The 72,089-nt window shown below is 39.1% G+C and overlaps 1 protein-coding gene across 2 annotated transcripts; it reads left to right on the top strand.

The window, feature by feature from the left end:
* Positions 1-35,224: 35,224 nt before the first annotated feature.
* On the top strand, positions 35,225-63,249 carry ZNF475 (zinc finger protein 475). 2 transcript variants are annotated; one of them, XM_070742863.1, is made up of 5 exons: positions 35,225-35,409; positions 42,052-42,165; positions 44,989-45,860; positions 55,297-55,477; positions 60,147-63,249. In XM_070742863.1, exons 3-5 carry the CDS (start codon positions 45,246-45,248, stop codon positions 60,296-60,298), a joined length of 948 nt encoding a protein of 315 aa, XP_070598964.1. In that variant the 5' UTR covers positions 35,225-35,409; positions 42,052-42,165; positions 44,989-45,245; the 3' UTR covers positions 60,299-63,249. The 2 variants fall into 2 exon arrangements, with proteins under 2 accessions (XP_070598964.1, XP_070598965.1); XM_070742864.1 differs by lacking the exon at positions 35,225-35,409 and adding an exon at positions 41,209-41,589.
* The last annotated feature ends 8,840 nt before the right edge of the window (positions 63,250-72,089 follow it).

The raw sequence follows: 72,089 nt of genomic DNA, 5'->3' as shown, positions 1-72,089 counted from the left end.
ATCATAATGCAAGAATAAAGGAGTACAGTTATTGTTTTCATGCACATTTCATCGTTTCAGTGTTACCATAGTTGGGAATGGATGCCTTTGTCTCCATAATGCCTTCAGACAACATTCCTATGTGTCCTTATACCCTAAAACATATTGGGATAAACCATGATTAATGCTTCATCCATTCAGTAAAAAATAGGCATATAATGGTAGCTTCAGAAGGGAAATACAAATAGGTTCTGTTGTGCTGGATAGGTGAAATTTGGAAGAAATTTTGCACAACAGAAATAAGACAGTAAATAAATAGGGTAAACAACTAAATATGAAGGACAAATGAATACCTTTATCATTTTCTTAAATCCCAATTGTGCTTTGCCAGATGACAATGGAGAAAATCCAAGAAAACTAACTTTAGTTCTAGAAATTCAAGGATAAAGAGCTTTGGCAGGTGAACAAGAGAAATGAGCTAAATTGCAGGGCTCAAAGCAAGTCTGCTTCCCCACCTCCCACCCCTACTCCCGCTGCCTATCTTTTTTTTTCTGCTCCAAGCAAATTAAGGACATACGGTACATATACAACCAGAAATTTAAAATGATAAAAACTGAAAACATAAAGAGTAACATTGGAAGATGATTTGCAAGCCAAGTTTCAAATTCATCTAATTAAATCAAAATTTTGGCATATATTTAAAGCTTTCCAACTCTATCACATCATTCTTCCATAAGCATTTTATTTGGCTGCACAACTTGAACAGTGCAATTCTGGGTAGTTTTCAACAACAACAAAAATCCCCTCCCAAATAATCAATGTGGCCCATATTTCTATTCCATTCAATCCATAGAACAATAGCAAAGTTTTAAAAGCCTTTTTGACGACCAAGCATGAAAAGGTTGGAGGGAAGTAATTTCAAAGTCCAGGGGCCACTAAAGAAAAGGCACGATTGCCAGGTCCTATCAACTTCTTTCTAGGAAACAATTTTCTTATGTCAAATTGTGTTTATGTTTGTTTATTGTATTTTGTCAAATGTGTTCAGGATAGTAGTTATTTAATATAAACATCATAAACAAGAAAAAGTATGGATAAATGAGGACAAGAGGACAGGGATGGTAGGCACAGTGGTGCGCTTATGCACGCCCCTTACAGACCTCTTAGAAATGGGGAGAAGTCGACTGTAGACTATCTAAGGTTAAAGTTTAGGGGGTTTGGGGAAGAAATAACAGAATCAGGTAGTGCATTGTATCTAGTTTTCCATATCATAAGTACATATTTAACATTTGGGGGGGGGGATTAAGTGATAGAACCAAAATAATTGTCCCTTATATCACGAAATTAAATATAAAAAGATTTGAGAAGGAAATGAAGCTTTTTCTAGCTGCTATGTACCTACCATCTGGAAATAAGGCTCAAATATCTCTGCTAAGCTTCTGCTATTGCTGCTCTGGAATTTGTAAGCAAAATATGTTTTTCATTTTCTGAGCCGCACTTTATTTATTTATTTTATTTGAAAAATAGTACCAGGTGATTAAATCCATTATTTTATTTAAAATTTATTAAGGAAGAAAAAGAAATTTGGAACAAAATGGTTGATTTGTTAAAATGTGTGTTTCATATTTAATACGAACAGTCGTTTTGATAGCTGATTCAGATTACAGTTAAGCATTTATACACATTCAACCCACTGAACGCTATCCAGTATTTTAATTTCTCTATTTCTATGCTGGAAAGACTGAGCTTCTAGCAATTTGTATATAGGTCAGCTGCAGTATTGGGTTCCTACCTGTATGGGCGATGCTGTAATTCCCATAGGGAAAATGGAGCTGCGCACTCAGTTTTATGTCCCCGGCACTTGCGCACATACACCCGAGCAAGATTTTGCTTCTGCGCATGCACAAGAAGCAAAATATTGTGAGGAAAGGTGTGCAAAAGCGAGATTTTGGCTGGTTTTTTGCTTCCGCACATGCGTGGAAGCAAAGAAATAGCTAAAATCTCACTCATGTATGTGTCCCCTTGAAAGATTTTGCTTCCTGTGCATGCACAGAAGTAAAATGTTGCTCGGGTGCACACAGGCATGCACCAGAGTTGCGGAGCTCCGTTGGAAGCACACCGGTAGCAGCGGGAACCAGTAATCCTTCACTGGTCAGCTGTGATAATTACCAGTGTCAGGAAGAAAATAGGTGTATTTAGAAACATAGAAACATAGAAGTCTGACGGCAGAAAAAGACCTCATGGTCCATCTAGTCTGCCCTTATACTATTTTCTGTATTTTATCTTAGGATGGATATATGTTTATCCCAGGCATGTTTAAATTCAGTTACTGTGGATTTATCTACCACGTCTTCTGGAAGTTTGTTCCAAGGATCTACTACTCTTTCAGTAAAATAATATTTTCTCATGTTGCTTTTGATCTTTCCCCCAACTAACTTCAGATTGTGTCCCCTTGTCCTTGTGTTCACTTTCCTATTAAAAACACTTCCCTCCTGGACCTTATTTAACCCTTTAATATATTTAAATGTTACGATCATGTCCCCCCTTTTCCTTCTGTCCTCCAGACTATACAGATTGAGTTCATTAAGTCTTTCCTTACGTTTTATGCCTAAGACCTTCCACCATTCTTGTAGCCCGTTTTTGGACCCGTTCAATTTTGTCAATATCTTTTTGTAGGTGAGGTCTCCAGAACTGAGCACAGTATTCCAAATGTGGTCTCACCAGCATTCTATATAGCGGGATCATAATCTCCCTTTTCCTGCTTGTTATACCTCTAGCTATGCAGCCAAGCATCCTACTTGCTTTCCCTACTGCCTGACTGCACTGTATTTGTGGTATCTCTTTGAATATTTTTGAGCTATATGAACTTAACTTATTCTGATGATTAAATATGATCAAGGGGCTAATTATGTTATTTTTCTACTCTGTAATAGAAAAATATAAAGGCAGGTAAGAGAAATCTTCACTCATGCTTTCCAAGATTTATTTCCTGAGCCCAGTTTTTCTATTGAAGATTTAGAATTGTTTTACTTTAAATATTTATACCATGCTTCCCCTGTTTAATTGAAGATAAATATTATCTTTTAGAATCTGTATAAGCTTCATTTACAGAGGGATAGAATCAAGACCACGTGAAATGTATATACCACTTTATAATGCCTTGGTAAGACCACACTTGGAATACTGGATTCAGTTTTGCTCTCCACAATGTAAAAAAGAAGTTGAGACTTTAGAAAGAATGCAGAGAAGAACAACAAAGATGATTAGGAGACTGGAGACTAAAACATATGAAGAATGGTTGCAAGAACTGGGTATGCCTAGTTTAATGAATAGAAGAACTAGGTAAGACATGATAGCAATATCTCATGGGCTGCCACAAAGAAGAGGGAGTCAAGCTATTCTCCAAAGCTCCTGAGGTTAGGACAAGAAACAATGGGTGGAAACTAATCAAGGAGAGAAGCACCTTAGAACTAAGAAGAAATTTCAATGGAACAAGTCGCCTCCAGAAGTTGTGGGTGCTCCAACATTTGACATTTTTAAGAAGTTATTGGATAGCCATTTGTCTGAAGTGGTGTAGGGCAGAGGTCTCCAACACCTCATAAAGTTGCCGAGTTTGAAGACCTCTGGTGTAGGGTTCCTGGCTAAGCAGGGGGCTGGACTAGAAGACCTCCAAGGTGCCTTCCAACTCTGTTATTTCTGAGAATCACCCCCAACTGCGAGATGGGTGACATAATTAATCCATCCATCCATCCATCATAGCACTTCTGGTGAGGAACATGATGGTTTAGATGCCACTGTCATTCTTGGTAATAATGACTCAGCTTCTTTTGTTTCCTGCACAGCAGAGGGACATTCTTTCTTCCTCTGGATTGAAGGAGGAAAAGAAAGAAATCAACTTGATCCATATATATATGATCAACAATCTGTTCTTGTTGAACCCTTCAATACAGAAGTATCTCTAGAGTCTAGGGAATATACTTACTTTTCAGAAAGACTGAGATGCTTTTTAACAATTGATATGATATGGATTTCAAAAAATCTTGCAAATAATATTTCTGTGATAGAGATTTTATTTAAAACTTTTTCTGGCCATTGTCCCTGTCAGTATGATATTAAAGAGAAAATCCACAATTTTTAGAAGACTAAATGACATATTACAGAAATACTGCGTGGTGGATGGCTGCAGATAGTTCCAAAAGAAGTTTCCATCAGTTTATCCATTAAGCTCAAAAGAAAGGCCCATGGTTTCAATAGCACATTCATCTTTAAAATCCTCTGGATTTAAAAAATAATAATACTTGAACCCAATATTTTATACCTTTGTCAAATGTCCACACATTTTTTTAAAAAAGTGTTCCCTCAGTTTGATTACATTTTCAACAAATATTTAAAGTTCCTGTGTGCCAACAATGTATCTTTTTATAAAAGTTATCTTTAAAATTATAACGCAATGTATTTATAAGGTTAGGTTAGGTTAGGTTTATTGGATTTATATGCCGCCCCTCTCCGCAAACTCGGGGCGGCTCACAACAATAATAAAAAACAGTACAGTACATAATACCAAATCCAATGCCCATCTTTGAGCATATGAAAGCTTGCTGCCATCATTACATTTATATGTTCAAATGTGGATACATTTTTAAATATCTACAATGCAAGAATGGATGATGAAGCTGGTGGAGAGAGTGAAATTGACAGCTTTGATAAAAAAAGTGATTTTAATAATTTTATTTTTACTTGGAAATCATTTTTGGATCTTTTGTGAGAAATCAAAAGAAATTAAAAGTTGATTTGGGGATTTGATGGTTAAAATTGTATGGAACTATAGAAATAATGTAAACAAACATTTATCTTCGAGTAAAGGTATGATGTATTTTTTAATCTACTTTATATTTCTACTGAAGAAAGTCAAAAGTCTTTTTCTATTTTCCTCCTTTTTTCTTTTTTCTTTTTTGCACTATTTTCTGCCCTCTTTCGTTTTTCAAATCTTTTTTTCAAATTTTATTTCTTTGCTTATATTTTAATTTTTTATTGTTTAAAATATCAATAAAATTGTGTTTAAAAAATTAATCATGAACCATGAGTAAAAAATTAATTCTCAGAGTTTTCGGAGATGGGCAGCATACAAATCTAATAAATAACAACAACAACAACAACAACAACAATAATAATAAAATACTAAATAAAGATGGCTACAAAAATTAAAAAATGGTAGCAAAAACGGTTAATAAAACAATTGACATCAAAATAGCAAATGAATGAGTTTGTAAAATATCAAATGTAAAATGAATGTATAAAATATCCGTTCAAAAGCTTGTAGATATATTGCCCATCTTGTAATTTTGGAAGCCTGCTTTAAATGCTGTCACAAAATAGATTTACTCTTTTCTGAAATAGCTGTCAGGGCATATGTGGCCAGTTCAAAATGCCAACATATCCAAAACTAATGGTTTAGATTGCTTTCTAACTCTCCCGCTTTGTGGGTTTTGGGGAGTTCGGCAAGCAGTTGATGCAATCAATCACAGTTTCCTTCCCTCCATAAATATCATTTGGGAGCTCTGTGAACCTCAATAGCTAGTGATATAATTAGCTTAATAAATGAATAAATGCAATGTTACTTTGCTTTAATGTTTGCAAATTTTCATTTTATTTTTAATTAAAAGAATCTAATAAATCGGGTCATGTTCTTTTTTAGCCAGTGCGAAATGAGAAATGCATTCCTTCATTAGCTAGAAATAGTCCATGTTTTACTAGCATACAAAAGAGTACTGAAAAAAATGAGCCAAGCAGAACAGTATCTTTATTGTGCTATTTAGTTTAACACTACCCCAACTATATATCATAAATCTGCAACAGAATAATTGTCTTTCTTGACAGGAATGTGCAATTACCCTTTAAGGGACTCAAACTCAACCCGGATAAGACGGAGTGGCTGTGGGTTCTGCCTCCCAAGGACAATCCCATCTGTCCGTCCATCACCCTGGGGGGGGAATTATTGACCCCCTCAGAGAGGGTCCGCAACTTGGGCGTCCTCCTCGATCCACAGCTCACATTAGAAAACCATCTCTCAGCTGTGGCGAGGGGGGCGTTTGCCCAGGTTCGCCTGGTGCACCAGCTGCGGCCCTATCTGGACCGGGACTCATTGCTCACAGTCACTCATGCCCTCATCACCTCGAGGTTCGACTACTGTAATGCTCTCTACATGGGGCTACCTTTGAAAAGTGTTCGGAAACTTCAGATCGTGCAGAATGCAGCTGCGAGAGCAGTCATGGGCTTACCCAGGTATGCCCATGTTTCACCATCACTCCGCAGTCTGCATTGGCTGCTGATCAATTTCCGGTCACAATTCAAAGTGTTGGTTATGACCTTTAAAGCCCTTCATGGCACTGGACCAGAATATCTCCGAGACCGCCTACTGCCGCACGAATCCCAGCGACCAATTAGGTCCCACAGAGTGGGCCTTCTCCGGGTCCCGTCAACTAAACAATGTCGGTTGGCGGGCCCCAGGGGAAGAGCCTTCTCTGTGGCGGCACCGACTCTCTGGAACCAACTCCCCCCAGAGATTAGAACTGCCCCTACTCTCCCTGCCTTCCGTAAACTCCTTAAAACCCACCTCTGCCGTCAGGCATGGGGGAACTGAAACACCTCCCCCGGGCATGTTTAATTTATGCATGGTATGTTTGTGTGTGCGTCTGTTAGTTTATGGGGTTCTTTTAAAGCTTGTATAAATTTTAAAGTTTTCTGATTATTTATGATTTGTTCTATTCTGTTGTGAGCCGCCCCGAGTCTTCGGAGAGGGGCGGCATACAAATCTAAATAATAAATAAATAAAATAAATAAATAAAGTTATAGAACAGAGAAAGAGCACTGAAAGAGAACTTGGAGCATATCTAGGCCAGAGATTCCCAACCTATGTAAAAGAACCTAGATTCAACCAAGATAAAATAAACAGTTTTCCTCAAGAATCGTTAGGTATTATTCTAATTTGCATCTGATACTATATTTATTGGTTATAGTAAGCTTATAAAATTTGCAATAATACTTTTGACAATAGTTTTTATTTCACTAACATTAAATTACAAAGGAATAATTTTATGGAAAATGCCACAATTAGTCTTATTTCTCAGTAAAAAATCGATAGTTCCATTTCCTGACTAGAATCTCAGGAGCAAGTAAATTCTCCATTCTGTTGCAACATTGTACAAGCCTGACTGCCTCCACATATACATCTATATAAACCTCCATCTTTCTTCTTTGCAGTTCCCGTAGCTTCCATGGACTTCAGGAGCTGGGTTGCACAAAGGATCCTTCTATCCTTCTTCATTTCACTCAGAGTCCTCAGAGAGGGGCGGCATACAAATCTAAATAATAATAATAATAATAATAATAATAATAATAATAATAATAATAATAGTAGTAGTAGTAGTAGTAGTAGTAGTAGTAGTAGTAGTAGTTGTACACCTGGCACTAGATGCAAATAATTGTCTTAGAGACCAAAACCGGATCTAGAGTACAGAATGCAACAGCAGCAATCTTACAGTTTCCCATGCTTCAGCACATCTTATAACATTTTTTTATTATTATTATTATTATTATTATTATTATTATTATTATTATTATTATTATTAATTAGATTTGTATGCCGCCTCTCTCCGTATACTCGGGGTGGCTCACAACAGTGATAAAGAACAATATGTATTGACAAATCTAATAATTTAAAATCTAAAATAGCAATTGTACATTTAAAAAATCTAAAAACAAGGAACCCCAATATAAAAAACATACATACAGTCATATCATGCTAATATTATTGACAGCTTTGAATTTTCTCTCAATAAAACTTCATCCCTGCATCCCTCATATCTTTTCTTAATTTTTACACTTCTCTTCACTCCTTAGAGCAGGGATCCCCAAACTTGGCAACTTTAAGATTTGTGGACTTCAACTCATAGAATTCTCCAGCCAAACTATACTATGCTGGCTGGAGAATTCTGGGAGTTGAAGTCCACTAGTTGCCAAGTTTGAAGATCTCTAGCTTAAAGATTCCATTTAATTTTCTGAACGCTTCGTTCTCTGCTATATAGAATAAACTGTTTAGTAGCATTCATGGAAGGAGGCAGGAGGTATGAAAGCAGTATTACATTGCAGGTCCTGCCCCTTTCCTAGAGAAGAAATAACCCCCACCCCCGAAGAAGCAGGTGCTACAGAACCAGCTTCATCCCTATCCCTCATATCTTTTCTTAACTTTTGCTCTTCCCTTCACTCCTTAAACAGAGGTTCCCAAACTTGGCAACTTTAGACTTGTGGATTTCAGTTCCTAGAATTCTGAGAGTTGAAGTCCACAAGTCTTAAAGTTGCCAAGTTTGAAGACTTCTATCTTAGAGATTCCTAGAACTTGTGCAATTTCTGGCTGACTTTTTTTGTTCGAGTTTCTCTATTTACTTTTCTGGTTAAATAGAGGGCTTAAAACTGGATACAATGCTCCAGGTACAGCTTAACCAGTGCAGAATAAATTATGCTAGATAACATATGCATATACATATCTCTGTTTTTATTAAATTACTATCACATATTTGCACAAAATATATTGTTGAAAGAAGCTAACTATGAAACACAGATAAAAAGTTTTTTTTTAAAATAACATAACAAATTATAAGAAATGCAAGTAGGGTGTTTTTATTTTTTTTATTTTAAAAAGCAACATTCAGATGATTAAAACCTGTTACAGACAAAACGTGTCTGAATAAAAATGTCATTGTCTGCCAATAAAAGATCAAGAAGGATAAATATTGTAGCTTTCTTTGGCAGAGAGTTTCGGTGCCGGGAGAAGTCACAGAAAATCTTTTTCTCATATTTCCACCAAATATGCCTCTAAGAAAGATGGGACCATGAAAAGGACTTCTTCTAAGGAGCATCCATATGCTCAAATGGGAAAATGTGGTGTTCTAAATAATCTGCTTCCAAATTTTATAGAATTTATAAATTAAAACCATCCCTTTAAACTCAGAAAGAAGCCAGTACCTACTGTAGAGAAGCTGTTGCAATAATGGAATGGAATGGAATGTTCTACCACTATCCGGTGTCAATAGTTTGTCCACTTCAAGAGGACAGATTTTTAAAAATGTGGTTAATTAGACTAATCCAAACTTAAAAGAGCTACAAAATAAACGAGGAAATTTTTAGTATCTCCCTATAATAGCTGGGAAGATGTTTCATTTTTACAAAATTAAGCTAGACATGTGAAACTTATAAATCTATATGTGAGTTTTTTCTATTGTCTCTATCCTGTATTCTTTCTGTTGCTATTATTGCTACATTAATTATTATTATTACCATAACAATTATTATACTCTATTATACTACACTCTATAACTGTGATGGCAAACCTATAGCACACGTGCCACAGGTGGCATAAGGAGCCCTTTCTGTGGGCACGCAAACCGTTGACCAGCTCAGCTCTGCTCCACTGGCCAGATGGTTTTCAGGTCAGACACGTGCATGCTTTCTCCTCACTTTCTGTTGACCATGTCGTCTCATATCTGTAGAGATTCAACCCCAGCACTGTTTGGCCACACAAGTATTTCTTCCCTCACTCCTAGCTCCATTTTGGAAATGGGAAGCTTTATCCCCCTCTCAACTCCATTTGGAGAAAAGAGGCGTTCCCAACCCTCACAGCTCCTTTGGGGAAGGGAAGCTCCCCACACACTGCTCCATTTGGGGAAAGGAGGCTTCCCACCACTCCCAGCTCCCTTTGCACCAGCCAGCTGGTCTTTATGCGCACCGGAGTTCCAGAAACCCGAAGACCAAGTGGCTGGCACGTGCAAGTGCACCAGACAGCTGATCTTTGGGTTTGTGGTGCTCTGGTCCACGTATGTACATATGCGTTCTGATTTGGGCACTTGGTGCTGAAAAGGTTTGCCATCACTGCTCTATGGTATTACTAGCAATATTTTATTTGTTTGTTTGTTTGTTTGTTTGTTTGTTTGTTTGACTTATATGCCATCCCTCTTTGTGGACTCGGGGCAGCTTACAACATTTTGATAAAAAGATACAATAAATAAAACATTTCTAAGCCAATTAATAGAATAATTAATTTAAAAATTATCTTAAAAACTAAACATTTATAATCAAAGATTCATTTTCTTCTTACAAATCCTGTTCCACCTCTGTTCTCTCTAGAATTTCCCCCCCTTCTTTGTTAATGGCGTGAAATCAAATGCAGGATCCAAAAGCCAATAATCAAGGGTCACTATTTATTTATTTAACAACATGCATCAGAAGAATTTCTTCCAGAAAACAATGGGAGCAACCCCTACAGACAAAAGGATGCCCTCGCATATTTACATTTCAGGAAAGGAGAATAAAGTGATACAGTCATAAATATGCATAGATGACAAATGATGTAAACATAAATATTCATAATTAGTAAACCTCAAGTTATTTTTCCACTAAGCTTTTCAATGTTGCTTCAAGTGGTGCACATTCCTTCTATTTTGCTAACAGGCTGCTCCTCCTCTAAGAACTTGTTTTCCACACAGTGGCCATCAGGCACATTTCCATGTTGTGTTGTGCTTTGCTTTGCTTCTATAGTTCTTTTCCTCTGGACCATTCACTCCCTTTGAAGGAAAAATATTTTTATCTGCGTGCTTTACTTTGTCTTTTTCCGTACCTGTTATTGGCAACTCGGCCATACTGATGCTCAAGTAGGAGGGGAAGAAAGCAGCACAGATACCCACAATTTTTCTAAGCAGCTGTACTACCGTGTTTCCCCGATAGTAAGACCCCCCCGATTGTAAGACATATGGGGGGTTTCAGGGGGGTCGGCTAATATAAGCCATACCCCGAAAGTAAGACATATGTCTTACTTTCGGGGAAACACGGTACTAAAAGCGAGGGAGGCGTCGGAGCAGTTCGCGGCGCTGGCGAGGGAGCTTCGCGCCCAGGAGAGTCTCCCAAGGACTCCTTGGATAAGGACTCCTCGGCCGGCAGAGGAAGCGCGGCGGCGGCAGCAGGCTCCGGAGGGAGCTCGGGCAGTGGCGAGAAGACGGGATTCCGGGTGCCGAGCGCCACCTTCCCGCCGTTCACGCCAAGGACAGGCAGCCCCAGTTCCAGCACCTCGGCCTGCTCGCCCAGCCTCTTCCCCGGCGGGGAGAGCAAAGGCGGCGGCGGGAGTAGTGGAGGCGAGGCGGAGAAGAAAGAAGCGGCGGATAGCTGGTGAGGCGCCGGCTAGAGGGCTGGACCCCGCCGCTTTGCCGCCGCTCCCGCCGCCGCATTTGCCTCTTGCCCGGCGGGAAAGGCGACGAAAAGGGCTATCGGGTCCCTTCCAATTGCCCGGCCGGCGTTGCCTTAGTAAGCAGCGGAAAAGCAAAGGAAGCAGCAGGAGAAGCGAAGTTCTTGAATGGTGGCGGCGGCCCTTGACCGCAGCCGATGAGGTTCGGCTTTCTTCGCTTCTCCTGCTGCTTCCTTTGCTTTTCCGCTGCTGACTAAGGCGACGCTGGCCGGGCAATTGGAAGGGACCCGATAGCCCTTTTCGTCGCCTTTCCCGCCGGGCAAGAGGCAAAGGCAGCGGCGGGAGCAGCGGCAAAGCGGCGGGGTCCAGCCCTCTAGCCGGCGCCTTGCCAGCTATCCGCTGCTTCTTTCTTCTCCGCCTCGCCTCCACTACTCCCGCCGCCGCCTTTGCTCTCCCCGCCAGGAAAGGCGACGAAAAGGGCTATCGGGTACCTTCCAATTGCCCGGCCGGCGTCGCCTTAGTCAGCAGCAGAAAAGCAAAGGAAGCAGCAGGAGAAGCGAAGAAAGCCGAACCTCATCGGCTGCGATCAAGGGCCACCGCCACCATTCAAGAACTTCCGCGAAAGATGCAGGAGCGGCGGCGACGGCGGAACGCTGCTTGAACCGCCCCCGCCTTCTGCTTAAAACCCTCGGTTCGTGCCTTTCCTGCCCGCCTCCACTCACCCGCGCTTCTGCCACTTCTTTCATCAAGCTCCCCGAACCAAGGATGATGAACAGCTCAAAGGACCAATCAGCACTTCCTAGCACCAGCTACGGTGGCCAAATAAGACCAAAATCTTCCCGCTTCTGAGTCCTTAAAAGAGGTACAGTACTGTATACTTAAATGATTTATCATGCAGGCTACATTGCCCCCCCCCCGCAAATTGTAAAGTCTAGATTTTATTTATTACATATTTCAAAATAAGAAATTAAAAAATTGCCTGGGACAATATAAGACATACCCCCAAAGTAAGACACAGTGGGGCTTTTGGGGATAAAAAGAAAGTAAGACACTGCCTTACTTTCGGGGAAACACGGTAGCTGCAGAGATCATATCATACAGCAGGGGTGTCAAACTTGCGGCAACACATTGATGTCATCTGACTTAGCATGACTTTTCCCCTTTGCTAAACCGGGGGAGGGGGGGCTAGCGCATGACACATTGTGCTCGTGGGACACCAGTTTCACTCCCCTGTTATAGAGATTCATGTGTGTCATGATGACCAGCTGTGACATCTCTTGGAATAGGCAGTTGGTAACTTAGTCTTATCTCTGCAAACCCCCCCCCCAACAATCCACAATTTGGACATCCACATTCATGCTGAATGAGTAATTCAAGCAACATATCTAAGTCTTCAAGGGAAATCTGATCTCATCTACAACAAACCGAATCCTCATTCCCTGATTGGTTTTCAATTAAACAGGAGTATGTCTGGATTAATCTTAGTTTGTATGCCCTTATCTGGTATAATACCAATATTATACATAGTTCTTAAATATGGATTTATGCCAAAAAAGAGGACGTAATGAATCTCCAGATAACCTCTTTTGAGGGGTATCCTAAACCAGTGATGGCGAACCTTTTTGCCCTCGGGTGCCGAAAGTGCATGCACATACACTATTGCGCCTGCACGAGTGCCCACACCCATAATCCAATGCCTGGGGAGGGTGAAAATTCCCTCCCCTGCTCACCCCAAAGGCCCTCTGGAAGTTAGAAACAGCCCATTTCCCAACTTCTTGGGAGCCCGCTAGGCCCATTTTTCACCCTCCCCAGGCTCCAGAGGCTTCACTGGAGCCTAGGGAAGCAAAAATGCCCTCCCTCATCTCCCCGGAAGCTCTCTGGAAGCCGAAAATACCTTCCCAGAGCCTCCGTGCGAGCCGAAAATCAGCTGGCCAGTGAGCACATGCATGCTGGAGTTGAGCTAGGGCAATGGCTCACGTGCCGGCATATATGACTGTGGGCCAGGTGTGGCACCCGTGCCATAGGTTCACCATCACTGTCCTAAGCCAGCCTCCATAACATTGAGTGGAAGTCTTTCACTCTCACCTATAGAATCTGCCATTCACAGGAATAATGAAACAACAGTATCCTTAAGTCCCATCGGAGCTGTGGTCATGGAGATTACCATAGCTGATGATTTCAAAAGCCATGGAAAGGTGAAGCTGAATAATATGGAGCCAGATTTCCTATTTAAGTTCCAGCATGAACATCGACAAAGTAGGTGCTGTTTTATAACTAGGCTTGAAACTGTAGTAGTCAATATTGATAGTTGTCTAATTCAGACAATCCTGGAATGGAAGGATCAAAAAAGGTAAAAGGTGGATTTTACTCTGCCAATTGTTGCCAACTACTGGGAGCAGTGCTCATTTCCATTTCAAGGCCATTGAACCAGCATTGTCTGAAGATATTGCAGGGTCATGTGGCCGGCATGACATCATGGAGTGCTGTTACCTTCCCAACAAAGTGCTCCCATTTATCTACTTGCATTTGTATGCTTTTAAGATGCTAAGTTGGCAGAAGCTGGGGTGAGGACAGGAGTTTACCCCGTCATGTGGAACTCCGGTCTCAAACTTGGGCTGCCAGCTTTCCAGCCAATAAGCTCAGGTATCTTAACCATTAAGCCACCATGGCACCCCTTCTGGAACCGAAACCCCACCAATAACTGAATATTGGAGATTGGCTGGAAATAATCCACAACAGAGAGATTTAGTTAGAATTCATAAATTCTCTTTCCAGTATTATGAATGTTAAGGAATATTCACTACTGCCGTTACAACCAAGCCAGTTCTCACTCTTCCTTCTGGCTATTTTTATAATTAAAAAACTGCAAGAATCAAGCACACTTTTAACAAGTTTTATCTCTCAGTGGATGCTGTTTATAGGCAATTCAACTGACAAGGTATTCATCGTAACTAGAAAATAGTCTAAAACAACTGGACCTATTTCAATTACCATTAGCACTGAAAAAAATCAATTCAGTGTAACTTAAATTGATTATAATAAGCAATAGAAAGGTCAATATTTTCTCATGGGTAAGCATGTAATGCAGGACTTAATCGGAGAACTCCCATGGTGCACGCTCAGGTTTCTGTAATGCACAAATACATAAAGATGAAGCTAGCCTGGTAACAATTTCATGTACAAAAACAACTACAGTGGTACCTCAAGATACGAACCCCTCGTCTTACGAACAACTCATGATACGAACCCGGGGTTCAGAAAAATTTTGCCTCTTCTTACGAACTTTTTTTGAGTTATGAACCGGCATTCGGAGACTGCTGGGAAGCCGCGCGGCTGTTTTAAAAGGTAACAGCCGGGCGGCGGGGCTTCCCAGAAGCCTCCCGAACGCCGGTTCGTAACTCGAACAAAGTTCGTAAGAAGAGGCAAAATTTTGCTGAACCCCGGGTTCGGTTCGGGAGGTTGCTGGCAAGCCCCCCAGGCCGGCTGCGACCTTTTAAAACACCCACGCCGCTTCGCAGCTGTCTCCCGAAGCCGAACGCAGAAGTTTGGCTTTAGCGTTTGGCTTCAGGAGACAGCTGCGAAACGGCGCGGGTGTTTTAAAAGGTCACAGCCGGCCTGGGGGGCTTGCCAGCACCCTCCCGAATCCGGGTTCGGGGTTCGGGGGGTGCTGGCAAGCCCCCCAGGCTGGCTGCGACCTTTTAAAATACCCGCGCTGCGAATCCCCGGGTTCGCTAAAGCCGAACTTCCGTGTTCGGCTTCGGGAGACAGCTGCGAAGCGGCACGGGTGTTTTAAAAGGTCGCAGCCAGCCTGGGGGGCTTGCCAGCACCCCCCCCGAACCCCGAACTTTTGCCGAACTTCCGGGTTCGGGGTTCGGGGGGGGGTGCTGGGAAGCCCCCCAGGCTGGCTGCGACCTTTTAAAACACCCGCGCCGCTTCACAGCTGTCTCCCGAAGCCGGAAGTTCAGCTTTAGCGTTCTTACGAACCTTTCGTCTTACGAACCTCTTCCTTGCACCAATTAAGTTCGTATCATGAGGTATTACTGTATAGCCATTGCAAGCAATTTTGTGTGGGACAAACATCAAGTCAATTAAAAACTAGGACCCATGAACATCACCTGGCAATAAAACATCACAATCTCAAATATTTACTATCTGCCAACACTGACACCAAACAGCATCAGTTTGACTGAAGCAACACAAAATTGTCAGCCATGCTACCATCCACCATATTTGTGAGTTCATCAAAGCTTGGCACTCCATAAGCAATTCCATCAACAAACACTTTGCTGGCTGAGGAATTCTGGGAGTTGAAGTCCACAAATCTTAAAGTTGCCAAGGTTGGAAACTACTACCCTAAACTCTGCTGAAGATGTTAGCTAGCCTGGTAACAAAATGTTCAGAAACCAATCCACAAATTCGGAGAAGGAACCTTCACCCGAGCTACAGATTTTCACCACTATTGCAATGCACAAATACTGTTAAGGTGAAAAGATAATATGTTTACAATCTGAAAGCAAGAAAGGGAAAGGGATGGGGATCATGATAGCGATGACAGGCAACAAGTCGTCAAAATTGGAAGCGCCATTTCCACCCCCGTCCCTGTCAAAAGTGGCGTTCCCCAAGGCAGCGTACTAGATCCTACCCTTTTCATCCTATACATCAATGACCTCTGCGATAATATCACAAGCAACTGTGTGCTTTTTGCCGATGACGTGAAACTTTTCAACACCACTGACAACACACTCGCTCTCCAAAAAGACCTCGACTTTGTTTCAGATTGGTCTAACACCTGGCAACTTCAAATATCAACCAACAAATGCTCTACCCTCCACATCGGCAAAAAGAATCCAAACCTCATATATGAACTGAATAAACAAACCCTCACAGCCAACCCGCATTCAGCAAAAGACCTTGGAATACTAATATCAAATGACCTAAGTGCTAAAGCCCACTGCAACTATATCGCCAAAAAGGCTTCCAGAGTTGTTAACCTGATCCTACGTAGCTTCTGCTCTGGCAATCTCACACTACTGACTAGAGCCTACAAAACTTATGCCAGACCCATCCTCGAATACAGCTCATCTGTCTGGAACGCACACCACATTTCAGACATCAACACTATCGAAAACGTCCAAAGATATTTCACCAGAAGAGCCCTTCACTCCTCCACTCGAAACAGAATACCTTACGAAAACAGACTAACTATCCTAGGTCTTGAAAGCTTAGAATTGCGGCGCCTAAAACACGATTTAAGTATTGCCCACAAGATCATATGCTGCAATGTCCTTCCTTTCAACGACTACTTCACCTTCAACTGCAACAACACAAGAGCATGCAACAGATTCAAACTTAATATTAACCGCTCCAAACTTGACTATAAAAAATATGACTTTAACAATCGAGTCGTCGACGCGTGGAACTCATTACCGGACTCTATAGTGTGTACTCCCAACCCCCAACATTTCTCCCTTAGACTCTCCATGATTGACCTCTCCAGGTTCCTAAGAGTCCAGTAAGAGGCGTACGTAAGTGCACTGATGTGCCTAACGTCCCCTGTCCAATTACCTTTCCTTTTCTCATATATCCTATATATTCTCTCCCTCTCATCCACTCCTCTTCTTTTTTACTTACTATCCCTATATATACTACTTAATGTCTATTTCATTCCATATGTATTGTATATTGGACAAAGAATAAATAAAATAAATAAAAATATCAATCTGGGCCTTTGTTTTTGATAACTTTTCAGAAAGCTATAACTCTTTGCCTATCATACTCTCTTTCAGCCCAACCTATCCCACAGGGTGGTTGTGGGAAAACAGGAGGAGAAAGCAATGTTAAATCTGCCCATTGCCTTGAATTATTTATTTTTTAAAAAAACAGTTGGACTATAAATTAAATAAATAAAAACCAATTTTCCACAACCATTTTTGACAATTGTAATACTCCATCTGATTTTCACTTAACTGCATACCATGGCATTTCAATTTCAGTGATTGAAAGGAAAGCTACAGGAATGCCTTAAAATTATTTCCAAACTCCAATTTTAATATATTTTCCATTCTCTTCCTTGGCCTGTGCTCACCTAAAGAATGTAAAATTCACTTGAAGAATATATCACGAGGACTGAGGAAGATGGCAAAGAATTTCAGGAAGTCTCCTTGGGATGTAATTAATTTCTGGCCCCAGAATTTTAATAATATACTTGATGAAACAGCAAGACCATCACTCTGTATCACATAGGCTTCATTGACAATATGTAGGCACAGAACCAGTTCATAGTATTTATGGGGGGAAATGCTTTATAAATGTTGACAGGACAGATCATCCTGACTAGCAATTTGTAAAGAAAAAAAATTGCGGAACTAGCTGAGGTCAGATAATTTTTGTTCCATTCAGATCCACTTTGTCTACCATAGCAGCATTATTAAGAACAGGAATGTAGCTGGAATATATCTTTCAAGCCAAACTGGAGCCTTGATAAATTATAACATATGATGCCCTTCATAAAAATCAGATACAATTCTTAAAGCAATAAAGATGGCTATAAAATAAAGACTTGATACATTGTTTGCAACCTAGAGAAAGTCATAGAAAGGTCATCCAGCAGCCAGAGCTTTACTCCTGTATAAACCCTGCATCCTCAAGCAGGATGTCAAGTAATTTAACAGCTGTGAATGGCAATGATACCAAAATCAAACCAAAAACTAGACAGACAGACAGACTGAAAATAGCAGTAGTTCTCAGTCATCGCTTTGAATTTGTGCATTTAGGTTATTTAAAACAGATTTTCAAGACTGAAGTGAGTGATTGCTATCAGCTATATAGCCGTGATGGTGAACCTATGGCACCTGGAGCCCAGTAATGGGCAGCCAAAATTTTTACTGCCACACTGTGGGTGTTAAGTATGAGCAGAGTTGCTGGGTAGATTGTACAAAGTTGAAATTTGCATACTATGTTCCGATTGGGTATTGGGTTTTGGCGCCGGAATTGTATCCTTGTCAAGTTGCCTGTTGCTGGGCTGTAAGAGTATAAATACAAGAGACACTGTATTCCTCTCTCTCTCTATCTCGCATATATTTGGTTAACAGTATCTGTATTCATTAGCGTTCCTGTCAGGAATAAAATCTTTAAAAAGACATCGTTCTCAAGAATCATTTTAGTGGGTGTGGCTTATTATGTAGATGTAGCTTAATGGTCATGTGACTGGATGGGAGTGGCTTGCCGGCTATGTGACCAGGTGGGAGTGGCTTGAACAATCATCATCGTTCAAGTGAACTGTTAAGTCCTCGACTTACAACCTTACCAGTGTTGCTCACTGGGGTGACAATTTGCTTCGTGTTTCCCGCGCTCTCCTTCTTGGGTCGTCCCCCCCACCTCAGGCTGGGTAGCTAGGTGAACAACTACTGCAAGAAGCATAAATGCTGCCAGCGCCGCTTCCACCCACGCTTTCTGCTTGCACTTCAGGCGGGATGTGGACGTGGGAGGCTGGAGGGGAGCCGGGCAGGAGAGAGGGAAGCTCGTCCGAGGCCAAGAAGGAGGAAAGAGGAACAAAGCAAGTAGCACAGACACAGCAGCAGCAGCAGGGGAAAAAAGGAGAGCTGAGCCGAGCCTGGTAATCTAGGAAGTGACTGCTGCCGATCAGCTGGAGCTGTGCAGGCATCTTCATTTCCGCTGGTGGAACTGAGTTCCACCCCATCCTGTCTGCTGCCCACCCCTGGTGGAACCATATCAGGAACGCGAGATCAGGTCCGACGTGCAAGTGCACACTGGCCAACTGATTTTCAGGTCTTTGGGGCCCAAAAGTAGGGAAAGGGAGTAGGGAAACAGCCTGTTTTCAGTCTCCTGAGAGGGTGGGGGAGGCCAGTTTTTTGCTCTCTCCAAGCTCCAGAGCCTTTTTTTTAGGACCCATGGGGGGGTGAAAATAGCCTTCCCCCCCCCCAGAGTCCTCCTGGAGGCCAGAAATAGCCCATTTTCACCCGCCCCCAGCTCCTAGAAAGGCTCTGAAGCCTGGGGAGAGTGAAAAATGGGTGTGCCATTGCATGCAGGGAGTGTGTGGGGGGGGTCACACATGCACGTGCAAGGCTCCCACAAAGGGAAGCGTGGGTGTGGGCATAAACGCACCCCTTTGCCCCCTCCTTTTGGCACGCCAATCAAAAAAGGTTCACCCTCACTGCTATATGGTTACTTGGTCTCTTCAGCCTTGAAAGATGGCGTTTAAGGGGTGACTTGATCGAAGTGTATAAAATCATGCTTGGATAGAAAACGTGGATAGGGAAAAATTCTTAATTCTTAAGCTACCCCACCACGTTCCCCCACATCCGGGCAGTAGCCCACCCCTGGCGATATGTATCATTTATCAAATCTTTCTCTCAGTTTTGTTGTTTTCCCTCCATCTATCTTGAGCTGAGGGTGTACATTTCACCAACACCAAATAACATTTATCTCCTTCTCTACATTAACCAGAGGATTATTCTGCTTAAATGTTACACACCTGTTTCCATCTCCCGAAACTTCTGGAGTATGACTGTAAAACTGCAAAATGAAGAAAAACATTCAGCCAGGATTAGAACAGATTTATTTTCATTCTGATCAAAGCCATTTTCTCCCATAAAAGAAAACAAAGAAAAAAACCAAATGGGCCTGTGAAATTATAAGTTACATTGTCTATATAAAGGGAGTGTCCTTCAGAAGAAAAACAAAACAAAATTATAAGCCTTGACCAGCATTCCGATTTATAGAGGTTCACGTCTAGACTGATTCTAGAAGTGAGTGTCCAGCTTCTTTATTACAGTACTGGAGAAACATTAATGTGATTTCCCCCCCCTTTGTTTTTGGATTTCATCAAATGACCAGTCTTTAAAATAATGTCTTCAAAATGAAATATATCAAAGAGCAAGAGTTGAAGAAGAAAAAAGTGGTTATATTTTGGAACAGAGGGTTTCTAAAAATGCATCGAATATTTTTTACTAAGTACAAGTTCTTTCATGGAATTTAGTCTGGGACACTGTCCAGTTAAACACTTTATTCCCCATCTGCTCCACAGGAAGCTCCCAAAACTAGCCACTGGATTGCTTAATGTGATTTTCCTTTCATCTCAAAGACTGTCTTCACGTATATGCCTTCCCAATAAAGTTAAGATGACAAGTGTTATTAAGTTCACAGCCAGAAGCAAAACTCTGTATGAATGATCTACTGGGACCAGGGCAAATATATATTGCCATGGTAATGACTCCCACCTCCTCCTCAAAAAAGAAAAAAAAGTATAAAACATATAATTCTTAGTTTATTCAGCAATTTCTGCTTTGCTAAAATCATTTTATTTGTTAGGCTTCATCGCCCTCTCCTGGTCTTAAATTGTATTTTTATATTTATAGACAATAAAATTTCTATACCAAACAAAGAATGGATTCAAATTCAAAATTATTTAACCAAATGTTCAGTGAAATATGAGTTAGCTTTTCCTAAGAATTCTGCTATAGATCTGACCTTACTAATTTTTTTTAAAACATCAAAAGCTTCTGCATAATACAGTACTTTGGTAAAGTAGGGTTCCAGATTGGAAGAATGTCTGACTCATATTCAAAGGACCATTCCTAGAACTCCCTTTTATACTTTGCCATTGATTCTTGTAATTATCTGAGCAGGATTTACAACAGAATAGGGAAAGGCCATCCTATTCAAATTCTGATATGTGTACAGGATGTCTAGTTATCTTATTATTTGGATAGTGACTGTTTTGGCAAAGAGGTAGAGATATGGGATAACTCTGTTGTTCCATAATTTTTTCCTATTGAAATTCATCTTTGAAGAGCTTTGTCCATGATTGTGCAAGACCTGTGACTTCATAATACTGTTATGTACCAATTGTCTTTCTTTTCAATTTGGCCAGCTGTTCTGGACCTCTTGGAAGAATTGCTTTTCTCCAGAAGTTTGATAACAGTATGTTTAAAAAGTTGTTTTTGGCGACTCTGACGAATGTATTGGAAAAAAATATCCTTATTCTGTTACTCACAAATATCAGAGATTAGTCCCACTCATATGGAGACTTTCTTTCTTTCTTTCTTTCTTTCTTTCTTTCTTTCTTTCTTTCTTTCTTTCTTTCTCTCTCTCTCTCTCTTTCTTTCTCTCTCTCTCCTTCTCTCTTTCTCTCTCTTTCTTTCACTTACTTTTTCCTTCCTTCCTTCTTTCCTTCCTTCCTTCCTTCCTTCGTCCCTTCCTTCCTGTCTCTCTCTCTGTCTCTCTCTGTCTCTCCCAACTGCAACTTTTATAAATGCCCTTTTCTTTCTGCCTCCAAAATGGAGTCTCTTCATATAACTTAACATGTTCATGTACATGTTTTAAACATTTTTTTTTTAGAAAGCACAATGTCATACCAATAAAGCAGCTCAATGTGAACTGGATTTTTACTTGGTTGCACTTTAAAATGTTGTTGATCACCCAAATCAGAGTAGATTCCTGTTTTCATTTACATGTTCAGATCCTTCTAGCTTCCTAACAGCAGAACTGGCTGCTTCCTCCTCAACATCATACATTGTGATGTGTAATTTATTATTCATCTTCTGGGGTTGGGGTTTTTTTTAATGGCAGCCTATTAAGCAAGTGAAAATTAGTGAGTTACAACTCCCAAGAGTTCAGATTTTGCTTAAAGCACATATTTTTCTCCAGAATTCCTCCATGTAAATATTTATTTTAAATGTAATCTCAACCAGATGGGGATTTTACTGTGATGTACTTGAAAGATTTTGCACCAACACCCTTACATAAGCTTGTTTTCAACTGGAAGTTGCATATTACATCCTGCATTTTTCACAGTATCGCATTAAGCATTTGTGCTGTTAAATGTAAACTTTGACATGGTGCAGTGGAAAACATCTGGACTGGTGCCTGGTTTTATTTCCAACCTGAATCCCATGGGGAACCTTCAGGAAATTCATCAACCTAATCTCTAAAATAGAAGTAATGCCATCATAACCTCCCAAATCAGTTTTTCAAACTCATGTTAATTGCTCATGTAGATTTGTTTTTATAAATCTTGCCCAATGCCTTTGCTTATCCTGTTTTTATTTGTTGATAAGACCAAACTTTAGAAATCCAGAAACTCCACTCATTCCTGCATAAGAGCTTAAAGAAACTATATTCCTGGTTCAGTCATTTAAAACCTTACAGCAGAAGGGGGAATCCTTTGTCTAGCACTATCCCTTGCGCTCCCAACTAGAATTAGAACTGAAACCATGCTGGGATAATGCAGATAATGCAAAACTAGCAATTAAACTTATGTACTGCTTCACAATACTTTACAACCCTCTCTAAGGGGTTTGTAGTCAGTCGGCAGCCAGCAGAAGTAGCCTGCAGTACTGCACTCTAACCATTATGCCACTGCACCTCATAATACGATGGAATGGGGCCAGGGAGACCTGCTACAAACCTCCATTCAAAGCTTCAAAGATGAAGCTAACTGGATGTATCTGAGGAAATTACAGGTAATCTTCACTTATGACCACAATAGAGCCCAAAATGTATGTTGTTAAGTGAGACATTTGTTAAGTGAGTTTTGCACCATTTTATTACCTTACTTGCACCGTTGTTAAATTAATTGTTGCAGATGTCAAGTTAGTAACATAGTTGTTAAATGAATCTGACTTTTCCATTGACTTTGCGTGTCAGAAGATCGCAAAACTGATGACATGACCCAGGGACATTGCAGCCATCATAAATATGAACCAGTTCCCAAGTATCCAAATTTTGATTGTGTGGCCATGGGTGAAAAATGGCCTTAAGTCACTTTTTTTCAGTGTTGTAACTTAGAACAGTCACTGTTGTGGTTAGCTCTGCCCCAGCTCCTGCCCCAAGGAATGTGGAGGTGGAGGTGGGGGAGACGTCCACATGCCGCAGGCCTGTTTTGCTCCCAGTAGAATCTGCCGACGAAGCCTCCTCTGACCAAGGAAGCGTGAGTGACAGCGAAGAGGGGAGTTTGGCAGACAGCCCAGGAGGAGATCAGTCATCTGTATCATCCCTGGATTCTGAACAAGAATTAATGACACATCCACGCTTGCGTAGAGTGATGCATAGGAGACAACAACTGAAGGATTATTACAAGAGAAAATGAGGCCACCTGTGGTTGGGTGGGGCTGCTGTAATTAGTGCTACAGATTAGTGCAGCTTGGTGTTTTAGCCTTATGGCAGTTTATCTGATTCATTGTTTCGTCAAGATCGTGGTTTTTGTGCTGTTCAAGATTGTGTGTGGACTCTCTGGACTTTAGAATTGGACTCAATTTCCCAGTTATTGGGTGAGCAATTGGATTGCATTTAACCTGTGCCTTGTGTGTACCAGAAAATCCCTTTGACATTTAAAAAGGGGGCTGTTTCTGTTTTTATGTTTATAAAAACTTTTGGGTTTTCCTTTTATCGTGTGGTGTGTGTCTTCCTGGACTAATTACCCTGCAATTACAGGCGGTTGAGACACACTGGCAGAACAGTCACTAAATGAATTGTTGTAAGTTGAGGACTTTCTGGTTATCTAAAAATTTTTGCCCATTTTTTCACAAAAATTGGGTGGGCAAAGGGTCTGGGAAACTTGCAGGGAGCTCCTGGGTGCTGGGGGTAGGGGGTGGCAAAAATGTCCCAATTTTTTGTGAAATTGTATAGCAACACTATTTTATAACCTGCTGGAGAAAATCTGTCCTGCCTTCCAGCTCAACTACTCTTTGGCACAGCACTTGATCGTCCCTTTTTCAATAGATTTCTTTAAGTATAATTCTAAATAAAATCAACTATTGCTTCTGTTTCTAGTCCAATCTAGTGTTTCACTTGAGCTCAAAGTTTAACTGTTTGAACTTTGCCTTATGTTATTATCCTCCAAACACAGATAAGATTGGGGGGGAAAAGAAGATTGAAAAAGAAATGATTTATAACATGCATAGCCAGCACATGGCAAAAGGTTAAAGGCAATAAAAGAAACAAATAAAAAATAAACAGAGTGTCTTGGACAGAAAGCAACGACTGCAGTGTGTACATCCGGATATAGCACACACACATATACTTGCACGCACACTACTAAACATGCTGAATAGATTTTCCACCTTTCTTATTCTTAATGATATGGGTAATAAGAGAAAAATAAGGCAAGAAGATACTTGAAGCCATGCAAGCCATTTCTGGGTGTATTGTTGAATGTTTGTTTGTTTATTTGTTTGTTTGTTTTGTCAAGGACGTATTGGTGGTATACAGAGATATAATAATATATATATAGATTTTCTGTCGGGCTCTCTGGTAGACTCCTCCCAAAAATTCACAGGTACACATTTCAGATACACACACGTTTGAAAATTCAAAACAATGTTCTTTATAATGAAAATTCACTTAAACTAAGCCCTCTTTTGGTATAGCCAAGAGCACTCGTCTCCAAACAAACTGGGAGTTTGTACAAGTCCCTTATCAGTTCTGTGATACTTAGATTGCAGCTGTGAGGCAATTCACAGTCCTTCTTCTTTCACAAACTGAAACACCCTTTGCTCTGGTTTAGTTTCAAAGCGGGGAAAAATCAGCACACAAAAAGTCAAAGTCAGTAAAGCAGTCAAGAAACAAAATGATCAGATAATCCTCCACAATGGCCAAACCCACAGGCTGCTATTTATAGTAGCCTCACTAATTACCACAGCCCCACCCAACCACAGGTGGCCTCATTTTCTTTGATAATAATCTCTCAGTTGTTGTTGCCTATGCATCGCTCTCCACATGCGTGGCTGTATCATTAACTCTAGTTATGAATCCAAGGAGGAGCTAGATAATTGATCTCCTTCTGAGCTGTCTGCCCCACTCTCCTCCTCCCTGTCACTCATGTCTTTTTGGTCAGAGGAGCCTTCATCAGCAGATTCCACCGGGGGCAAAACAGGCCTGCAGCATGTGGATGTCTCCCCCACATCCACAGTCCTTGGGGCAGGAGCAGGGCCAGAGCTAACCACAACATATAGATATATAATAATGTAGGTCTTGGCATATTCGGGTTTCCTCCAGTCTAAGGTTCAGAGAATCCTGGTGACGTTTTGATAAGGTCACACTGGTCATCTTCAGCTTGGTGCTTTCGGTTTTGTGTTCGGTGAACAAAGCAGAAAGCACAAAACCAAAAGCAGCAGCCTGAAGATGTGAAGTGGGACCTTGTCGAAACGTCGCTAGGATTCTCTGAATCTTACATGGGATAAACCCGAATATGCCAAGACTTACATAACTATACCCGTAAACATCTACGAAAACATATATAATAATAATAATAATAATAATAATAATAATAATAATAATAATGATAATAATGATAATGATGATGATGATGATGATAATTATATCTATATGTTTGTTTTTGTAGATTTTCATGGGTACAAGCATGAAGCTCTTGGCATATTCAGGTTTCTTCCCATGTAAGTTTCAGAGATTCCTGGCGACGTTTCGATGAGGTCCCACTTGTCATTTTCAGGCTGGTGCTTTTGGCCTTGTGCTATGGTGAACCCTTAAACAACACAATATAACTCCAAGTAAATCAAACTTCTGTGAAATCAAACTGTCCACTTAGGAAGCAACACTGATTGACAATCAATTTCACATGCTGTCATACACATTCAACTTCGTACAGGACAAAGTATTCAATGAGAATATTTTGTTCATTCAGATCTAGGATGTGTTATTTGAATGTTCTCTTTATTTTTTTGAGCAATATATATATACACAGAGAGAGGAGGGGGGATAATAATATTTATATATATGATACTAGTATGCGCTGGAGAGCAGCCAGTGCCCCAGTCTGCAGAGCTACTGAGGCGGGGAGGAAAAATAAGTCCAGTTCTTTCCTCTTCAACCTGTGCTGAGAAAGCAGGTGCCCCTCTTCAGCAAGCCTTCTTTTTAGCTGCCAGGCAAGTGGAGAAAAGGGAAGCAGAGCTATTCCATCATCACTGCTTGTGCAGCAGCCATCTTTAGCCTTCCTCAGCTAACCTCGAACAGCAGCAATTCCAAAACCCTGCAGAGCCAAGTGAGAGAATAGAAATGGTTATGCTGACTCCTGCTGAGAGCTCTCGTGACCTGGGCCTTCCCCCATCTGTCACTAGGCCGTTGCCATTTTATTCCATTTTCTTATTATCCTGTTTGCCTTCCCCATTTCTTTTTCTCTCTCTTTTAAAAAATACATACAAAATAAATACAAAAATACATGGCTCATGTGTTTTAGACTGAAAGTATGAGGAACTGGTACTAACTCATTACTGATCAGGGTTTATAAAATGCAGGGAGAAGAATGACAAGGGTTTCAAGGGTTTCATTTAAGCAAGGGTTTCATTTACTTGAGCTCCATATTTAACCATGCTGACTGGGAAATATACTTTATTGAACTTTGTGAACTCTTTTTTTTCTTAATAGATTTTCGTAATTGAGAGGCTTCTTTGTTTAGGAATTGTTATCGCTGTATACTACTCCAGATGGCTCATTGCTAACTGTTGATGGTTGTTCTCAGACACAAGTTAAATTTGACTCGAAGTATGTAAATACAGGAACCAGACCCTTTAAAAAAGGATGTGGCTGCTTCAGCTGGAGATTCAAAATTCTTCCAGGATGGCGGCACCAGAAGGAAAAGCTAAAGAAAAAATGTTTAAGGATAGTGTTGGGCGAACTCAATGAAGTTCAGGTTCGGCGAGTTTGGCCGAACTTTGCTGTGAACTTTGGGTGAGTTCGCCGAAACCAAACCCGAACCCGAACAGCAGCAGCGCTGCTGCGGCGTCCTTTTCCGTAAAAATAAACAAGGAGGTGGGAAATTCCCCGCCTCCTTTTGCTTCCTTTTATTTTTACAGAAAAGGATGCCGCAGCGGCGCTGCAAGCAAAAGGAGGTGGGGAATCCCATGATGAGATTCTGGGGGCGGGGCTTTGATGTCACAGAGACTCCTTCCTCCCCGTTTCGGCCGGCCAGGAAGGAAGAATATAAGAAGAAGAAGAAACCCATGCAGGTGGATACAAAGACAAGTATGAAAAATTTAGAGATAAAAATAGACAGGGCAAGAGAAATATGCGTTAGATAGAAAAATAATAAAGCAAACTTTAAAAAATAAAATAGCAATAGCACTTAGACTTATATACACTTTATAGTGCTTTCCAGCCCTCTCCAAGTACATTACAGAGTCAGCATATTGCCCCTAATAATATGGGTCCTCATTTTACCAATCTCAGAAGGGTGGAAGGCTGAGTCAACTTTGAGTAAGCCAGGATCAAACTGCTGGGAATTGGCAGAGATAGCCTCCAATGCTGCATTTTAACCATTCTGGAACCTAAAAATTATGAGTCCATATAAATAAAATCACTGTGTACTCATTGCAAATAAAGGGGTAAGTAGTCTTTGGTTTTTAAAAAAATAAAGGTGACTTATTTTTTAATCAAAATGTTTTTTTCAAAACAGAACTAAGGTGTGGGTGTGCAACCTGCCTGAATCCCGCCTGTACCTACACTGAACAAATGAAAACTATGACCTACATATTAAATAAGGCCTAAAGAGGGTGAAAAAGGAAAGAAATAAAGATAATGAACAACAGGTAAATGTTGGGGTTGGCCCAATCATTATGTTCTACTCGAAACTGTCTTAGATATGATACTTCATATGCTATTGACTATCAAAGTTCCTAAATAAATTTTGGAGCAAAATAAAATCTAATTTTAAGTATTTCAACATAAAATATTTTAAGATAAAATGCTGTTTATGCTTTCGTCTTTACTGCTGCACACTTATCTAGTAGAAATATTCAATAGAAATAAATATTGCATTAGAGAAATATGTTAACATATAGAGTTTAGTGATATGTGATGAGAAGCATCTTACAACTTGAGTTTTCAAAGATATAATTCATTGCAGATTATGCCATCTTTGTCCAGAGCTGGGTTTGTTTCTTTTTATAAAGAATCATTTGATTATTCATTCCACTTTTTAAAAAAATAGTAACATGGATGCAAATCTAAATGCAATATATTGATTTTTATTCCATTGCAATTAGAAAGGCACTCTGCATTCATAAAATTTACTCTTTGAAGCACCGTGTATAGACTTGGTTTAGAATTAAAATGATTGTCACTTTTTGAGCTTTAGTATTAGTGCTATCCTCTAGTAATATGTAATATTTTCTTTAATTGAAAGTAATTTTATTTTAAAAATCTCAGGCCAAGTATCCAAATTTTTATGCATGAATTTCAAAACGGTGAGATTTTATGTTGCTTCCTTCAAGCTTTTAAAGAAGCTAATCCCTTTGGGAGAAAGCATGACTGATTAAATCATGGTGAACTCCCTATTGTCTATTTATTGATTGTTTTTCTCTGAGTGATGCATCGATTCTAGGGTATTGCAGTTCTTAAGAAAATATTATTTGAAAATCTGCTGAAATAAGTTTGACTAAAATATTCTTATCTGCTTTTATTTAAATACAGATGATCTGCATACATAACATTACATATTCATTTTACCTTAACTTTTCACTAGAGGTAGCTACTACTACTTTCCGACTATTGGTAAAAAAAACACATGCATAACAGATACATACTCTGAGCCACCCAATGAATGCCCCCCCCCCTTATCTTTGACATTATCATGGTTGAAGTGATTGGTATCACATAGTTAGATAGAACACCTATCAACTAGACCAGAGATCAGTTAAGGCATTGTTGGTTGCTAATTACAATCCTTATTGCTGCTTTCTGCCATAATTTTTACAAGAGCTGGGGCTATCATTAGTACCTGGAAGGAAATATTTGGAGCACGTTAGACCAATTAAAAGAAAACCTACAAAGACAAAGCTACATTCAGAGTACAAGACACATCCAAATTATCAGCCTCTTTAAGGGAGGAAAAGGGTGTTTTCTTATACTTCGGAAAATACAATACTGTATATCTACTTCCACATCACTAAAATTTTGGCCTGCCAAATTTCTGTATGCTAAATTAATATCTCTATTCAGAAATGAAGTTCAATGAAACTGATAGTGAAATGAAGATAGATACTTAGGAAGATGGGTGGTAGGGAATCAAAAGTATTGGAATATTTTAGCATCTGAAAGCCAGGGCTAGACTAATATCAGCAGGCAAAACAAATCAGACAAAAGATGATAGAAAGTGACAACATAATAGAATGCAGAGAGATATGTGTTGAGTGACAGTAGTGTTGAAACTACATGACCAAAATGTGCATTGTGATGTAAACTCTTCCCTGTTTAAATTGCTGATGGTATAGGCAAGCTAATAAGGGTGGAGCTTTCCCTGTGATGTCACAATGCATCTTCTGTTATTTGGCTTAAAACTATTGTTGCTATGGATGCTCATGATTTATCCTCAACTTAGATGCCTTGAAAGTTTGATTGAGCAAATTTCAGTGCAACAGAACCTGTCATGGACTATACCTAATTTTCACTGAAATTTAACACAATTTTCATTCTTTGAGTATGTGATCTAATTTGCATACTGGCATCATTGCATTCATAGACATATCTATGTAAGGATTGAACCTATATGAAGACCATAATCACTACATTAAATATAAGATTCAGGAAATAAATGAATTTGGTGCAGTTCTTATTTATTTTCTTTTGTTCCTGAAAAATAAATCATCTCATGTCCAGTAAGCGAAGCAGTGGAAGTGATGTGCCGGTGCCTGGAGGCTGTTGGGGTCTGGATGGGTGTCAACAAGCTCAAATTCAACCCTGACAAGACGGAGTGGCTGTGGGTTTTGCCTCCCAAGGACAATTCCATCTGTCGGTAGGCAGGCGGATATGACATGTAGAAAAGGATACGGATAAGGATTGTGGGAGTGATGTAAGAGCGGGTGTGAACAGAGAAAAGAAAAAACACATTAACTCTTTAACTAAGGAAAGTCTCAGTTGGCTGGCAATTCTCAGCGTGACATTATTGACCCCCTCAGAGAGGGTTCACAACTTGGGCATCCTCCTTGACCCACAGCTAACATTAGAACTTCATCTTTCGGCTGTGGCGAGGAGGGCGTTTGCCTAGGTTCGCCTGGTGCACCCGTTGCGGCCCTATTTGGGCAGGGAGTCATTGCTCACAGTCGCTCATGCCCTCATCACCTCGAGGTTTGACTACTGCTACGCTCTCTACATGGGGCTACCTTTGAAAATTGTTCGGAAACTTCAGATCGTGCAGAATGAGGCCGTGAGAACTATTGTGGGGCTTCCCAGATTCGCCCACGTTTCTCCAACACTCCGTGGCTTGCACTGGCTGCTGATCAGTTTCTGGTCACAATTCAAAGTGTTGGTAATGACCTTTAAAGCCCTACATGGCATCGGACCAGAATACCTCCGGAACCGCCTTCTATTGCACGAATCCCAGCGGCCGATAAGGTCCCACAGAGTTGGCCTTCGACTAAACAATGTCGTTTGGCGGGCCCCAGGGGAAGAGCCTTCTCTGTGGTGGCCCCTGCCCTCTGGAATCAACTCCCCCCAGAGATTAGAATTGCCCCTACCCTTCTTGTCTTTCGCAAATTACTTAAGACCCACCTGTATCTCCAGGCATGGGGGAACTGAGACACCTCTCCCAGGCTTTTATATTTTATGTATGGTATGGTTGTGTTGCATGGTTTTTAAATGATGGGTTTTTTAGATGTTTTTTAATATTAGATTTGTTTCCATTGTAACATTGTTATTATTATTGTTGTGAGCCGCCCTGAGTCTTCGGAGAGGAGCGGCATACAAATCTAAATAATAATAATAATAATTATTATTATTATTATTATTATTATTATTATTATTAATAATAATCTTTATTTGTTAAATTAGTATCTTGGGGGGGGGAAAACCCTTTCTGAAAACTCAAGCTAAGTTTGAGGGAGAGCTGGTAAATCCCACTAGCTTCGAGTTTCTTCTCCAACAACTTCTGCTTGAGTTTTAAAAGAATAAATTGCCTTCCTACTTAGCAGAAAGGAAGGGGTGTGATACAAGAGAATATGCATACGTGCCCAAACCCACAAGCTTCTCTTTATAATTTTATTTTTTTATTTATTTATGTTGTCATACAAATATAGTATTGTAATATGTTTAACATAATATAAGTAAAGATAGAAAAGATAAAAATACATTAGGACAGGGATGGTAGGTACAAAGGTGCACTTACAGACCTCTTAGAAAAGGGGAGAGGTCTATTGTAGATAATGTAAGATTGAAGCTTTGGGGATTGGGGGAGGAAACAACAGTCCGGTAGTGAATTCCAGGCATTGACCACTCTATTGCTGAAATCATTTTTTCTGCTGTCTAGTTTGGAGCGATTTACATTTAGTTTGTATCTATTGCATGCTCTTGTGTTGTTGTTGTTGTTAAAGGTGAAGTAGTCACTAACAGGGAGTACATTGTGATGTATGATTTTATGAACAACAGTTAAATCAGTTCGGAGGCAGCATAGCTGTAAATTTTCTAAACGTAGTAATTGAAGTCTGGAGGAGTAAGGTAATTTGTTGCATGGGGAGGAGTTAAGGACTCTTCTTGTGAAGTATTTCTGGACTCCTTCAATTGTATTAATGTCTGTTATGCAGTGTGGATTCCATACAGGTGAACTGTATTCAAGAACTGGTCTGACAAATGTTTTGAAAGAAAGTGCATAGAAAGTGCATCAAGAGTATATGTATTCACAGAGTGTGGAAAAATGTAAGAAGGGCGGGGGGAGAACTTTTTTTTTTTTTTTTAAATTGAAACAGACATAAGTTGCAAATTCCCAATAATTTTCATCTTATCAAATGTAATTTCCCCCAAATACAATTCTTTGCTTGCTCCCAATGGTTCCCCCAGCATTTTTAGTTAACAGGGATAGCCAGCATTGGGACCAATGCAGTTGCATTGGTACTTCCCCTGTCATCCATCAGCTTGTCAAGGAAGTGTTTTGTGGGGGACTTTAGATCGGTACACTATAAATATTACATCCTTTGATAGAATATTGCATGGTGGTTTCTGGCTTGCTGTTGTTGTTTTGTTCCTATTTTTAAAGTACCATTTCCCCCCTGTTCATTAGAAACATGGCCTCTCTTGGATATATTTTCCTGTCTGGTATTTTATACAGATCTTGCCCTACTCTTTTTAGTCTAATCAGAGCACTGAATCAAAATATTTTTGGTAAATAATGATAAAATCAGTCCAAATTGCCACAGTCATACTTGAGAGCAGAAACAAATTGTAGTCTGAGATTTGATAGCTACTTTGATTGATTTTGGCATACAGTACAGATTTTGACATGTGCAAAAAGTTCTTGTTGCTTCAGCTGGAACAACGATCAGATTCGCAGAATAACTTCAAACTTCAAAGGCAAATATAGTTTATGAGCATTTGAATGTGTTTTGGTAGCAATGTGAATGTTTGTGTCAACTGAGAACATTCACATCTTCAGGACAGAATCCCTGGTGTCTAGAAATGATATTTCGTGTTTGATGGCAACATCTACAGATTGCGGTAAGCAACATGAAATGTAGGCATCTTAGAACTATAAGGGCAACAGAAACTATAGTGGCAGATAATACAAATAAAAGGGAATTTTCCAAAACAGAAGAACAACTAATGAGAATAACATCTTTGTACAGCATCTCCAAAGTGGGAACTCTCAAAGTCTGAGAATTTTGGGATTTTATCTAACATGCTTGGAAGACAACAAGTGAGAAAAATATTAGAGTTTGTTGCAGAAAAATCAATTTCCAGAAGCACACAGAGATGACCAATTCAGCTGGATTCATTAACTTCTTTATAAACATAGTAATATGATATATATATTTACAATACCATTAACAGAGTTCTTCTTCAATGTAGCAACAGTTACAAGTAAAACACAAGCATCTTCTAGTTCAGAGTTCAGAGAATACAGAATGGACTGAGCCACTCCCAGGTTTAAATTTATGTTTTCAGTTTTGATTCTCTGCACAGATTCAGAAATAGTTAGCTCCCATTAGCTGACTTAGTTGCTATGCCTATTCATTGGCTAACCTTGTTAACATGGCTGTCCCAGTTCACAAGTATCTTAACAGAAAACCGGTGTCCTTGTCAAGCAAATGTTCACATTTTGTCTTAAAATGAAAATGGACAACTATAGCTATTTATCAGAATTTTTTTTAAAGTAAGCAATTTTGAAGAAGGAGAAAGTTGTGTGAATTAGATGTCTCTGACATGCTAAAAACCTCTGGAGCATCTTAAAAACAAGGTGGTGGCTGTTCCCATCTTCTTGCATATTCTTTGTAGTGATAAATGGGTGTGATGGAAGCTGTGGTTTGGCGAAGAATTTAATTCAAGAACGAGCAACCATGTTGACATGGGATTTTACTTCTTCCTCTGACCCTACAAAATTGCCTAAGAGGACAAAACTGTTATTCTTATTAAGTCAATAAAACTGAACTTTCTGAACTTTTCACCATCTGCATTTTCAGCCTAAAATTTGACAATTTGGAACCTTTTAAGAACAGTCAGTTCTTTGGATAGATAGCAAACATTTCAGTCACCTGCCAAAAGCATCAAAACGGGGGATACCTCTGTAAATGATGGCAAGAGTAAAGGGAAAGAAAATTAATAACAATTAAAAAAAAAAGATCAAGTAGACCTTTTGGTAGAAAAGGAGTGTGCTATTATCCTAAATAAATAAGCAAATATGTGGAAAGTCTTTTTCTTCCTAGATTGTTCTTTAGCAGAAAGAAAGAATATTATAGAAGTATTTGATCCCAAACTACTAAATTCATTATAGTATAATTATAGTATTATCTTAAAATGTTACCTTTACTTCACTAGAATATTGCTTTATTATTTCAGTGCTTGCATTAAAGGAGAGGCCGCCATTGTTAAAAGCTTGGTTTCTCTCTCTCTCTCTCTCTTTCTTGCTTTCAGCTATAAGTTATGTTTACAAGAGACTCTTGTTGCTGAGTAGCACAAAACAAAACACTGTTTCTGCCAATGTGTTTAGTTAGAGACAGTTCAATAGGAAGAAAGGAAGGTAGAATCAAATCTAAACAGTATTTTTGTTCAGAAAAAAATAATGGAGTCAAATAATACATTCGCCACTGCTTAAGCTCTACAACCAGATGGAAACATTTTATGTATTTATTTAACTGCAGAAAGAAACAAAAAGGCTGTGGTGTGGTAGCCGATTTGCTGCCTTCTAAATTGTAATCCCAAATTTGGTTCAAAGTTTGCATGATCTTAATATTGTGGTCAAAGGAATAGGTCAAAAAACATTGCTTACACTACTTTCCTAAGCATTTTCTCTCTTCCGTAGAAATGATTCTTGGAGGATACAGCTTGGAAAATAGTCCCAGTTTAAAGAAAAGTGGGAGGCATTATGTTCAACCATTAGTGAGGAAGCCTGAATTTCCCTTCAAGAGCTTTGGAAATTTTCTGTATTTATTGCTGAATATAATAGAACAGAATAACAGAGTTGGAAGGTACCTTGTAGGCCATCTAGTACAACTCCCTGCTCAAGGAGGAGACCCTAAACCAGGGGTAGGCAAAGTTGGTTCTTCTATGAATTATGGACTTCAACTCCCATACTTTCTGAGCCAATCATGATAGCTCAGGAATTCTGGGAGTTGAAGTCGTCATGTCACGGAAGAGCCAACTTTGCCTACCCCTGCCATATCAGACCATTTCGGATAGATGGCTATCCAGTCTCTTCTTGAAAGCCTCTGGTGATGAAGCATTCACAGCTTCTGAAGGCAAATTGTTCCATTGGTTGATTGTTCTTACTGAAATTTGGTCCTGCTCACACTTTTTTCCCCTTTCCCAAACAATGCTGTAGAGCAGTGTTTCCCAACCTTGGCCACTTGAAAGTATCTGGACTTCAACTCCCAGAATTCCCCAGCCAGCATTTGCTGGCTGGGGAATTCTGGGAGTTGAAGTCCAAATATCTTCAAGTGGCCAAGGTTGGGAAACATTGCTGTAGAGCAATCAACTTCACAGAAACTCACTTTTGTTCATTCACTTTTGTTGATAAATGCAGCTAGGCAACATGTTAGAGACAAAGAAAGGGATGTCCATTACCATAGCAACATGCCAACATACTAAATAAGTAAGGTAGGCCTTATTAAGACCTTGTGCTTTTGCATCTGTTAATTCTTCAGCATACTCAGAGGAATCATTAAGTAGAAGTTTAAAGACTGAGAGATTTCAAGGTAAGACCCAGCAACAGCAAACATGGAGTGGAGAAATGCAACTGTTAGTAGAAGGTGAGTTCAGTTACTGAATTCCTATTTTTTTATATATAAAACTGAACTATTCAAATTACTGTTTAGTTATTAAACAAAAACATTTGTGTGAAGTATAAAAATAATACAGATATATAGTTAATTGTGTTATGTTGGTTTAATGCCAGATTTCAGAGTCATGAAATTCAGGTTCCTGCTTGTTTTTTTAAATATAAATTTAATTTGTATATATTCAAATTGGGACATAATTAAATATAATTCTACTTGGTTAAGCTGTTGCAAATTAAAAGACATATTTTTTAAAAAAATAAGCTGCTAAAAACACAGATGCTTTGCTAATTAACAGGAAAATCATCATGAAAGTGTCTAATTTTATGAACATATAAACTTAGAAACAAATATACTGCTCAAAAAATAAAGGGAGCACTAAAACAACAGAATATAACTCCAAGTAAATCAAACTTCTGTGAAATCAAACTGTCCACATAGGAAGCAACACTGATTGACAATTAATTTCATTTTGTTGTCAGCACATTCAGCTTTGTACAGAACAAAGTATTCAATGAGAATATTTCATTCATTCAGATCTAGGATGTGTTATCTGAGTGTTCCCTTTGTTTTTTTGAGCAGTGTACAGTGGTACCTCTACTTAAGAACTTAATTTGTTCTGTGACCAAGTTCTTAAGTAGAAACGTTCTTAAATAGAAGCAATTTATCCCATAGGAATCAATGTAAAAGCAAATAATGCGTGCAAACCCATTAGGAAAGAAATACAAGCTTGGAATTTGGGTGGGAGGAGGAAGAAGAGGAGGAGGACAGTTACTGCCGAAGGAAGAAGGTGAGGGGAGGGGAATAAAAAGAAATCCAAACCTTTAAGGCTTAAAAAAAAAGAGGGACTCTGAGGCTCTGTGTTCAGAGACTACAATTAGTGCAGAACGCAGCTGCGCAAGCTGTCATGGCTGTGCCTCAGTACACCCATATAACACTAATGCTACGTGAGCTGCACTAGTTGCCAATCAGTCTCCAAACACAATTTAATTGGTTATCACCCTTCATGGCTTAGGGCCAGACTCTTCTGCCTCACACTTCCCAGAGACCAGCTACAGCCCACCAGATTGGCCTTCTCTGGGTCCCAGTTGCCAGGGCTGTGGGGGAGGGCCTTCTCTGTGGCAGCTCCGGCACTCTGGAACCAGCTACCTTCAGAGATCTGCACCGCCCCCACCCTCCTAGCCTTCGAGAAAGCCTTAAAAACCTGGTTCTCCTGTCAGGCCTGGGGCTATTGAGCAATAGCATCTAGCTCCAGCAAAGAAGTATGATTGTTTTTATTAATGGGGTTTTATACTGTTTTTTTTTACTATTTTTTAATCTGTTGTACACTGCCCAGAGTCAGAAAGGAGTTGGGCAGTTCACAAAACTAATAAATTCAATTCAATTAACACTGTGGGCCATACAATTTCTGAACTATTTCCAAATTAATACATAAATCCCACAAGAAACAAGAAACTAATGCTGGCAGTTTGCTGTGCAGAGTGTCCTAGCTGTAGGAAAGAGCAAGTAGATATGAGTGAAGAAGAAAAGCAGTCAGTTCATCACAAATATTGTCAGTTCAAAAATAATTTTGTATCTCTGTGATGCAACATTTCATGTGTTTGAGAACTGTTTCAGTTTAGTTCCCGCTCTGTTGCAGTCTGCTTAAAGTCATAATGCAACTTTAATGCTGCACACTTGTGGAACCTCTTAGAAACCATTTTCCCCATTTGCAGGAATTCCCGGTTCTCTATCCTGCTCTTTTCAATAGCTGCAACAGCTTGTTGAATTTTCAATTATCCCTCTTAGGAACCAATAGGTCTTTTTTTTAAAAAAAAAGAGAAGAATGTAAAATGTGGATGGGAGAGGGTGTTTAAAGATGGGTAGATTATCTTCAAACAGTTTTTAAAGAAATAAGGAAATTCTCAAGCTATTCACCAATACCTTAATGTTGATTTAGTTATTTACTTCTAAATCACCCAATAACCATAATATCTAGGTTACCGAGGTTGCTTCTGCAACTTAACAAATAAACAAATAAACAAACATATATATTCAGAAGAATGTTCGGAAACTTCAGATCATGCAGAATGCAGCTGCATGGGCTTCCCTAGGTATGCCCATGTTACACCAACACTCCGCAGTCTGCATTGGCTGCCGATCAGTTTCCGGTCACAATTCAAAGTATTGGTTATGACCTATAAAGCCCTTCATGGCATCGGACCAGAAAATATCCAGGACCGCCTTCTGCCGCACGAATCCCAGCGACCAGTTAGGTCTCACAGAGTTGGCCTTCTCCGGATCCCGGCGACTAAACAATGTCGTTTGGCGGGACCCAGGGAAAGAGCCTTCTCTGTGGCGGCCCCGACCCTCTGGAACCAGATTAGAACTACCCCCACCCTCCTTGCCTTTCGTAAACTCCTTAAAACCCACCTCTGCCATCAGGCATGGGGGAATTGAAACATCTCCCCCGGCCTATACAGTTTATGCATGGTATGTTTGTGTGTATGTTTTTGCTTTTTAATAAGAGATTTTTAGTGATTTTCAAATTATTAGATTTGTTGTACATTGTTTTATTGTTGTTGTGAGCCGCCCCGAGTCTACGGAGAGGGGCAGCAAACAAATCAAATCAAATCAAATCAAATCAAATCAAATCAAATCAAATCAAATCAAATCAAATAATAAATATCCCAATTCCATTAATTGGCTGAGTTCTCATTATATCTTCAGCCTAAACAGAAAAGAAGAGCAATATCTCTGAGTTCAAATAGCTAATTAATCCCCAAGATGGAGTCCTTAACTATTACCTTTATCCTCAGCAACGATAGTGATCATTTGACAATTTCGGCAAAGCACTGAAAAAATGTTGCATCAGAATTTCCAGATCGCTGTGGGCATCATAGAGTCATGATGTGTAGTTGTCACTTACTTGCAATAGACAATCCTGGGGAATAAGAGGAGTTTAGGAAAGAAAATAGTTTTTCCCAGGGTTTAACTCTGAAGTAAGCTCTGCCTGACTGGGACATCCAGATCATACCTACAGTTAAGGTCATGTAAGCACACACACACACACACACACACACACACACACACACACACACAAATGAGTCACTGGATTTTTCAATGGTTTAGTAGTAGTATTTAGAAAAGCAGGCAGAGGGTACTCAAAATTCTATTAGGGCTGTTGCTGTGGGGGAAGAGATATTTATTTCTTCTTATGGCTCCTCCAGTCTAAACTGCTTGCCATAAATCTGTCCAATTATTGCTTAAACCATTTATTTACTTAACATGCTGCTTAAATTAGCAAAGGTAAAAAACAGGAATACACAGGATACTTCTGTCTTCCTGCAATAATCCTTGGGGAATGAATAAAACAAGTAGAGCTCTTTCAGTTGATGCCTAAGGGACTCATTATTTAGTCTGAAAAAGCTAAGTTTTAATGATGATTATTAAGCTCAAGAATATTTTCCAGAGGAGGAAGGCATATCGTCACCATTTATTTGATGACTCACTGAGGTGAAAAATCTTGGAACCCTGAAAAATCCCGCAAAAAACCCGACAGAATGATTTCTGACAACAAAGGAAAGTAATTGTTACAATGAAATTGCTACAACGTTACAACATACTTGATATAATAAAAATTGTAGTTATTTTCCATGTTGATTTTGTGCGTGTAGGTAAAATACATGACAGTTTTGGCTGTCAACACCTTCTTTTTTTTAACAGCACTTCCTAAAAAAAAACAACCCTTGGGGGTTTTTTTCATTAAAAACACACACATACACAAGTGAAATCACACTTTTTTTCAAAAAAAAAAGGGGGGGAGAATACTGTCTTGAATTTTGTGAAATGTTTACAAAGATAAATCTCTGGAAAGATAAAATAAACCGAGGACTTATTCACACTGCCTGGCACCCCCATTGTCACCTTTTATTAAATCCTCATTATCTATCAAGTGGCCTTTCTTTTCTTAAGGTTTGTTGCTGGCTAAACCCAACAGTTCAATGGCTACTTCATAGAAGCAGGAATCCTGTTTAATTAAATCACTGCTTGTGATAATCTGTAATACCTTTTAAAACTATTCTTCCCATGATTTGTACAGGTTATCCTCAACTTAGAACCAGTTGCTTAATTACCACATTTATTTTATTATTATTTATTAATTGGACTTGTATGCTGCCCCTCTCCGTGGATTCGGGACAGCTCACAACACATCAATAAAAAACTATACAATAACACATCTAAATCCAATTAATATAAATAACTAATTTAAAACCACTCTAAAAGGCTAAAACATTAAAAATCATTCAGATTCCAACCACAAACATGCCACACATTCATTGACTAAAGGCTAGGGTGTAGTGATCCAAAGCCTGGCAGCATAAAAAGATTTTCAAATTCTTGCAGAAGACGAGGGGGCAGTGTGAATCTCTGGGGGGAGCTGATTCCAGAGGGCCAGGGCCCCACAGAAATGCTGGTATTCATGTGGCAGAAGGCAGTCCTGTAAGTAATCTGGTCCGATGTCATGTAGGGCTTTATAGGTCATAACCAACACTTTGAATCACATCTGGAAACCAATTGGCAGCCAATGCAGTCCACGGAGTTCTAAAGAAACATATGGCATATAGCTTGGGAAGCCCATGATTGCTCACATGGCTGCATTCTGCACAATTTGTAGGTTCTGAACGCTCTTCAGAGGTAGCATCATGTAGGAAGTACCAATAGATAAGATACCAATAGGAGAAAGTCCACGGAGACGGGCGGCATACAAATCCAATCAATCAACCAATCAACCAATCAATCAATCAATCAATCAATAAGAGAAGGATAATATCAATACATGGCTGTATCCCCACCGTTCCTCCCCAAAGTTATGCAACTGCATGCCAGGCTCTTGGCAACTAGTCTTTGCCAGTTGCAGGGTTGGTAGTCTGCAACTAGTCTGACCAATTTGCAGGGTTCCATAGTTATATGACTAAGATTGGCAACATTTTTTGCTGGTTTCCTACTGTCTGGATTAAATACCTGGCAAGCTGTTGCAATAATACAGTGTGACTAGACTAGACCAGACAGGATTTCCTTCAAGTGGGTTAGAATCAAACCAACAGGAGCAGAGGACAGAAGCAATTTAAATATTCAATGCAGGTATGCCCTGATGGAAGAAACAATTATATGAATATGCATGCAGTTACTTCCAAAGACAACCAATAAAATAATAGACTTTGGGGGAAGCTATTGACTTACTAGATGTACATGGTTTTGCTTATTGGTATTGAAACACACACAGGAACTAAACAACAAAGTTTAAAAGGCCATGGGTTATTTTTTAAGGTTCAAGTGGAGAAAATTAGGTCTATTTGTCATTAAAAAAATAGTTTTAAGTTACCGATTCATTATGAAATACAGTGATTCCTCGAGTATCGCGAGGGTTCCGTTCCAAGACCCCTCGCGATAATCGATTTTTCGTGATGTAGGGTTGCGGAAGTAAAAACACCATCTGCGCATGCGCGCCCTTTTTTTCATGGCCGCACATGCACAGATGGTGGAGTTTGCATGGGCGGCGGGCGGCACCCAGGGAAGGTTCCTTCGGCCCCCCAGCAGCTGATCTGCTCCGCAGCGCGGCAGCAGCGAGGAGCCGAAGATGGGGTTTCCCCGTTGCCCAGGCAAAGGGGAAACCCCATCTTCGGCTCCTCGCTGCTGCCGCGCTGCGGAGCAGATCAGCTGCTGGGCGGCCGAAGGAACCTTCCCTGGGTCTTCCCGCCGCCCAGGCAAAGGGGAAACCCCAAGATCGCTTGTCGCTTGCCGCTTGCCCATCACCCGCCCGCCCGGCCGATCGCTTGCCGCTTGCCGCTTGCCCGTTCACCCGCCCACCCAGCTGCTCGCTTGCCGCTCGAGAGCAAGAGGGGGAGAGATAGAGAAAGAGAGAGAAGGAAAGAAAGAGATGAGAGAGGGAGGAAGAGAGTGTGAGAGAGGAAGAAGCAAGATAGAGAAAGAGAGAGAGAAAGAAAGATGAGAAAGGAAAGGAGTGACGTCATCGGGTGGAAAAATCGCGATATAGCGTTTCGCAAAGATTGAAATCGCGAAAATCGAGGGATCACTGTATTATAAACATAAAGCATCCCCTTCTGACAGCATTTGGATTACATCCTCTGCTCCTATAAATCATTATTTGGAGTAAGTAATTCTTTTATTTTAAATTTATTTCCATTGCAGAGTGTATAGTTTGTGAATCAAAGCCATCATTGAAGATTTCTGAATGTATCGTATGAAAGAAAAATGATGACCATTTATGGCTATTTAGTTTTGTCCTAATATTCAAAGAAACAGTACTTCACCTTGCCTTTTATAAATAAATATTTATATTGCTTTTAAAGACTTATGTGTTGTGCAACAGATTGAGAACATAATAGTCAGTTTTCAAATTTATGAATATGAACTTAGAGGTCACTTCCAGCTTGACAGAAAGGGGGGAAAAGATCACATGGTGTAATCTCACAATAAAGCATAAATCTCTTCGGTATCCCATTGAGAACTTTGAAGTCCAATAACAGACATTGCCATCAAGTTGTTTACTTTTCTCTTCTAAACTGATCTTCAGCAAAATGCTATAATTAATTCAGCATTCTTTTTTCCCAGAACCTACAGTATTGCTTAAAAATACCTCAAAGGTAAACAGCTTGGTCAATTTTGATATGCATCAATTAATGCAAATTGGAGTGATGGACCAAATCTTAGCAGGCTGAAAATAAGGTATATTTTCCATTGTTTCTTCTCAATGGTCCTCTAATAAATCTCACATGAGATTTGTCCATGAGCTAAACAACTTAGCATTTGTAACCCTGTGAAGCCCTTAAGTTCACTGCATGTTTCACCATATCCATTTCATTATTACTTTCACTATTATAGAAACATAGAAACATAGAAGTCTGACGGCAGAAAAAGACCTCATGGTCCATCTAGTCTGCCCTTATACTATTTTCTGTATTTTATCTTAGGATGGATATATGTTTATCCCAGGCATGTTTAAATTCAGTTACTGTGGATTTATCTACCACGTCTGCTGGAAGTTTGTTCCAAGGATCTACTACTCTTTCAATAAAATAATATTTTCTCATGTTGCTTTTGATCTTTCCCCCAACTAACTTCAGATTGTGTCCCCTTGTTCTTGTGTTCACTTTCCTATTAAAAACACTTCCCTCCTGGACCTTATTTAACCCTTTAATATATTTAAATGTTTCAAACATGTCCCCCCGTTTTCCTTCTGTCCTCCAGACTATACAGATTGAGTTCATTAAGTCTTTCCTGATACGTTTTATGCTTAAGACCTTCCACCATTCTTGTAGCCCGTCTTTGGACCCGTTCAATTTTGTCAATATCTTTTTGTAGGTGAGGTCTCCAGAACTGAACACAGTATTCCAAATGTGGTCTCACCAGCATTCTATATAGCGGGATCATAATCTCCCTCTTCCTGCTTGTTATACCTCTAGCTATGCAGCCAAGAATCCTACTTGCTTTCCCTACCACCTGACTGCACTGTTCACCCATTTTGAGACTGTCAGAAATCACTATCCCTAAATCCTTTTCTTCTGAAGTATTTGCTAACACAGAACTGCCAATACAATACTCAGACTGAGGATTCCTTTTCCCCAAGTGCATTATTTTACATTTGGAAACATTAAACTGCAGTTTCCATTGCTTTGACCATTTATCTAGTAAAGCTAAATCATTTACCATATTACAGACGCCTCCAGGAATATCAACCCTATTGCACACTTTAGAGTCATCGGCAAATAGGCAAACCTTCCCTACCAAACCTTCCCCTATGTCACTCACAAACATATTAAAAAGAATAGGACCCAGAACAGACCCTTGTGGCACACCGCTTGTAACCTGACTCTGCTCAGAATACTCGCCGTTAACAATAACTCTCTGATGTCTACGCTTCAGCCAGCTGCAAATCCATTGAACTATCCAGGGATTAAGTCCAATCTTCACTAATTTATCTATCAGCTCTTTATGTGGAACCGTATCAAAGGCTTTGCTGAAGTCCAGGTAGGCAATATCCACGGCACCACCTTCATCCAACACCTTTGTGACATAGTCAAAGAAATCAATGAGATTAGTCTGACATGATTTGCCTTCAGTAAAGCCATGCTGATTTGGGTCCAATAAGTTATTGTTTTTTAGGTGCTGATTTATCCTCTTTTTGAGTAGAGTCTCCATCATTTTAACTACAACTGATGTCAAGCTAACTGGCCTGTAGTTACCAGCTTCTTCTCTACTGCCCTTCTTGTGGATAGGCACAACACTGGCCATTCTCCAATCCTCAGGAACTTCTCCTGTTAACAAGGATTGGTTAAACAAATCAGTCAGGGGGGTAGCAATGACAGATCTGAGTTCTTTAAGAACTCTGGGGTGGATGCCATCTGGACCCATTGCCTTATTTATCTTTAATAATTCAAGTTCTTCTAAGAAATTGGCTTCTAAGATCACTGGAGCTGAATCCGTACAGCTGGAAGCAATGCTATATCCCTCTATAGTATTATTTTGTAAGGTGTCTTTTGAGAAAACTGAACAGAAGTAGCTATTGAAATGGTCAGCGATCTCCTTATTCCCATTAATGCATGTATTATTCCCGGTACTAAGCTTTGTGATGCCGCAGTTTTTCTTCTTCTTATCACTAATATATCTGAAGAAGGTTTTATCCCCCTTCTTTACAGATTTGGCAATTTCTTCCTCTTTTGAGGCTTTAGAAGCATATATTATCTGTTTCGCCTCCTTCTGTCTCATTTTATACATCTCCCTATCAGCTATACTTCCAGACTCTTTATACCTCCTATAGGCAGCCTTTTTTTCATTGACTATAGCCCTTACATCATTGCTAAACCATAGCGGTTTCTTCTTCCTTTTACCTTTAGTTATTTGTCTTACATACAGTCCAGTGGCTTTTAAGATAGCCTTTTTTAATACAGTCCACTGGGTTCTCGCTCCTGCCATTTTATCCCTCCCCTTTAATTCATTATCTAAATATTATAGTTTCACGATAAGAAGAAAAAAAGATTATTATGATACATCAATATTTCATAAGTGTTATTCCTTCAAATGAATATTCAAGGAACAGCCTACTAGAATGGTTTTATATTAAAATCCATCTACTATAAATGACAGCTTCTTTTCATTTTCTATATTGTCTGGCAGATGAAATCTGTGGCTCAAAGTGTTGGAGATCTTCAAGTTCATTATGAGGATGCTAAAATCTACTTAACCCAAATACTGTAATGTTAATAATTACATTAATTAATTAATACTGCCTAGTATGAATGACATGGCTTTAAAAAAATATTCATTAGTGGCCTTTGAAACGTAGATTCAAGTACATTGATGAATATACTGTATATACTGTATACTCAAAATAAATTCCACTGTGGTCAGCTAGTCTGCTTCTCCCCCTGCTCAACTGATAGAAATGTAATAACGATGTATTTCCAAATCATTTTTATTTAATTTGGATATTTTATCTTTTTTAAAAATCTATTTTTTTTAATTAAAATGTGTTCATATATTTCTTTTCAGAATAAAAAAGACACTTCCCCTAAAAACAGAAAATCAAAAAAGAACACATAGAAACCACCTTATTAAAACATCAGAGCACTGCAAATGTAGTCAGATTTCTCCCAGTTACCCCTTAAGATTAGAATTTCTGATATTTTTATCCCAAAGAACTCCACAGTATTTAAAAATCAACTGAAAGACAACCACAGAGAACATTAAGTCCAAACAAGCACAACTACTTATGTCCTGAGAGACTGTAATGGAATATTGTAACTTTCATGGAAACAGCTTTAATGAAAAAGACTTTGAGCAAACATCATAAAACTTCTGGAAAAACTATTACTAATGTCCGTAGCAGATTGTCTTCAAAACAGGCCTCAACATCCATTGGGTCAGAGCTTCCTACACTTTCAGCAGATGTAGTGAATTTAAATGCTGTTGTTAAACCAAATCCTGGAAAGAAGAGGCCTAAGACCGTGACAGTATCAAAAAGGCCAGGTATTGGAAGCATGTCTCAGGATCAATGGGATCGACCAGTTATTCCACCAAGAAGACCAGGCTTAAGGGTGTGCTACATCTGTGGCAGAGAGTTTGGATCACAATCTCTTCCTATTCATGAACCAAAATGCCTGGAGAAGTGGAATATTGAAAATGACAAACTACCGAAACGTCTCAGGAGAGCACCGCCTGTTAAACCCCAGTCCCTTTCTGGAAAGTCTTCTAGTATAGCAGTTCAAAATGAAGCAGCAGCTCGAAGCTTTCAAACTCAGCTCCATCCCTGTCCAAACTGTGGTCGCACTTTCCTCCCAGATCGCCTCCTTGTACATCAAAAGAGTTGTAAAAAGAAGTCTAATCCAGGTTCTTCAAACTCTGGGCCATCATCATCAGACAAGGTAAATGAGAAGGCATCATGCCTAGCTGAAAGAGGCCCCCATTGTTCTCATGTGCAGACTGCAAGATGATATTCTACTGGAATTGAAGTTAATGGTAAAATCTTCACTCTTGATTTCAGTCCTGCTAGAGTCTTATTCCAGAAAATATAAATACATTGATACCTTGTCTTACAAACTTAATTGGTTCTGGGACGAGGTTCTTAAGGTGAAAAGTTTGTAAGACGAAACAATGTTTCCCATAGGAATCAATGGAAAAGTGATTAATGCGTGCAAGCCCAAAATTCACCCCTTTTGCCAGCCGAAATGCCCATTTTTGCACTGCTGAGATTTCTCTGAGTCTCCCCGCCATGGGAAACCCCACCTCTGGACTTCTGTGTTTTTGCAATGCTGTAGGGGAATCCCAGCAGGATAGTCCCAGCATCACAAAAACAAGCGCTCCAGACCTCTGTGTTTTTGCGATGCTGCTATTTCACTGAGGCTCCCCTTGCTGGGAAACCCCACCTCCGGACTTCCGTTGCCAGCGAAGCACTTGTTTTTGCGATGCTGGGATTATCCTGCTGGGATTTCCCTGCAGCATCGCAAAAATACAGAAGTCCGGAGGTGGGGTTTCCCATGGAGGGGAGCCTCAGGGAAATCCCTGCAGCGCAAAAACGGGAGCTTTGCCTGGCAACGGAAGTCCGTAGGCGGGCATCCCAGCGGCGGCGGTGGGTTTGTAAGGTGAAAATAGTTTGTAAGAAGAGGCAAAAAAATCTTAAACCCCGGGTTTGTATCTTGAAAAGTTTGTATGATGAGGCGTTTGTAAGATGAGGCATCACTGTAAGTGTTTTACATTATAAGCAAATGGTAGCAACAACACAACCCTTAGAAGTTCAGATCAAGACCTGTGTCTAGAACATGGGTGGGCAATTAATTTTCCAAAGGCCCAAATATAAAACTGAGACTGTGGTAGAGGGCTGAATTATAGGGCCACCACTGCTGCTCCTGCCCCTACAGCCCCCACCATGGGCTCCACTCCTGCTGTGGGCCAGACAGGACAGTAAAGGGGCCAAATGTGGCTCACAAGCTTTAGAATGCTTAAATGTGGTCTAGGGCAAAATAAGAAGATGCAATCATACTATTTCATTTTGATAGAATACTCAGCAAAACAGTTTGCTCTTTTGTAGCAATGGTACCAATTTAATGTATTTGAATATAAAAATTAGCATGAACCATATAGAACATTTTACAATTTGAAATTGCTATAGTCATGCTAGGATAAAGACCAATATTTCTCAAAAGGCAGATTAACTTGCAATGTAACTTCTCCTTGCAATGAAAGTCATTTAGATCTTTTCATGTATCCTATGTGCTAGATTACTCGATGTATAGCAGGACATTAGAGAAGATTATAAATGCTTCTTGCAGGGTATGCAAGGAAACCTTCATGAGCTTATCCTTTAACTGAGATTTACAAAAAAATTACAGGAGAAAATATATTTGTTAAACATCATCTAGGAATACAGAAACAGCTATGAGCACCAGCTAAATATTGAATTTATTAAGGTTTCCATCTCTGTTTCCCTCAGGCTGAATGTGCATAGAGAAAATTTTTAATTTTAATTTTCAACTACTATTAAATGACTTCTTTTTTCCTTTCAGAAATTCAAAAATACTTCTTTTGCTTCTACAAAAAATAATAAATTTTCTTTGCAATGGAATCAGGTAGAATGGGCTATAATATGATTATGCCTTCCACTTAAAATATTACCACTAATAACATGATCATCAGATATATGGTGTTCTTTTCTAAGTAAAGAATTTACACACTCAAACAGACCTAGGTGAATACTAAGCCAAAATCAAGCAAGTAGAATGCACTTGTAGATCTAGCAATGACTGATCCTTAACCGAGAGCTTTTCTCCCAGAACAAATGAAGCTGCACAAAATTCAGTCGGAAAGATTGTGTTTTCTTTTACTACCTTGAGGATCCTTACTCTCCATACTGAGTTAGGTTCTTAAATGTGCATTCCTTTACTGAATTGTTTGAAACTGCACCCATGGCATCTATACTAATTTAAAACAAGAGGAAATTTGGCTTATTTCACTGATTTGCTTGGGAAATTTTTAGGAATAAATGAGTTGGAGTCCCACTGATAGGGTCCTTCTATAGCAGGTTTCCCCCCCCCCCAAACTTGGCAATTTTAAGAAGTGTGGACTTCAACTCCCAGAATCCCCCAGCCAGCCAGCTGAGGTATGCTGGGAGCTGAAGTCCACACATCTTAAAATTGCTAAGTTTGAAATACACTGTTCTAAAGACTGGCCTGATAATGTCTCTCACTGAACAATAGAAGATCAACCTTAAATTACAGGATACCACCGAAAATATACATTCTCCATGGTAGGTGGAGTTAGCCTCCAAAGATGGGTTTGATTGTGTTAGTTGGAGGCTAACTCCACCACATAAGAATGGGCATTCAGGTAAGTATCAAAGCCCCATTCTCCATGGTAGATTGAGTTAGCCTCCATGGATGGCTAATGGACATGGTCCAACACATCCTTGCAGGCTGCTTCTACCACCTGAGAATGGGTGCTCAGGTAAGTATCAATGCCCCATTCCCAGTTATAGGAATGAGTCAGTATTTTAATCAGAAAAGGGAAACAATACAAAAGGTAGTCTGTAGAGATTCTCAATCATCCAGGTCATGGTTGTCCAAAGCTGCTTTTTCAGGATGCAACTGAACTTATTTATTTTTTCTTTTGAAGACATTTCACTTCTTGGATGAGAAGCGAAATGTATTTTTGGATGAGAAGCAAAAAGTCTTCAAAAGAAAAAAGAAAAAAATCCAGCTACCTCCTGAAGCACATTTGGGACAATATGGAGGAAATTTAAACTCAGTTTTTGAGATAATAATAATAATAATAATAATAATAATAATAATAATAATAATAATGATAATAGATTAGATGCCGCCCCTCTCCGAGATTTTATGAGAAGCACTGATAGAAAATATAGGGGAAATAATTTCATACTCTTGGATTAATAAAAGCCCTTCTGCTGCAGCAATTTCTTCTAAGGCATAATTTTCTTCATTTCTGTTGTTCTGTCATTCTTTAATCTTCTCAACCCTTTAAAACTATAGCTTACATTAAACTGTCATCAATCATAACCGCATTCTTAAAGACAATGATGGTCCCCATACAAGACCAATTAAAAATGCTCCACTGAATTTTTATCCAAGGCCTGATTTATTTCCCAACTGAATCTTTTCTGATCTGTAGAGAAAGCCAGTTTCTCTATTATGAGCTTGTTAGTTTAATACAATTGTTTGGTATGCAATTGCTAGGGATATATGGACTCATTTGGATTAACCAATCTTAATTGCACTTCAAGAAATCATTTAAAGTAGTGTTTCTCAACCTGAGCAACTTTAAGATGAAAACTTTTTTTAAAAAAATGAATCAAAAGCTTGTTTGACTAAGCTGTGCAGGTCTGGTTGGATATCCTGCTTCTTGAATCCTGCTTTGGACAATTTTTTGGTATGGGAAAGATAAGCATTCCAGAGATTAATATTCTTCCAGTGAGGAAAAACGACTGTGATCTTCCAGGGAAAATGTTTCTACTTCCTGCCTTGGTTGCTACTAAATGCTTCTAATATCTTGTCTTCTTGTCAATCTACAGCAACCACTTAATGCCCTTCACTCTGCTTCTTGACTATCGGATACTGCCATCTGCTGCTTTTCTCTGTTGCATGTCCTCTTACAAAATAAAAATACACATCGTTTCTGGGTATTTCCTGTCACTGTTCATCAAAAATTGAAGTATTTCTATGTTCTCAATGCAATCAAGGGGCTAATCCTGTGTTTGCTCTGTGAGGTAATGCATACAAGAAACACAACCAGGAATACTAGCTCTGCCTTTATACAGAATAATAACAGAACATAAAATACAATGCTGCCTTAGTACTCAAACACTTTGAAACTCAACAAATTTGGTACGCAATACATTTTGATGTGAAAAATTTGTTCCAGTATTCATTGTTTGGTACTCAACACAAAAGTTGTAAGATGTCAGTGTCAGCTGCCTTGTGACTTATTACATTATTCTTTAAAAATTTGTTTGGTGCTCATCATTTTTGGTACTCATCTACCTCCTGGAACCAATTAACCATGAATACCAAACTACCACTGTAAACAAAGAGTTACATTAACAGAATCTTGCAAAACTGAAAGCATTTCTCCCCTCCTTTGCTTCTGGTCTCTGGAAATCTAGGAAGAGTCCCTTCTGATACATTTGTCATGCCCTCCCTCCTTCTGTGGCTGACATATCTTTTACACCAGTGGTCCCCAAACTACGGCTCGCGGGCCACATGCGGCCCACTGAGGCCATTTATCCGGCCCGCCAGTGAGTGACAAGAGCACAGGGAAAAGAGAGAGAGAAAGAAAGAAAAGGGAAAGAGAGGGAGGGAAGGAGAAGTGGAGAGGAATGAAGGAGGGGAGGAAGGAAGGAAAGAAGGAGAAATGGAGGGAACAAGGAAGGAAGGAAGAATGAAATGGAGGGACAGAGGAAGGAAGGACTGTTTTTTTGGGGGGGTAATTTTTTAAATTTTTTCTCTCAACATACATTCAAACAACACAGTGTACCATCTGATTTTCCATGAATAAAATGTGGTGTTTTGTTAGTAACAAATATCAATCATCAAAAAAGTTGCAAAAGGTTTTTTTTCTAATTTTGTCATCCAGTTACATTCATTTTCTTTTAATTGAATTCTTTCAAAAAGTGCAACACCAATTATATTTCTAACTTATTAACCATTATGCCAAAGTGCTTCCTTCTTTCTTTATACATTTTTCATAAGCCAAGGAAACCTTGTATAGCCAATCAGATGTTAACAAAAGAAAATTAAAAACAAAACATACACATATAAAATTTCAGATCTTCTCCCCACTCTAAATAGTACGTTCCCATTTTGTTTTTTACTTTAAAACAAGGTATGTGCAGTGGGCATAGGGATTTGTTCATAGTTTTTTTATATAGTCCGGCCCTCCAACAGTCCGAGGGACAGTGAACTGGCCCCTTGTGTAAAAAGTTTGGGGACCCCTGTTTTACACACTAGTTTGGTAGTGTGCAGCTCTTCCTCCTGTCTCCCAAGGTCAATCTCACATACCATTAAACCCTGAAAGCCGTATTTGAATTCCAGTACAACTGCATCATTTTAAAAAATGAAGCCACAAAGTCTTCATTTTTTTCCAGTTTCCAGGGGGATAGCTCTATTACTCAGTTGCATTAAAACTGCCAAAGAATTTGGCAACATCTGAAAAGATTTATTAAGGCATAGGGTATTCTGGACATTATGATCATCAGATGCATGGAATTCCTGTCTAAGAAAAGAGTGCACACACTCAAACACACCTAGGGAATGCATAATAAAAAAAAAAGTGGACAGAGAGAAATAAAATACAGGAAGGTCAAAGACTAACAATTCATAAAATATTTTTTGGTTTATATATATGACACAAACATTCATTCTCTATAGGACTGAGTGAAATAGTTTTCTGTGTAATCTTTAGCTAATAAGTAGATGTTATCATCACTTGATGCACTTCTTCACATCAAATCCTTTTCACTTTATTGTTTGCAAAGTTATTTTCAGGGACTATTCTGGGGTAAGATTAGGAGGGTGGGGAACATATCTCCTGTGCTAACAAAGGGAAGAACCCTTTTCTCCAGCAGTGCTAGGCAATCTGTTTTTGAAATTGAACAAAATTGAATAAAGGTGGAATCGTAACCCTTGGCTGCTTACCAATTTCAACAATGTTTTCCATCCAAATCATTATTTTTTATTAAATCCTTAAAGAAAAAAAAATACTGGACCAGAAAACTGTGAGATTTGAAAGAAAGCAGATTTCTCAGGATTTGAATACCTTCAGTATATCATGGGATTACCATTTCTGAATGGAAATCCCCACAGTATTTTTAACAATTGACCAGATAACTGCAAGGTTCTGCAATTTGTGGCAGTCCCATTATGACATCATGACACAAATGACAATACACAATTCCTGTCGTTTGTGTGATGATGTTGTAATGCATGTTATTTTTTAAATCCCTCCCTCCCTCCCCCATCCCCATTTGCCATGCAAGGGCTAAAACATCAGGAAATCAATATATATGTTTAAAATAAAAATAATTTGGACTCTGAAACAGGACCGAAAGGTTTTAAGTTACCTAGAGGCAGAAAGTTCATCTCTGCATCATCCCCTCAATTTTCTCATTTTTAAAATTTTCCCGCTGAAGTCAATAGTCCAATACTCAGGAAAGGGGGGAACTGGAATCCCAAAACAAATTAACTCTTAGCATTATATTTTAACGAATTGATTTGCTGCCTTGAATGAATAATATTGAGCCATTGGATTCTTTCAGATATTGAACTATTGAACTTCATGATGTGGAAGGCAGGATGATTATTTCTACTTTGAAAAGCCCCCATTATCAACCTATTAGCAAGTACGATATATTGGTTAAAACATGTCTTTGCTTTTGCCACTCAAAGGTAGCTTTGAATCTTTTCTATTTTAAGTATCTAAGGACTATTTCACATCTTGGGGAAAAGGGCTGTATAATCTAGTAGAACTCCTTGCATTTCTACAATCTTCTCTCATCTCTCCAAGTTAAAGACTCCAGTTAGGATAGGTAGATCTGCTCCAGTATTTATTAAGAAGGTTTGCTATAGTTTATTTATATCAATTAATGCAATGCAAGGAGCTAGTATTAATATTTTTCAAATATCAAATACTATTATGTGTTCTGTCGGGCTCTCTGGTAGACTCCTCCCAAAAATTCACAGGTACAAATTTCAGACACACACACGTTTGAAAATTCAAAACAATGTTCTTTATAATGAAAATTCCCTTAACCTGAGCCCTCTTTTGGTAGAGAAAAGAGCACTCATCTCCAAACAAACTGGTAATTTGTACAAGTCCCTTATCAGTTCTGTGATACTTAGCTTGGAGCTGTGAGGCAATTCACAGTCCTTCTTCTTTCACAAAGTGAAACACACTTTGCTCTGGTTTAGTTTCAAAGCAGGGAAAAAGCAGCACACAAAAGGTCAAAGTCAGTAAAGCAGTCACAAAACACAATGATCAGATAATCCTCCACAATGGCCAAACCCACAGGCTGCTATTTATAGCAGCCTCACTAATCACCACAGCCCCACCCAATCACAGGTGGCCTCATTTTCTTTGATAATAATCTCTCAGTTGTCGTTGCCTATGCATCACTCTCCGCATGCGTGGCTGTATCATTAACTCTTGTTCTGAATCCAAGGAGGAGCTAGATAATTGATCTCCTTCTGAGCTGCCTGCCACACTCTCCTCTTCCCTGTCACTCATGTCTTCTTGATCAGAGGAGCCTTCATCATCAGATTCCACCAGGGGCAAAACAGGCCTGCAGCATGTGGATGTCTCCCCCACATCCACAGTCCTTGGGGCAGGAGCTGGGCCAGAACTAACCACAATTATGTTACACCATGCAATAGCATTGGCATATCTTCCCCAACACATTTTAAATAACTAAAATTTGACCATATCATCAACTTTCATAATTTTGGGTGATTGTACTTAGACCCAAAATTAAAATGACGCATGGCAATTCTCAATATCAGTTGTCACACTTTTAGATAAAATCTTTGTCAGAGTAATGATGATTTAATAGCTGACCAACTGATATAAGACTGTAAACTGAAATACTGAAGCAATAAGGATGAGCCAGCAGGGTTACTGCTGCTTTAAGAAGCTGTTTATAAAAGGGAGACCATGAGAGGGCATATCCCTCCTCGTGTATCACTCTCGTCTTGTGTTGTATCTGCATTTGTAGTTCTCCATGTGGAGTTGAAGATTGATTGCTTAACTAGTATGTGCCTACCACATGTATGTATACATTATTTATTTATTGATTGATTGATTTTATCCAATACACAATGAGGGTTTTAGTGGGTATACACATAGTAAAATGCATAATGAAAGTTATAAAGGATATACTCATAGTAAAATATATCTAAGAAAGAATACAAGAGAAGATATAGGAATAAAACATATCAATGAAAGAATAGAAGAAGAGATATAGAAATAGAAGAAAGGTATAGGAGATATAGGAGATCAATAGGACAGGGGATGGAAGGCATTCTAGTGCACTTGTACTCACCCCTTACTGACCTCTTAGGAATCTGGATAGGTCAACTGTGGATAATCTAAGGGTAAAGTGTTGGGGGTTTGTATACAGAAGTCTTGTACACCTCTGTGTACTGTATTATGCTCATGGGTTGTCTCAAAATAGTAGCCATGCCCACTCTGACATTCTTGCCAGATCAAAGTCCCTACTATCTGCATCTATAATATACTTGATGAACTATTATGGAGGAGTTGTCTTTATCCTCTTTCTCTTATATGTTATCTCTGGGCTAGATTGACTCTTAATCCTTTGGTATGCAACCCTTGCTTTCTAGGGATCTACCTCCTCACACTACATTCCATTACATATTCTGCAATATCACCTTATCTCAAATTTTAGATTTGAGAATGCCAGCATATCAAAAGTCTGGATTACGTAGTGAGATTTCAGTCATTTTTATTTAATTTTAATGAAAATAAGTTTTAACTGAATGTTTTTACTAAGATAAAATTATTTCAATTATTTTAAGTTAACAGGGAGAATGCAATTGCCCTCTTGGAAATGTTGCAGGAACATTAGACAAATATAAGTCAATCCAAATTTATTACTAGAGATCAGATAACTTTTTTTTACAAGTTGTTACACAGACTAGGACAGGGGTCCTCAACCCCAGGCTGCAGCCTACTATTGGGCCCTGAGCTATTTGGAACTATTGCATAACTTCGGGGCAGGTGGGTGGAGCTTCCTGCAGTCGCAGCTACCAGTTTGCACAATCTGGAGAGAACTGGCTGAATATCACCACTGATATAAGGTCTATCTTGATGGAATGGTCAAACAGTCAAGAGTACAGCTCAACTCATGACCAAAGCCTGTCCCTTTTTTATGTTTGTTGCATGGTTGGCATCCATCAAGATGGGCTGAGGCCACAGTCACCCAGCTGTAGCTGTTATCTTTCATCTCCTACAGGCACCAACTGTTTTCTTATCACATCCTTGATGAAATGTCCACAGTAGATTTCATACAAGCAAATAATAACCTACTTAAAAGCTTGGGAAAAGTCAGTAAGCCCCCAGGAGATTTATATAACTGGTACAAATATTTATCTATGAATTAGAAATTACCAACCTCTGAATCTATGTTTTGTAGATATTAAAATACTTTATCATGCACTTGCTTGCTTTTCTATCTCATTATCAGTAGAGTTTCTTTTAATGCAACATTACTCCCTTCCTGCAATTTAATTTGTTTTAAGAGCTCAATTGTCTTTTAACTGCATTTGTTGTTTGCAGTCTCCCATGATAAGGCGACCTCCTACAGTTATTTGTTATATTTGTGGCCGTGAGTATGGAACCCATTCCATAGGCATCCATGAACCACAGTGTCTGAAAAAATGGCATATTGAGAACAATCAACTGCCAAAACATTTGCGAAGAGCTGAACCTGTAAAGCCAGTTGTCTATTCCATAGGAGGTAAGTTACAAACAAGCCAGCCAAGCAGATTCCGGTTAGGGATGAAGGACAACTCTTTAGGTGAAAACAACTTGAGAAAGAATACATCAAATTCTCTGGCATGAGATCTATGAGATCCATGGCCTCATAGTGCTAGTATTGCTGTGTCAATATGGCTTCTACAGTAGGTTTCAAAGCCATCAGCAACAAGCATGGGTTCTACTTACCTTCCCTACTGGTTTGTATTGTGTCGGAAGTGCATGTGACATAGTGGAAAGGACACTGCATACGCAGAGGGTTTTCTGCTAGCTGCTTTCAAGGAGTGGCAACTAGAAGATTGGTTTGGGGTGTATGGTCAGCCAGCCATTGCTAACAGTTTGGCGAGCGGGGGCAAATTTCTGCCACTGGTACCACCAAAATGATCCAAACTGGAAGCACCCCACCACTGTTGAGCAAGTTTTAACAGGTACTCTTCAAATTGCAGTCCATATCCTGGAGATTTAAATGAAATGCTTCTATCCTCTATGTATGCAACCACATTTAAAGACAGTATTATAAAAAGTTTAACTTTTCATGTGGAACAGGGATCTTCATATGGATCAGGAAGCAATCATGACACAATTAAGAAGAACTTGTGTGATACAGATCCCAGAAAAATTCCAGAGTATTTTATTCAGTGGTTCCCCCCTCCCCCAATAACTGTAATATATATTTAAAATTAAAAAACAGATTACTTTTAAAACGTTATGACAGTTTGATATGAACATAGCAACCCCCGCTTCAAAATACTCAATAAAAACTATGGAAAGATTATAAATTTTGGGGAACTAGGGAATGGAATCCTGGCCAAATTTTACACCTTGAACATTTGCCCAGATCTATGAAGTTGTCTGAATCCTGGGAGACTTCCAGAAGTAGAATCATGGAATTTATTGTAATAGTAATATTTCAGCCCATGGCCATTTTGAAAAGGCAACTGTGGGTTTCAGCTAAGCATCTTTCTTTAACAGACCTTCCTGCAAATCTAAGCCATCCTATAGAGACTGGTGGTTTCTTTAAAGTCTCGTGAGTTGCTCATTCTTTATGCGCCCCACTGTTTGTTCAGCCGGCGTGTCTCAACCGCCCATAATTAAAGGGTAATTAGTCCAGGAAGACACACACCACACGATAAAAAGGAAACCCCAAAATTTTTATGAACAGAAAAACAGAAACAGCTCCCTTTTTAAATGTCAAAGGGATTTTCTGGTACACACAAGGCACAGATTAAATGCAATCCAATTGCTCACCCAATAATTGGGAAATTGAGTCCAATTCTAAAGTCCAGAGAGTCCACACACACAATCCTGAACAGCAAAAACCACAATCTTGACGAAACAATGAATCAGATAAACTGCCATGAGGCTAAAACACCAGGCTGCACTTTTATCTGTAGCACTAATTACAGCAGCCCAACCCAACCATAGGTGGCCTCATTTTCTCTTGTAATAATCCTTCAGTTGTTGTCTCCTATGCATCACTCTATGCATGCGTGGATGTGTCATTAATTCTTGTTCACAATCCAGGGATGATACAGATGACTGATCTCCTCCTGGGCTGTCTGCCAAACTCCCTTCTTCCCTGTCACTCACACTTCCTTAGTCAGAGGAGACTTTGTCATCAGATTCTACTGGGAGCAAAACAGGCCTGTGTCATGTGGATGTCTCCCCCACACCCACCTGCACATTCCTTGGGGCAGGAGCTGGGGCAGAGCTAACCACAACACTGTTGATACTTGAATTGTTTTAGCTGCTACTGTTCTGCTTTGGACCCACTGGATTGGAACCAAGAAGCCTCCACAATCCAGAATTTAATTCAAACACTTTTTATATATTTAAAGGTACTTTGTACAGACAAAAGCAGACTTTTCAGTTCATGTTGGCAGAGGCCCCACTCGAACTGGCCGGGAGATAACACATGGCCGCCAGCCAAGAAGCAGCCAATTAGCACATTTTTTTCATTTAGATAAGGTCCGTAAATCACTTACATAACTTCACAGATCTCCAGATTTATTTTCATTTCCATTCATTGTCAACTCTACAAAATGTTTAAAGGAGCCAGGGGAGTTTCTCAGCATGGCATTTCTGGAACTCCGGATCTGAATGTTCCTCCATGACAAACATTGCAGATCCATGCCTCTTTATCTAGGAACTCTCCCTTATATACAGATTGGGCGTGGCCAACTCTTTCCTAGAGCTATGACTGACTAGACTTTTCTCCATAGACTATTTCCTAAAACTTTTCCATTAAAGCTGTTCTTGTCTGCTTCTAAACCTTCTGACATGGGCATATAATGTGGGCTCCTGCTCCTCAATGTCATCTCCTTCTAAGTCAGACATTACCATTCTTGGGGTTTCTACAGTCTCTGGAGGTTCCTCAGGTTCCAGATCTCCCTCACTCTCACTCTCTGATTCAGCTGGCAAGAATGCTGGCCTAGGGTACGAAGATGGGCCCAGTTCATCCTCCTCAGAATCTGTCACTAACTGACCCATTCATGGACCACTCACAACAGCTACAAGAAAGATGATCACAGATCTCTAGCAAGCATATGCAAATTCAGGACAATCTTAATTTGTAAAAGGATCAGTTGGACTTTTGCACCAGTTCAGAAAAAGTATATTTGCAAATGTGTTATCAAACCTACCAAACATCTCCATGTTGTTATCATTTCCCCTCCCCGCAAACTGATTCACAAGTGCCTGATCTATTTGATATTTTAAATGACCATGGAGATTGAATTTAGAAATATAAATGGATTCATCAAATTGCTTTGGGATTGAATCTCTGAATTGGATCTTTGTACAGCTCTAATATCTAAGGACTTTTAAGATGGGTAAGAACAATCATACAATATGTTACCCCAGTTTTACTTTTTTTTGGTCAAAAAGTTCAAACTACTGTATTTTTCAGAGTATAAGATGCACCTTTTTCCTCCCTAAAAGAGGATGAAAATTCGGGTGTGTCTTAAACTCTGAATGTAGCTTTTTCGAAGCTTTTTTTTCCAGCCGTAACTAGGTACTAACAATCTTCTTGGTTTCCTACTCTCTCCGAAGAAGATTTTTTTCCCGGCTCTAAGTCTTTGCAGGCTTGTTTCATTCCTACTCCCTCTGAAAAAGGCTTTTTCAGCCCTAGCCAGGGGATAAAATAATGTTCTGAAGCTGAACAGACTAAGCACGCTAGCCAGATGAATACCTTGTAGATATATTTTTTTCCTCTCCCAAAACTAAGGTGCATCTTATATTCTGGTGCATCTTATCCTCTGAAAAAATATGGTATATGAGAGGTAACAGTTTCATGTAGCAATCCAAAACTCTTTTTCTTTTGCAAGGGCTGGGGCTGAAAGGTTAGTGAAAAGGTGTTGCGGGGAGAGAGAGGTGGGGAATAGCATTAACTTAATGTTCTCCTTAATATTCAGCCTTTTCTCCACAACTCCAGTGCTTCTGGATTCATATTGGCAAGATACGTATAAATTTGAAACTCTGAACTTTACGTGAAACAGAAAGCTTTGGAGACAACTTCAATGGAGAACGCAACTAACAGGGAAAAGATTAAGCATTCACTTTCTCCACTCACTTTTTAACTGCAAAATACCTTCCCCCAGAGAGATACTTTTGAAAGGAGAAGAGGCCAACTTAGTGCTGCTTTACATTGCTTAATGTTAAATATATGGCATGCACATTCATTTCCTGAAAAGGAGTATAATTGCTGCAGCCAAAAGAATACAGTTGACAGCTCATCTAGCAAAGAGGTATATTAGGAACATACATACTAAAAGATGTAAAGCTTACCCTTTATCATACTTCAAGTATAAGGCTTCTAATAGAGAGAAAAAAAGATATTATTTTGTCTCTGACAGAAATAGCCTTTGTTTTCAGGAATTTTGCGCTTAATATCTTCAAATCGAGTTAATGCATCAAAAGCTGAGCTTTCAAATGCCAACTCTTTTGAGAAAAGCAAATTATTTGAGATTTCTCTCATCTTTCTCTGCCACAAAGAATGTGAAGTTCATATGCTACTGGCACACAAACTTCAGCTAAAGGTAGCCCTTTGAAAAAAAATTGCATTCAACCCCCTTTTAGGATGAAACTGTAGCTGAAATTGCTGTGTATGGGAAAGGATACAAAAATGGACTTAACCTAATGTCTGCTGATTTTGCTCTTTGGGTCATTGAGTTAATAGTACTCTGAATCACACTGAAGACATTAAAAAAAATGAAATTGGAACTAAGCAGAATTCTTTATCCCAAACAGCAAGGGTGAAAAAGTGAGAGAATGCTGCACAATTTTTCTTCATCCCTTTGGTTGGATAATGTTGGTTCATTAAGCAGGAGGTTTTTTGTGTTTTTTTTTAAAAGGACATGTAGCAACACAGCCTGATATTTGAAGGGTAGGCAAATACGTTAAGAATGTGTAACGTAGCACATGCTGAAATGGTTTCTCCAGAAGTACAAGATTATTCAGTTGTAGTTAGCTTTATGTGACCCCTGAGACAACAAGCAGAGTTTTGCTGGGTTTTTCTTCCCTCATAAGGGCTATGATTTAGTTAAAACTGAAAGGCTCAGTCAACAGGTATTTCCTGAAACTATTTTCCATAAAAACTGAGTATGATTCTCTAGAATGAAAACTGATATTTTCTCTCTTTAATTTTTTTCCAGCCAAAGGTTACTATGATCTTGATGCTTTAAACGAGTCTGCATGGCAAAGCGCCCAGAGCCAGCTAGTTCCATGTGATATTTGTGGTCGTACCTTCCTGCCAGACAGACTGATTGTCCACCAGCGGTCCTGTAAGCCAAAGACACCAAAATAAAGCTCTCAGCATATTAAGGATTTAAAGAACACAATTGTTCTCTAACCTTTAGAATGAAGAATCATTGAACTATATAGAATCATTCCAAGTATGCCCTGCATAAAATTAACATAGTATTGATTATGTGAGTGACTTATGGGACATGTAGCACCTGGGACAGTGTTTTGCAGCTATTATTGATGAAGTGGCTCATAAGGACAAAAAGAACCTTCATGGAAACATCTGCAAGATGGAGCCTTCACAAAAAGGACAGAGGCCTTCATGCTGTTCAGTAATTATCGTTCTTCCAAGTATTGCAATGTCTGTTAAGAAATGGCTTTGTTTGATAGACTCATTTAGTAAATCATGTATAAGAACGTTTATTTTTAGTAACGAATTTTCAGTTTAAGGAATCAACTGAGAGGAACATAAGGATCATAAAAGTTTTGATAGCCTTCATCAAAAGTGGGTAATTATTTCAAATCTTTTTCAAATATTGAATCATTGATTTAAAACTTTGCCTATTGGTTCTGAATGTCTTGGGAGAAAAGTCAACGCTTCCCCACAATTTCATTCCTCTCTCTCTTTCTCTCTCTCACACACACACAAACACACACACACCAATGAAAAGCTGGGTGTGGCTTGCTGGTCATGTGATCAGATGGGAATAGTTTGATGATCATGTGACCAGGGGTGGTTTAAAGGTCATGTGACTGGCTTAAAAGTGGCCAATTTGATGTCACTCACGTCAAGGGTTTAGGTTAGGGTTAGGGTGCCTGGCTACTCCTCACCTCAAAGAGACACAATTTCCCTATCTATTTACTATTACTGAACATCCAAAATATACTCTTTAATTCTATGTATATATGCCATATTATACATATTACACACAGGCACACAAAAATATACATTATCTACTATATAAACTGTATGTATATGTAGTCATATACACAGCTCTTCTAAAATTATACACATTCAACCTCATTTACTGCGATAGGAAAAACAAACCCAGAGCCCAGAAGGGGGGGGAAAGGAAAAAAAAAATCAATTTTTTTTCTACCAGTTCTGCGTACCTGACCAATTTTTTTTTACCGGTTCTGCGTACCAGACCATACCCGTAGGAGGAGCCCATCACTGCCACACCCACACCTGTTTAACTTACATGAAATTTCTAGGTCAGTTTGAGGTCTGTTCTGGTTTTTCACTTCCTACAACTACAGTTAAGGTAAATGTAGGCAATGGTCCCTGTAACGTTAGAAAACAGCGTGCGGCAATTGGAAACTACTGTTCATTGTTCTCTAGTCCCATGTGCAGGTGTGCAGTCACATAGCCTCTAATATTAAAAAACGGCTGTTGCACCATTCTCTCATTACGTGCATGGCCACACAGTTGTGCACCTTGGAGGGATCATTGACTGTAGGTAAAATTTGCTGGCTTTCCTGTGCCGTCTACAGGGTTTCTGTGCATTTTAACTATTTTAATTCCTCAAGTTGTTCTGGCATCCTGCCTGATTTGTAACTCTAGCTTGCAGGTGTTTCTAATCTAATCTGTTTAGGGCAACTTTTTGCAAGTAAAGAAGCTTTTTGTATTTTTACACAAGTAAGCCTTGACTTACAACAGTTCATTTAGTGACTATTCAAAGCTACAATGGCACTGAAAAAAGTGACTTATGACTACTTTTCATAGTTACAACCATTGCAGCATCCCCACAGTCATGAAAGGCCAGGTGAGGAGAAGCACCCCTTGATGTGAGTGACGTCACGTTGGCCGTGACCACCCAGTCACATGACCACCAGGCCATGCTGGGTGTACATAGGGAGTACTCATAGGGCTGACAAAGTGATTTTTGACTGGTCCATGTACTTACAACTATCCTCACATTTTATGTTTTGCGCCCTATCTTGTCACCATGTTGAAGGGAAGATCGCAATTGTGAAATGAGTGATATGGTTGTTAAGAATGCTGTAATGGGCATAAATGTGAGGATGGTCATAAGTGTGAGGACTGATCACAATTCGTTTTTACAACCCTCTAAGTAGACCCTATGCATGTAACCATGTCCATCTGGTCATATGGCCAGCTAGCCACACCCACCCAGTCACACAATCAGCTAGCCATGCCCACCTAGTCACATGCCCACCAAGCCATGCCCCCAAATAAGCCACACCCACAGAACCTGTTGTTAATTTTTTTTGAATCCCACCACTGTTTACATCCATAATTAGTACTGTACTATGAATATTTCTGTTGGTCCAACATAATCTTCTCTCTCCCAAGTTTCTTTAAGTAATCACTTTACCATATACAGTACTTTAATAGTCTGCTGGCCACAAAACATGATGTGGTCAGATAATTATTGTCAAGGAAAAAGAATAAACTACCATCAAGATGTAAATTAAAATAATCCATCCTGACATTGTAATTGAAGCTTTTTTTGTTCTCTTTCAAAACAAACCTGGAAGAAATATATTTCAATGAATGGAGAAATAATAAAAAGACCCAGACTGACTAGTCACTCTGATTTGCCCCACATTCATAGAACTCATGACACAATGTTACTATATACATTATGAAAACGTTGGAGAAAGCAGCCTTTCTGAAAATATAAGAAAGGAAGCCAGATTTTAAAAATGGACTGCAAAATTGTCTTGTTTTATATTCTATAAGACCTTCCTCTTGGCTGAAGTAAAAAGGGAAGGGAGAAGAGAAGGAGTGGAATGAAGTAGGAAGAAGGAGAGAAGGAGAAAGAAGGTAAAAGGAGGAGATGGAGATAGAGAGAGAGGGAGGGGAGTGTAAAGAAATGAGGTGAAACAGACTGATAAATAGCAGTATAAAATAGGTGCAAAAATAGAATATTGATTCATGATAGATTTGATAAAATGTATAATTATGTAAGTTTTGATACGATTTATGGTATATGTATAGACGTATATATGGAAATTGGAGAGAAAATAAATATTTTTTTTAAAAGACCCTCCTCTTGTCCAATTAGTTGTGATAGCAACCACATTTGAAATTTTGAATGTCTTTATCAGCCTAGAAGGATCTGTCTATACTATATTTACTGTGCATACGAATAAGAAAACATGAACCTTACATCTTCCATCTGATTAAAATAAGAGAAAATAATGCTGCCCTTTGAGGGATGAAGATAGCCCTCCAGGTATATTTGGAGTGCAACTTCCACAATTGCAACGCAATATGAATTTTAGTTTCTAATACAACAGGAAAGTGCCAGGTTCAGACGTGTTTCATACTCTTTAATTTTCAACCTTTATAACTTCATATTTCATGAAGACTATGAGAATTAGGCTTGGATATAAAGAACAAGGCTCATGTGGGAGTCATTTGACCAATTGTTTAGATGTCTCAGATGAGTGTGCTAAGCTTAACAGGCAAATCAGCATCCTTGCATCTGATTATGCAAATCTAATTCTTTCCTTTCCAACTTGCCAGATCAAAATGAGAATGCATGCTCTCATCTCTACATATTCTGGAAAAATGTTTTGGCCACAAATGCACACTGTGCTGTGCACCAGTCACATCACACTATTAAGGAATTATTGTTTCCAACAGTGCATTCCATATATCTAGAATCATGTTTCCTGGAGTGGGTTGAGATCTTAGATTTCATGTCCAAAAATGCATTTCTAACCTTAATTACGAAGAAAAGACTAACTGTGCTAACACATATGGTGTACCATATGATGTCTAGTAATCTAAGAATTGTGGGTGTTAGTCTAGTTCCTTTTTGAAAACCTAGCTTCAGTCTTTAACCTATTTTTTCATCCTGAATCAGTAATAAGTGAGATCTTTGGAAATGTACAAGAAACAATAGTGTATACAGTGGTACCTCTACCTAAGAACACCTTTACTTAAGAACTTTTCTAGATAAGAACTGGGTGTTCAAGATTTGTTTGCCTCTTAAAAAGCATTTTCTACTTAAGAACCTGAGCCCAGAAAAGTTTCCCAGGAAATTTGAGAGCGGCACAAAGGCCCAGCCAGTTTCCTGCCATTCCCCCTTTAATCCCAGCCATCTCAGGCTTTTCTGGGCTGCCAAATGAGCCTTTTGGTGGTGCTTAAGGAGACTTTGGCAGTCCAGAAAGAATGGAGCGTTTTCCTTTCTCTCGGCGCTTGGAGAGGGAATAAACTACTTCGCTGGGGTGACTCCCTCGCGCTGCCTCCCATATACCCGGTGCGAGGTTGCCTCCCGGAATGTCTGGGCATGGAAAGGCAAAAGGGGGCACTTCGCCCTGGCCTGATCAACTCAGCTGCAGCCAAACTGAGGAGTCACCACAGTGAAGGAAAGGCACCAACTAAAAAGTGAGCGACCGAGAGAAGAGGGGTGGGAAGTTCTCCCCTCTCGCCTGCCTGGGTTTCTGTCTGTGGTGCAGTGTATGGGAAGCAGCCTCGTGCCAGGTGTATAGGAGGCATGTGCTCCTCCTCGCTGCCTCATAGTCCCTCTTTTTTTCTAAGCCTTAAAGGTTTGGATATTTTTGATTCCCTTCACCTCACCTTCCTTCGGCAGTGACTGTCCTCCTCCTCTTCCTCCTCCTCCTCCTCCCACCCAAATTCCGAGCTTTTATTTCTTTCCTAATGGGTTTGCATGCATTATTTGCTTTTACGTTAATTCTTATGGGTAAAATTGCTTCTACTTACAAACTTTTCTACTTAAGAACCTGGTCATGGAACAAATTAAATTCTTAAGTAGAGGTATCACTGTACTTTTAAAGAAAATGATTAATACAAATTTACTCAATTAATATTAAATTGCAAAATATCTAGAACAGTGATGGTGAACCTTTTTTCCCTTGGGTTCCAAAAGAGCGTGGGCGAGTACTATCGCGCATGCGTGAGTGCCCACATCCATAGTTCAATGCCTGGGGAAGGCAAAAACAGCTTCCCTGTCCCCTGGAGGCTCTCTGGAGGTCCTCAGGAAGCCAGAAACAGACTGTTTCTCAACTTCTGGTGGGTCCAGTTTTGGTCTCTCCAGGCTCTAAAGGCTTGGGGGAGGGTAAAAATGCTCTCCCCCATCCTCCTGCAGTCTCTCTCGAAGCCAAAAATGCCCTCCCAGAGCCTCTGTGAGTCAAGAATCAGCTGGCCAGCACACACATGCACATTGGAGCTGAGCTAGGGCAACAGTTTGGGTGCCAGCAGATACCAATTGTGGCACTCGTGCCATAGGTTTGCCATCACTGATCTAGAAGCTATATGAAGTTGGACAATTGTTGGTGAATAGAACGGATACTTTATCAGTCAACCTGGATTTGGGAACTGCTCATTTGGACCTCCAAATGGGGGAATTCTGATTCTGATAACACACTAGGACTTTGTTGTATCACTTAGGATGGCTTCAAAAAGCCAATACAAAGGATTTCATTATCAAGGAAGCATCTGAAGACCTGTTATACGTAAGGCAATTAGCCTTCAGGTTAGCTGAAAACGAGGGAGAACTAGTGTAAATTAAAAAAGTGTGATTCAGTCCAGCACCATTTAATCAATTAAAAAAAACAGAATATATCTGCTTAGGAAAAATGTTTACTGGAAAACCCATGCTGAAATCCAGCCCTATTTATGTTATTAGATAATGCCATAAAGATGTCTGCAATATAAGAAGAAATTATATTTTTTTATTTTTTCATCTTCATGTCATAAAGATGATTGTAGGTATTTATAACAAATTACACAATTTTGAGAGAATTTTCACCAGCATCTGTTTCAAAATGAAGTGCGCCGGAGGTCTCCATGCAACAAAAAGATAGCTGAGAGCCAACTTTTTCTCACTGCCAAGATAGCATGTTTCACATTTTGCCTTCTAATGAAAACAACGACAGTGTTACTAGTTATGAGATAGAGAGATAGAGATAGATAGATAGAGAGAGAGAGAGAGAGATAGAGAGATAGAGATAGATAGATAGAGATAGATAGAGATAGAGATAGATGTGTATATATATATATATATATATATATATATATATATATACAGTATATATATATATATATATATATAGAGAGAGAGAGATAGATAGATTGATAGAGAGAGAGAGAGAGAGAGGGAGAGGGAGAGAGAGAGAGAGAGAGAGAGAGAGAGAGAGAGAGAGAGAGAGAGAGAGAGATTTTTAAATCATCAATCTTGATCATGGACCTGAAAAGAAGTTTACTTAAAATGGCATTTAATGTTCATAATTTTCATATTATATGGGAAAAATACTTTTTAGGTCTATTGATAATATTTCAGCAAATCTTTTAATCTGTATGAATGGGGAAATAGGTTCAATACGGAGAGGGGCGGCATACAAATCCAATAAATAATAATAATAATAGTAATAATAATAATAATAATAATAATAACAACAATAATAATGATATATTAATTCAGTAGGCCAGTTCCTCTTCTAAGATTCTGCCTTGCATAAATCCAGATGAAATCCCATGACTCTAAGGCAGGTGTGTCAAACTCACGTTGTCACGGTGGTGTCATATGACATATTGGGACTTTTTCCCTCTTTGCTAAACTGAGCGAGTGTGTGGACAGCATATGATGCATCTGGTCCACAGGATGGCAGTTTCACAGCCCTGCACTAAGGCATTCATTTTAAGCTATGAAAGAATTTTCTTAGGGGCAGCAACACCGAACCTATGGCATGGGTATGACAGGTGGTACGTGGAGTCATATCTGCTGGCACGCAAGACGTTGCCCTAGCTTAGTTCCAAGTGCATGTGTGTGCTGGCCAGCTGATTTTTGGCTTGCACGGAGGCTCTGGGAGGGCGTTTTTATCCTCCCCTGGCTCCAAGGAAGCATTTGGAGCCTGGGGAGGGCGAAACATGAGCCTACTGGGGCCACCAGAAGTTGGGAATCAGGATATTTCCAGCCTCCAGAGGGCCTCGGGGAGGGGAGCTGTTTCTGCCCTCCTCAGGCATTGAATTATGGGTATGGCAACTTGTGCATGCATGATAGCGCATGCTCACACTCTTTCAGCACCCAAGGAAAAAAGGTTCGCCATCACTGTTTTAGGATTATGAGGACATATGAATATCATTGAAAAAAGAAAACAGAGATCTTATGCTTTTATGCACTCAGACAGTTAAAGCTTATTAATTAATAGCGATATTAATTAAACAAAGAGAACTAAGAGATTTTAGAGAAATAAAAACTGCAGCACTGGAAAGTGCTCAAGCGGTAGTGGTATTGGGTTGGAAAGAGTCTATAAAATGGCCATTACAGAACTGGTACTGGTACATGATGGATCACATTCATTTTGAAATCATGGAAATAAGACATGCACTGTGCACCATTTTATGTTTGTTTTATGTAACTTTATGTGCATAACCAATAAAAATATATTTTAAAAAAAAGACAGTTAAAGCTTAGAAATAATAGGCTGAAGTCCTTAATATTACACCCTGGCATTTATATAATCCTTTCCAGGGACCCAAAAATCTTCTTTGCAGACAATAATTCTCATTTGTCTTCTCAGAAGCACCTAGGTAGGGTGGGCGAAGCTATTAAGAAAATGCAGATGATGTCAGGCCTGCCCTTTTGCTATGTGCATCCTAAATTTATTTTATTTATTTGTTTGTTTTGTCCAATACACAATAATACACAATGAGGGTTATAGAGGATATAATCAGGTAGAATGTATTAAAGGGGGAATAGAGGAGAAAATAAAGGAGTAAAATATAACTATGAGAGAATAGCAGGAAAAGATATAGGTACAGAAGAGAAGATATAGGAGAGATGTTTTACCTCCTCTATCTCTTCCCTCATTAGATCCTTCCTTCCTTCCTTCCTTCCTTCCTTCCTTCCTTCCTTCCTTCCTTCTTCCAACTGCTCTCCTATATCTCCTATAACTTTCTTCTATTCCTATATCTCTTCTTCTATTTTTCATTGATATGTTCTATTACTATATCTTCTTTTCTATTATTTCTTAGATATATTTTACTATGAGTATCTCCTCTATAACCTTCATCATGTATTTTACTATGTGTATATAGATCTAAAATCCTCATTGTGTATTGGAATAAATAAATAAATAAATACTTCCCTACCTCCACTACTCTATACAGTCTGCAAGCATGAACACCACATAGTACACATTGGCAGCGGTAACCAAAGCTGGCTATTGTCCAATTTTGTTATTCAACAAAAGACAAACAAACAAGGGGGGGGGGAAATCTGCAAAAAAGGCTGATTTCAAGAGAATCACATTGAATAAGTGTTTCAACCAGGGACCCATCGAGGATGTTCAACAACGTAACTGCTATGCCACTAGCTGTGGAGATAAACAAATACCAATTATAAAGAAAAGCAGTCCTTAGTATAACTTGCCACAATGGACTGCAACCATAGGATTTAAATCTTATTAATCTTATTTTAATCTTATTAAGATGTAGGAATTAAGCACAAAATAATTAAATGCTAATTTTGTTAAGTTAATTTCTCAATGTTTGTGTACATTTAGTTATATCTTTTCTTCTGCTGTAATTAAAGTCTGGCATTTTCATTATTGTAATTAACTTCTAATCAACAAAATGTTGCTGGGGTTCAGGAGAGTCTCAGGAACAATTCAGATAACTGAGTTTTGGGGAAAATCATGCAAACGTTGTTGGGCATTCAGTAGAATCTCTGAAATGGTATTAAAAGCTATAAATGCTAGAACACAAATGAGATGGTAGCCTGTTAGACATACAGTAGTACCTCTAGATACGAGCTGCTCCACATGCGAGTATTCCAAGTTACGAGGGGCGCGCGAGCGAAATTACTGTTCGACACCAGAGCTCAAATTCGGGATACGAAACGAGCTTCCACTAGGTGGCGCAAGAATCTCCTTGCTTCCAGTTATCTCGGTGTGAAAAACAAAGTCTAAAGGCATTCGTTCGAGATGCGAGTTGATCGACTTACGAGCTCGGGTCTGGAACGAATTAAACTCGTATGCCAAGGTACCACTGTACTCTTAAGACTGTATTTCATTGCATTCAGTAATGTTTGAGTCTCAATAGAAATAAGACAAGAAATTTGATAAAGAAATAGAGACTTTGTAATTTTTGTTACATGTTCAACGTACCCAGTATAATATAGAAAAAGGAAAGCTGAATTTGCTTTTAATTCAATTAACAAATGTTTAAGCGAGATACTTCAGTTTAAGCAAACATGTTTAAATAATCTGAATTCAGAAAAATAAATATGCTGCTCATCAATGTACAAAAATTGCACAAGGAATTAATGTTCTAGCACAAAATTGTAAGATATAATTTTAAGGAAGATTTTAAATGCAATAACTAAGGATTTAATGAGGGCAATGTGGTGGCCTAGAGTGGAGCTCTAGCCTTACAATCAAGAGGTTCAATCCTAGTTAGTGGTATATATTTCTCTGTCTGGGTGCAATGAGTAGGTTGCGCTCCCATTATTTGCCCCAGCTCCTGCTCTTCTAGCAATTCAAATGCATACAAATATAAGTAATTTCATAGATTCTGCTTCAAAAGGAAGTTCACTATGTCCTGTATTTTCATACCAGCCACAAGATGATGAAAATGTCTCTCAGACAATGCAGGCTCCCTCAGCTGAGAATTGGTGATGAACATTGCCACGATGGGTTGGTTATGACTGGACAGAAGAAACTTTCAATCTATATACTAGTGCAGGAGTTGGAAACCTTAAATACTCAGAGAGCCATTTGGACCACCAAAAAGAAAACACAAAAAGCCACAAAACTCTTCCCATGCCTATTTCCTGAGTGGCCACAAAACTAGCATATGTAGTTGAATTAATGATTGTTTTCTTCTGAAATTTTATTTTCTTGGATTTATCCATTGTTGACCTATTGGGGTTCAAAAAGCTCAATAAATTGCGTGCCGGCGGTTGTTGCACTTTGGCAGTTGTGACACATATTTTGAGTGACAGGAAGCTGCAGCACAGAGATGAAAGAGCCACATGCTGCTCCAGAGAGCAGGTTGCTGTCCCCTGCACTATTGGATATGTTACCCTGGGACAATTTTTTAAAAGGGCAATTGTTCAGAATTGATTAATGGTAAGTAATTTCTATCTGTTATTTCTTTCATTTTTGCATGCACATATACACATAAAAAGTAGACAGCATGTGCTAAAAGCTTAAGTAGAAAGTAGAAAGGCTAAAGGGTCATTGCGTTTACACATTGCAATAGAAATTGACACTAATGTACATGTGTAAGTATTGCATGTCATAGAGCAGGGCTGGGCAATTAATTTTGCCATAGGGCCGCATGAGAAATTGGGATAGTTTTAGAGGACCGAACTAATATAATTAACTCAGTTCTACCCAATACTGTATATTATTGGGTAGAACTGAGTTAATTATATTATATATTATATATTATATATTATATATTATATATTATATATTATATATTATATATTATATATTATATATTATATATTATATATTATATATTATATATTATATATTATATATTATATATTATATATTATATATTATATATTATATTATATATTATATATTATATATTATATATTATATATTATATATTATATATTATATATTATATATTATATATTATATATTATATATTATATATTATATATTATATATTATATATTATATATTATATATTATATATTATATATTATATATTATATATTATATATTATATATTATATATTATATATTATATATTATATATTATATATTATATATTATATATTATATATTATATATTATATATTATATATTATATATTATATATTATATATTATATATTATATATTATACATATAATTATAAATTATATCTTGAACACCTGGTTCTTATCTAGGAAAGTTGGACCGACCTCCGCGGGCTGGTCACAGACAGCGGGCAGGCCGCATCCGGCCCTCGGGCCATATCTTGCCCAGGTCTGTCATAGAGTGTCAGTTGCATTCCTTTTTTATAAGCATTTAATCATCTGGAAGACTTTTTGACCATTTGCTAATTGCTAATTAAAGTTTTTGAAATTTCTATCTTTGCATTCAGAACACTTAAGGCCAAAATCTGCAGACATTTCCTAATCCATTTTCCAAAGATCTTGCTATAGGGCTTAAATTATCATTATACTGTATTTCGGAAATATCCAAAATTCATTAAAGAATCTAGAGTTCACAATATTTGGGGAAATAATTCTGGGAAGCAATTGTGGGGAAAAAAGCCACCAATTAACCTTATGCTATTGCTTTGCTGGCAATGGCAAGAACTCAATATCTCCAAGGTTAAATTGCACACTGGATACTTATATAGCATTCTGAACAGCAAGCTAAGCTAATGGCTTGTGTTCCTTTCCTGAGAAGTTTATAGTCTAAATGCAGTGCAGTTGCAGGAAAGAGAGATGGGAGGCATAAAGCAAATGCAGTTGCCAATGTTCACGTTTCATTTTTAGTAGCAAAAATGGTGAGTTTTAAGGGTGATATTATCTCAACAAGATACCATGCTCCAATGGTTATACTGTACAGTGGAACCCCGACATAAGAGCTGCTCTACTTAAGAGCAACTCGAGATAAGAGCTGGGAGGGGAGAGATATTTTTGTTCTACTTACAAGCCCAAATTCGAGATACAAGCGCCAAGGAGCTGTCTCCTGAAGCCAAACGCTAACTTCCGCGTTCGGCTTCAGGAGACAGCTGCGAAGCGGCGCGCGTGTTTTAAAAGGTTGCAGCCGGCCTGGGGGGCTCGGGGGGGTGCTTGCAGCTTTCTTTCTTGCTCTTTTTCTTTCTCTCTTTTACCTTCCCTTCCTCTATTTCTTCTTTTCTTTCTCCTTCCCACCTTCTTCCCTCCCTCCCTTCACTCA

This window comes from Erythrolamprus reginae, chromosome 2 (genome assembly GCF_031021105.1).
Source record: "Erythrolamprus reginae isolate rEryReg1 chromosome 2, rEryReg1.hap1, whole genome shotgun sequence".
NCBI classification, from domain to species: Eukaryota; Metazoa; Chordata; class Lepidosauria; order Squamata; family Dipsadidae; genus Erythrolamprus; species Erythrolamprus reginae.
Note: the sequence above shows the minus strand (reverse complement) of the source record. Positions and strands in the feature narration are given on the sequence as shown.

Bases quoted from the DNA above. Each gene is read 5' to 3' on its own strand.
- ZNF475 (XM_070742863.1), top strand. From the start codon at position 45,246: ATGGAAACAGCTTTAATGAAAAAGACTTTGAGCAAACATCATAAAACT. The intron at 45,861-55,296 runs GTAAATGAGAAG...TGTTGTTTGCAG, and splicing joins GGCCATCATCATCAGACAAG to TCTCCCATGATAAGGCGACC. The intron at 55,478-60,146 runs GTAAGTTACAAA...ATTTTTTTCCAG, and splicing joins AGTTGTCTATTCCATAGGAG to CCAAAGGTTACTATGATCTT.